Source organism: Netta rufina (assembly GCF_964035555.1).
Source record: "Netta rufina genome assembly, chromosome: 1".
In the NCBI taxonomy this organism is placed as follows: Eukaryota; Metazoa; Chordata; class Aves; order Anseriformes; family Anatidae; genus Netta; species Netta rufina.
In genome coordinates, this window is record NC_140123.1 from 122331806 (window position 1) to 122402524 (window position 70719).

Below are 70719 nucleotides of genomic sequence, written 5' to 3' on the forward strand. Positions count from 1 at the left end.
TCTGGCCCCAAGACTCTGCACCAGTAGCAGAAGGTGACGACGCTAGGAGGACGAGGGAAGGAGGCTCTGTGCAACCTCTCTCCTCTGCTATGTTTTGCAACAGTGGTTCCCCAAAGAACAGTCTCTCCTCCATACTGACACCCCTTCACTTCTTTCCTGAGGGTGTCTGTGTGCTCCTTTCCCCTCTCCACCTCTCTTACCCCAGGATCTCCACTTCCTCCTGCTCTGCTCCACCTTTTCCATCACACCCCATTCCCACCTTCCTCTATCCTCCCCTTCCATCATAATTCATCTTCATTTTCCAGGAGAGGGGTCGGTCAGGTTGTCCACCTGCTGACCAATTTTGGGAGGAGGAAGAGGGATGAAGGACAGACGTGGCTCATGGGCAGCAGGACCTGGTGCAGCATAACTGCATGCTGCTTTCGCAGAGAGCTGATGGAGAGGGCTGTCAGGATTATTGTCGTGTTGGCATGGCAAAGATGGGTGGGAGGAGGCAGGGGATGGGGGGAAGGGACTTGAAGTGGCTGCTGCCCCTTTGTCTTTCCACAGCCTCTGGTTTATCTGGTGCCCTGTGGAATTTACGACCCCCCCTCCCCTGCAAGGGGCTGTTGTACTGCAAGTTGGAGCGCCTGCCAGCTGGGTGCTAGACCTCACCTCCTTCAGCCAGCCCTTTAGCAACCTCAAAGGGCTTAATAAGCAATAACAAACTTTGTCCCAGCAACAGATTTGGGCACTCTGATTATCTCTTGTTTTACAAGCTGGGAAGCTGCGTCCATCCAGTCCAAATCTCTGCGGTGGTGCCGAGTGATGAATACAGCACGAGATTTCTCATACATTGCTCCGAGGTTGCTAATGAACCCCTGTCCTTTCTGTGTCTCCACGCTCAGCTGGATATGTGCCTGACTTTGTGAGAATAAGGGCATTAACTCTTTCCATCTGAAAAGGCAGAGAATAGGTAAAGCCAAGGAGGATGGGAGTGAGTCCAGCTGAAGTCAGCCAGAAAAAAATCCCCCCTTCAGCAGCAGACGCTGTCATCTAGGTACTGCTTTTCAGGTAACATGGGTAAAGGACCTTACAAGTGTCAACTTTATCTGCTTCTAACCTCATTGTTATAGTGTGTGGTGAAGGGGACAAGAGGTATGGATTGAGAGGATGTAGCCCTTGCAACCTGCTATTGGAAAACCATGGCTTCCAAAGCAGCTCTGACAATGCTGTGTTTTTTACAGTGAAACCCCAGTGTCAGTGAGCACAAGGAGCAAGCTCATGTCCCTTCACCAGCCAGGGTCCACCCTCCCCTCTTCTCCAGACAAGGTCACACAGGATGGGACCCAGTATCACCAAGGTAACACCAGCAGCAAACTCTTCCTGAGCACCGTGCCTTTTTCTGGCTAACTGGATGCAGCTGAGAGGGGCTGGGAATCAGAGATAAGTGCTGGCACCCAGGGGTACATCTCTTTTTAGCCCTGTAGCATGGTGAGAGAAGCAGATGAACGTGGAGATGTGAATTCCCCACCCACCAGCTTCAGAGGATGAAGGTGAGTGCATGGGGACACATCAGGGATGACCAGAGCCCCTCCGAGGCCATGGGTAGGTGCTGGCACAGCCTGGTGAAGCAGGGTGCAGCTCTTCCTTTCACACAGCAGCCTGAGGGCCCATCTTCTGGGTCTGGGCATGCAGGGTGCCCTCGCAAGCTGCAGCAGGTAGCTGCAGGACTGTTGACTCCCTGCTCCCCTTCCCGAGAAAGGGAAAAGGCCCTCCTCCTGGATGTGGGGCTCCAGAGACCAAGCTGATACCCGTGAGATCCACTTTTCTTACAGCTGCTTTCCTACATGTGGTTTCTTAGACTCGGTGCCTGAGACAGGGATATATAAGCTGCAAACTTGTTGGGTTTGTGTGCTTTTTTGTTTTGTTTTTTTTTTTTTAATTCATAAAACATGAGAAGCCTGTTCTCTAATAATCTCCATTACTGCTATATTGGCATCCTCTCGGTAGGATTTGCAACAGGATAGCCCACGGGCTACAAGTTTCTTGGATCGATTTCAGCTTGCCTTCCCCATGGCTCTGCTATGGCCTCTCTGGTTACCATCTGTAGCTGTGCTGAAACCCAAATCAGCAACAAACACTGTGCCTTATGCTGCTGGTGCCTGTGGGAGGGCGGGGAGGAGTGCCACCTGCAAATGCTCCTTTGCCTTCACAGAGGAGCCCTGCAAGTCTGAGTGCTAGGACCTGCAACTCAATCCACAGGTGCGACCTCTGGTAAATCAAGCTGAGTATCCCAAGTTTCTAATTCCTCTGCATTATTAATGTCTGGTTCAGGAATTAACATGGGTTGGGCTCTGCTCGTGGACCTATGCACTCATCTCAAGTGTGAGCTTATCCAAAGTTTGGAGATGGCTAAAGGCAGGATTTGGAGTTTTTATTACTATTATTAAAAAAAAAAAATAAAATACTGTGATGTTATGATCCAGGGGCAAACATCCCCATAGACTGGTGGGTCCCATGTTTGTCTTGTATCTGTTCTCTCAATGGAAAAATTGTGTACTTAGGGTCAAGGGGAATTTTATGTTGGTGTCAGGATTCAGGTGAAGTTTAGGTTATCTCAGATTCTTTAATGTGAAATAACCCAGAGAGGGGATTAAAATTTTTGACAGAAAGCAAGCTAGACAGAGGACTCGGAAAACACGACCTCTGACGAACATGTTAGATCAGCATGAGCTAACCAGTGAGGCAATCAGGTACTGCCCGTGACCTTTAGCTTTGGAAGATGAAGGCTTTAGGGAAATGCGTTACCTACTTAGTCAGCATCCCCTAAATCTGGCTCGAAGAGGCTGGGTGATCAAAGCCCCGCTGTACTGCTGTGGGAGAAGGCACAGAGGTAGGCACTCTTGTATACAGGTGTGTGGTCCAGAGAAGAACAATGGTTTTCCACTTAAGATGTAGCTGGAGTTCCCTAGGCTCTGTGATGAATCCTCACCAATTAGCACATGGTATTTTAGGCTTCAGTATGGTGGGAAGCAGGGTAATACCTGTGCTGTTAAGCCCGCAGATCAGTGGCCTTCCCAGTTCAGCAGTAAATCCTACCCTTTGGCTCAACTTTAACCTTTTCTTTCTGATTTAGGGCAGAAGTCTATTCTCACAGTCAAACTGGTGTAAAACTCTCGCAAGGCTGAGTAAGATCTCAGCTACCCAGTGCTCAGCACTTAGATGCAGTACTTCAGTACTTGGGTTACCTTTTTATTACACTGCAATCTTTCTTTAAGGCATTCCTTTTTATAGTGGCAATGACCCAGTTCATACTCATTAACCTGGGTAGACTGGCAGCAAGGATCTTGGCTTTCCTGCCCCAGCCACATCAAACAAAAATCCTGCATCACCAGAGGCACAAGTACTGTCTGCCAGCAGGAGCCATAGGTGAGAGCTGCATCCAGCTGCACAGATGTTTTTTTTGCCCCAGCCTTTTCTCTTATGTCTATGAGAGACCTTTTGTAATCTGCTGCGCTGATCCAGAGCAGAGGAAACGGGGCTCCCCATGGCATGACAGCAGGGCAGAAATTTGAGAAGATAAGCATGGGAGGTGGAGCACTCAATTTTGCCCTGAGGTCCTGAAGATGTTCAGATGCGTGGGTGCTGCCACCTTTTCACTGCACTCCAATTTGCTACAGGGGCTTCATGTCACCCTGCCTTGATGTCCCATCATGCGCTAGCTTGTTCTGCTGTGTTTTTGTTTTCTCATCCCCTTAGAAGCTGATTTCAGGATTGCCAGGTGGTCACAGGCCATGGAAGCATCTGTGTTTTGTTATAGGAGACTCTAGAAGCAGTGCTAGGATCTATCAGGCTCCTGGTGCACTGCTGCCTGTGTTGACAACATGGACAAAACGTATTTCCAAAACTCAAATGGAGATCGGACTCCTTTGGACAAGCAATAAACAAATCTCCCCTCCTCCTTCACCCAAACAACTCTATTTTCCTTTGTCTCCTCAAAGAGGGTTTCATCCTTTTATCACTCTGTTCTCTGTCACCTGGGAGAGGCAGAAAGCCAACACAACAGATCCATCTTTCTCAGGGTGGAAGCTCTCCCCAGAGCCTCAGCATATTCATGAAATCCAACACCTCAGAGAACCACCCACCTCGCTCATGTGAAAACCATTTCTTGAAAGATCATATAAAACAGCCTGTTGTGCAATGCTCAGAACATCAAATAACCCTCTTATTTGTAGTATATACACTTGCAACAATAAACCTCCCTTTTGAACTTGATTGACCAATATAGATTAAAAGGCTTTTTCCTGTTAATCAACATCTGAATTTGTTGTTTAAGCATTCAGTGCTTTGGTTTGACGAGGGCTGGTCTCGTGACTTCCCATAGGACGAGCTGATGAGGTTTGCAAAACCTTCTGCTTCCTCCGCTGTGGCTCTGTGGAAGGAGAGGTACCACTCCAGTTTAATAACGCTGGCGTTTTGCTCAACACGCCCTGCTTGCACCTGGAAGCCTTTGTGACAGCTGCATTTTTAAGTTTGCAAGTACAACTGGAAAATGTCACCCCAAAAGTGAAGGGAGAGGGAAGGGCCACCACAACTGATCTGCTTAGGCTGAGCTGAGCCAGGAGGGGAATTCTGCCCTACCTCCCAGTCCTGTCAGCAGGCATGACCATTATGCCTCCTCCATCACCCCGCTTATTCCCCCACCGCCACTTATTTCAGCTTGAGAGCAGCCAACCCCCTCCGCTTCTTCCCCAGTCTTCTCTGAGTCTCCGTCTTCATTGCCAGTGACTTCCTCAGGGCAAGGAAATAGTTTCTTTCACATGTCTGTACAATGCCTGGAGAATCATTTGCATGTTTTTATGGGCGGTCCGTGCCCTTGCCTGGAGATGCATGAAAAGAGGTTTGAATGGGCGTGACGTGCATTTAGCTCTCCAGAACATACCTCGGGGAAGCAGTCTGGTGAGCTTGGCAATGCCCTTGGAGAGGTTTGTGTGCGCACTGTAAGGGTAATAAGCTGAGAAGAATGAGACAAGGCTGGTGTTTGTTATTCCTGTCTTCCTACTCACCGGGGCATAAATAACAGAGGAAGCTCTCACTGTTTATGTAGGAACTGGAAGCAAGGCAAAGTTTGCTCATCTTCCCATTGGGATAGCTTGGAGAAGACTCATTTTTAAGCTGTTCTCATCACTAGCTCTTTGCACAAGCTATATGGATATATATTTATTTTTTTAACCTCAGCAGGGTCTTATTCTTAAAATTTCCAAGCGTAAGTATTCCAAAAGAGCTATCCTAGCAAACCTTCCTTGTGGGAGTACTGCTTTTACTCTCTCTCAGAAGAATTTTGTTGGTTTAGCTGATCTTGATAAATGGAACAAAAATGACCACATATTGGCAAAAAGACATATAAGTGGATTCAACAGCATTTGCATTAAGGTTTTGGCCGTTACAGAAATTTCAACTTATCTGCCAAAAAAAAAAAAAAAAAAAGTGCCTTAACAATAATTGCTATTCTGGCACAAAAAGACTTTTACTGACTTATCTTACAATGAATTTTCCCAGGTATTTACTAAACTCATGATTAGCCTCTCCCCACAAGGTACTTCCATTGTAACTACAGACCAGGCTTGAGACAGCTAGCACATCCAGCTCTCCTCCTGAACAGTGATACACTGAACGGGAGCTGAACTCTTACACTGAGCCAAAACAAAATCCTCAGACTTCTTAAAACTGGGAGAATTCAGCTCTGGAAATGCTGTGTCTGGTGATTTTTTGCTTTTATCTGCAGGAAAGGAGACTGATGGATTTGAGCATTAGATCAGAACATCTTGAGGCTTAAGGGTGGATCTCAATTATAGAGCTCAGGTCTATCACAAACCATAATGGGCTCTCTGCATTGTTTCTTGAGGACGTGCCCGTGCAGACAATAGCTATGTGCTGGCAAGCTGGAGTCTTAACCTATCTAAACACTATGTAATCAAAAAAAATAATAAAAAAAAAAAATCAAAGTGGGGAATAGGGAGCTGGGCTGCTGGTAAGGAATGTACTTGGCAGATACCTGTGGGTCTTGAGAGAGCAATGTCATGCAAGGAGCAAAGAACTTTCTCCCAGGATGTGTGCTCTCTCCTCTGGGCTGCTCCCCTGATCCACAGTCTCCACTGTAATTGTATTTTGGAGTGTTAGAGGTGCTACAGCCCCAGGGGATGCTGCTTTTTCAGCAGCCTGGGAGAAAGAACAAAGAGGGCAACAGGAAAGCACCCAGAGCAGAGCCCAGCAGGAGACACCTTGCTCCATCAGGGAACAATCCAAAAGTACAAGTCAGCAGATTTGCCATAATTTCCAGTGCTGCTAAACCAACATTATGGTCCTAGTAAAAGTATGTGTTGCACGAATGTAAACCTGAAGCTGCCCAAAAGTAGATGCTCCCAGAAATACATTTAAAAGGAACCATTGGTATCCTGGTGAACTTCAGCTTGCCCAAAAATTCAGGTTTTTTATTTTTTTTTTATTTTTTTTCTCCTCCTCCCTCCCCCTTGCACAATGTAGATAATGGCACGATGGGGTTCTGCGTGTGGGACCTCTTCTTCCTAATCTGGATGCTCTCACTCAGGCAGAGCCTCTGCTCAGCTCTTATCTCAGGCAGCCAGGAGCAGTGCCCAGAAGTGCGACGGCCACACGATAGCCTGCCTGGTACGATGGGGTGGAGGTGGGCATCTCCCAATAGGCAAGAAAGGACCTGGAGCAGTCATCTCCCCAAAACCTTTCCTTGGTGGCTGGTTCTGCCCTGGCAACCAGCACTGTGGGATTTGCATGCCTGGATGAGAAAACCCGGGTCTCTGCCTGGTTTGATTCAGAGCCACTGCTGCTCCACGTTAAGTTTTGGAAGGAGGATGAGCTGTCTGCTGCCCTGGCCAGGGGCTGGGCTCACACAGGGGGGACAACATCCAGACATCCTCCCCTGGGTATGTCATGCATCAGCGCCCAGTCAAACCTCTTCTTTGCATGGCTCCCTAAAGTTAGGAGAGGGTGTTAGGCTGGGCTCTTTGTGACAAAGGGATGAATGGATTTTGAAGTACCTGCTTTAAAGACTTGCTCTGCTTCAACATGCAGAGGAAACATGCTCAAGATCTTGATGACCTCCAAGTCTGCTTTTTAAGCTCATTTACTTGCATTCTGAACACATATACAAAATTAATTGTGTGTGTGTGTGGAAGGCAGCAAGCAACCATGTTAGCCATGTCTGTCATCTGAGTTCTCCCTCTCCCTCATCAATTCTCTTCTTGTAATTAATTTTCTTACTTTTTCCTGTAGGGGGTAAAATTACAGAGTGTTGATAGGCAGCTCTTCTGTCCCAGAACAAGTGCTCAGTGCTAATAGGTCGGTTTTAAAATCGTGTTACAGATGAGAAGGCCTCATAAACTCAAAATGAAAGCCTACAGCTGGTCAGCATTTTGCTTACCCATATCTATCCGAGCTGCTCTGGGAACACCAGTTACCTTTGGGCTATCACCCATCTGCACAGAACAATTTTGCTGCTGAGTGTGCTTTTCTTACTAAGGGCAACTGCTCATCTCAGGGCTATAATGATCCTGATGTACTCCCGACATGAACTGCAACCCACTGTTCTGGCAGTTCTCTTGCCTTATTTCCCTGCCACAAGAGCTGGAATGAATTGTGTTTGTTGGCGGAGCTTATTTCTGTTGGCTTTCCACTTAAGGCAGTGGAGGATTTTATGGAGATATCTTGTCTGTTTCAAAACCTTTTTATAATTCTCATATTTCCCACTGGTTACATTGCCCTGAAATAGCTCCACATATAAACACCGATCATGTGTATGTGCTTCTTATTTCCCAGGGCACAAAACTCACTATGTAAAAGCAGTTTAGGAGAACTACTGTGGGACTGCACCTCCTGGCCTACCTGGCTGTGGCTGGGATAGCTGACATCCTTGCTCTTTACAAGACATCTTGCACCCCCCAGCAAAGGAGACAATTTCTTCTGCATGTAAACTGCATGAATCAGGAGTATTGCTGAGCATCAGGGATTGGGACCACCTTCAGACTGTCCCAAATGCAGTGGGGATTGGGGTGTTTCCTAGTCTAGCCACTTCTGCAGGACCCCAGGAGCATCTTGAGTTCCTACCTCTGTGCTTCAGTCTGGTAATGGAGACATGAGCGCTTCCTTACCATTTCCAGGTGTGCAGAATGCTTTTCCAAACAGCCGTGAATCATATGGGTATTATAAGCTCTGGGACCTCTATAGGGGCAATACATGATTACCAACACATCTGGGGACTCTTGGCTTCCAAGCTGTAGTGGCAATGCTGTCTGTGTGGAACTGATGTGACAGCAGATCCCAGAGAAAAACTCGCAAGGAGTTTTCAGACAAGAAAAGAGAGGAGTTACTAGACTGTCTGCTCTGTAGCGCTTGCCTTTTTGCTAAAACCTTCATGGGGACTGGACTATCCCAAAAGTGAACTTGCACAATGCCTGACTCCCTTTCAGAGCCCAGCACTTTCAACCTTTTCTCTATAAGCCTGAGGCTGTATAGAAGAATTTCATTGGTACAGGGAAACTTATTTCAGTGCCATCCCTAGCCAACAACTAGCTGATGCTCGAGCATTCCCATGCCAGTTCAATAAATACCAACTGAAAATGTGTCTGGTGGAAGCTCTGGAGTGAGTCTGGGCCTTCAGATGAGGGTCCTAATCCATAACCTATTACTGTGCACAGCAATTGCCAAGAGAGACCACACTGTGAGGTAAGGTTGCAGCATGCTCTCTGCTCCCTTGCATAAAGTGCCTGATTTAATGAGAAGCAAGTCCCTGATTCAGCAAAGCACTTAAGTGTTTTGATGAACCAGGGCCAGACTGAACATCTTGTGCAGAACTCAGTTGTCTAGCGAAAAAATATCAAATATTTTATTGATGGATGCAGACTTAAATGAAATTTAAAGACGCAGCTATTTAGGGCTGTAGGTGCCCAAACTCATATTGTTCATTTTTTATTGTATTAAAGTAATCATCTCTACGGGAACAGAACCAGCCACCTCCAGAAAATCCATCCTTGTTGTGCTGGAAAGAATATTCTCAGTCTTCCCCAAGTGCCCTGTCAATTAGATGGCTTGTGGAGTAGCTAGCCCAGAAATTCAGCACATTCAGGCTATTTCAATAAGTTTGAGCTGTATCTTCTCTTTTACTGCCAAGAACACCCAGCTTTAGTAGCCCTGTTGGGTGTACAACGTTGGGGGGAGCGAGGCACAGCTCTTGTAGTCCAGATCAGGTATCAGATCAAGACAGTGAGCTCCATCAGAGCACCATCAGGCAGATCTCAGGATCCTGCTGTCATCCTTGCTTGGCACTCAGTCAACAGGCAAGGCGATGAGCTCTGTGCAGACCTTGGTCTCCAGGGGTAGCTCAGGCGCAGCCTCAGCCAAGTCCCAGCCAGGAGGATCTCCATCAGCTTGCTTTCCTCTCCTTAACACCTCCCAGTGCCCTACAGGAGAGTGCTTTCAATCTCAGAACATTAATTTTGTAAAAAGAAGCATTAAGGTGTCACAGAAGTGCCAAAGCTGAGACCGTTACAGATAGTAACATTAAAATGTAGAACTGCAATTTCTGATGTAGTAACAAGAGAGCTGCCTTTGAATTGGCACCATCTCCTTTTTATGCGACTCCATCCAATCCTTCCTGTGGTCTCAGGGATCGCACCGGCTGTGTCATGTTCAGCAAATGGTCCAGGATTTCACAGAACTCAAGGCCAAGTGTTTTATTCTTGACCAGATTTGACTTCATGCTTGTAAACCAAGAATACAAAGTATGGGATAGGTATTCACGGGGCAAACCTTTTGGGGAACAAAATGGAGTGGATAAAATGAATTTGGCAGAGATCAGAACGATGAAGATCTATAGAAACTCGCTCCCTCTTATCAGGCAGCATTTCACCTGAAACGCTGAATGCAGCAGCCTGTTGTATCTGAAGACTGCACCACAGCGTGTGTGCAGACAGGTGGAAAGACGAGAGGCTGGACTTTTGGCACATCCTGACCTCGTGATGGTTCTCTTTGAAAACGTCACATTTTCCTAATGCAAATTTCTAATAGGAAGCTATCAAATGGGAAGGGAAAAATAAAGAGCACATGAAGACATTTTTAGCTCAATCATACGCTCGTATGCCCATAGAGCCACTAATGCTCAAAACTTTGCAGGGAAGCAGTGAGTTAGGTGGCACTTGGTTTATCTGCTTTGGAACCGCGAAGTGCACAGAAGACCCTGGACAGATACAAAGCGTGGTTCCAGGGAGTCTGGGGATTTCAAAGCTGCTTTATCTCCCAGATAGCTAACTGGCAAAGAAGGGCGAATTAAAAACAGTGTCAGTAACTAAAAATAGAATGATAGATTATGGTGTGTATTTTTTTTCATTATAAAAACAAGGCATCACAAGGAGGTTACAGCTTTAAATGTCTCGAACTCCTAGAGCACAAGTTTTAAATCATTTTATTTGTGGATTACTAATTTTTTTTTTTCCTGGGGAAGTGCAAATCCTTGAATGGCATGTTTGAATGTACTGTCAATGGCTTTGCTTTTCTTGCTCTCCCAGCATCCCCCTGCTAGTCATCTTTGGGGCATTGTCAACCATCATTGAAAGCCCTTCATCGAGCAGTTAGACAGGACCCCAACTCTCTTAAATTCCAGACTTTGACCTGATTTGTGGCAAGCCTCTGCCACCTCCTCAGTAAAGCAGAAGAGAACAAAAGGAGAAGAAGAAAAACAAAAACAAACCAACCCCACCACACTTTCAACTTACTATTGAGAAAGGCTGAGCAGCTAAAGTTCCCACCTACGGAAGTACCAAGTGCCTAGGAATTTTATATAAGCGTAACGCTGAGGCGCTCAAAATGACTGGAATGTCTGATATTTCTGCCCTTTGCCTCTGCAACCCACAATGTTGTGGCTCTGAATGAAGGTAGTACCATTCGTGTGCAGTGGCGAAGGATGGAAGCCTAATTTTCAAAGGGACTTTAAGAACTCTTTGTCATGTTTTTTGCAAATGGCATTTGAATGACTTAGTTGAAAGGCTTCAGAAAAATGCAAAGTGCTGTCAAAAATGCAAAATGTTGTATCCGTCAGCCAGAGGGAGGGGAAAAAAGTGCACGAAGAAAGTTAGCCAAGCCTGACTGGCTGTAGTGGATCTTGATCTTTGCTCACTCCATAGTTACATATTGTTTTCTCATTTTAATACATTCACAGCCTTATCTCTTAAAGTGATCTCATTAAAGGCAGGAGACAAGCCAGCAGGGGGTGTGAGACCTGTAATTGCAGTTGGACTGTGGAGAGAAATAAGTTACATACAATCACCTGGGGTTCTCCGTGTCCCCTATTAAGTGAATCCTCTTTGATTGCCTTTCTAAACTGCATTTATATAGACATCTCACGGAGGAACACAGCTCACTTTATCCGCATTGCTGCTGTTTTTACTGCATACTTTAGTGTGCTGTACGCAACTCCATTCTCTGGAGAGAATGGATTATTATTATTTTGCTAAGTGGGAGCTGCGGGAGATGTGATGGTTGGACTTGATGATCTTGAAGGTCTTTTTGAACCTTGACGATTCTATGATTCTTCTCTGATGTGAAGGATGTTACACTGCCCACAGGCAAACCACCCCAGTGTGTGTGTATTACTTGCCACTGAAGCAGCAGCTGTGGTTTCCAAGGTGAAGGCCAAAGCATGGCTCTAGTTACAGCATGTGAAAAATGCTCGTGGACACAGTAGATCTCACAGAAAGAAAAATGAGGTGGGAGATGACCTTCTTTCCTATTCCAAGATGGTATCTAACATCCTAGCTTTCCCAGCAAACATAGCCCTAAGCTACAGCAGTTGCAAATGGATAAAGCTTTGTTTCTCTACGTCAAGCTACATGCAGGTTGCTACCAAAAGCAGGAATACGCCTGAGCAGAAGCTGTTGTCCCTAACACCAAGAGCAAAGGACTGTCAGAGCCTTGGACATTTACCTGGAATCTGCTAAACCTTTTCTGCCTGTCTTCCCTTTGACTCCATTTTTCCCATCCCTAAAATGGACTTAATAAAACTCCCTGCTGTAAAGCACCCTTGGGTTCTCAAAGTAAAAAATGTTACAGAAAGATGGTGCAATGGACAAGCTATTGATAACAGCAGCCAGCAGCAGGCATTCATATAGTGCCCTGTGCTATCTACTGAAGGCCCACCCTTTTCAGTAATCTGTTGTTTCCTCCCCCTGGAATCTGACAGCCCTTCAGCACCCCACAAGGAGGGCGGGGAAAAACAACCTCTTGCCTCAGATCTTCAGAAAGGATTCATGATTACTCACAGGATGAACTGAGAGGGACATGCAAGCCAAAGAGCAGGATTTTTCAGGCATTAAAAACTGACTTGGACCTAATCCACTGGCAGGAGTGAAATTCCCTGTATGTTATCTCTGCTTCTCCTAGTCATCATGCCAAGGTATCAAAAAGAGTTTTGTAATTGCTTGTAGATACTGAAAACAGAGTTCTCTTGATTTTTCTTAATCTCTCTGGTACCTATTATGGGAGGAGAACACAAGTATGCTACCCTCTGTGCCTGGTCTTAGATAATAAAATTTCCTTTGATCCATATGGATTTGCCCTCTGTTTAACTCACTGCCAGCAAGAGAACGTTTTTCTCCTGGAAGAGATGCTAGGTATAAGTTTACAGCATCAGAGTTGGACCCTCTGGTTTTAAGTCAGGAAGAAATGGCAACATGTCAACTATCTCAAAGCAAAAGATGGATGAAATTCATAGCGTTCCAGCTCAGCTATATTGTTAGCATAACATCTGTTTCACATCAAGGGGCAAAATGGCTTAGAAGTTGTCTGGAGATCTTCTGTTAATGTCCTATTGATGATGCTTTACAGCCACATTGAAGGAAACTGAAGCTCGATACGGTAAACTGCTGTTAAGGATTGAAAATGAAGTGAATGGGTGATTTCAGACTGAAACTTCTACCCAGTTCCTAATTCCTAGCCGGTTTCCTTCTCTCCACCCACAGGCAAGTGCTGGTGTTTTCATGGGAAAGAAAACCTCAAAGATGAGTAATGGGAACTAAATGGGAGTTCTGCCTTGAAGTCAAGCTGGTGCAGCCTGGGAGGGAGACTGCTGCTCAGGTACCATGGGTTTTATAGGTAAACTGAAAGATCCAGCCTCCAAGTCTGCCAGATCTATGCCAGATCCAATACAGACCATTAGTGGGATAAAACAGAGCTTACAAAGCAGACTAAAAACATGGCTCTGAAACACTTTCCTGCCATCTACAATCGCATCTGAGCTCATCACAGGTTTTTACTTTAAAGTTCACTATGTTGACTCCCAGAAGTGCCTCGGTATGGAACGGGCCAAGCCATTTCTAAGTCCAGCTGGAATCCCAAGATGGATCAATGCTCATTTGTCTGCCCATACACCGCATCCATCAGAAGCTCCAAAAGCAAGTCCAGGACACAGCGACAGCATCAAGCTCTACCAGTGGTGCAGTGCCTCCCACCAGCCTTTAAAACAGTCGTCTGCCATGGTTGTGGTGGCATCCCTTCCTGTTACACACATGGGCCTGTGGGCAAACAGTTTGATCAGAAAGCTCTTGTCCAGGACTTTTACAGCCACAGTTCAGTTCTCTTCTGTTGAGGGCAGCTTCAACCCCTACTTACCTCAAAAGAACTGTACTTACCTAAATGTAAGTTTCCATACTTACCTACTTCTATGCTTGCTTATCTAAATGTAAGTTTTCCTCTTCCACAGCAGTGTTCCCTATGCCCCCAGCTATAATTCAATGTGCTTGGGGCCCTCAGCAAGTGCAGCCTCCTGCAGGGAAGAGGCTCCCAAAACACTTTCTTGGTGGCTCTCCCTGGGCGTTTCCAGGTGCATAGAGGGTCCTGATGGTTCTTCTAAGCTGTTCAGAATGAGAAAGATCATGAACTGATTATCTTTGCCAGAGTGTAAAGAGAGAAGTAAGGATCAAATGCTCTGAGCTACAGCTTCTGCAGCTCTTTGCCATGTTTTTGAGTGTAAAGCAACTATGGGTATTACCACATCATTAGATGCTCTGGGCAGCAGAGGGCATGGAAATACACTCCGTAACTCTTCCCTGTGGTCCCGGCCGCCGTTTGCAGTCATCACAAAGCGTTAAAGCTGCGGTTTTGACCAGTATTTATCCATCCCCTAGCACAAACAACGAGCTTTAACCTGGTGAGGCGTGAAAACACTTCGGCCGCCACGTCTACCCAGCGTAGCCCGACGGCAGCAGCAGGGTCAGGCGGGGGACCCGGGGAGGCACCCAGCCCCTCATAGCAGGCTCCCCCGGTCCCTCGGAGGTCCCTCGGGGGTCCCCACGGCTGCCTATGAGGGGACACAGCCCGGTGGGCCACCCCTCACGGGGTAGAGGCGCGCCCCGACCCGACATGGCGGCGGCGGCAGCGGGAGCCAGCACAGCGCCCTCCAGCGGCACCGCCCCGGGCAGAGCCAAGCGGGAGCCCACGGCCCCCCGCGGGGCTCCGCTCCCCTGGGCGAGGCGCTGTGGAAGGGAGCCTGAAAGCACCCCCGGAGCCGCTCTGCGGGCACGGCTCCCCCCTAAAAACCTGCCCCCGAGCCTAATGGCTCCCCGCCCGCAAGGGGCGGGGCGACAATGCAGGACGGGGAGGTGCAGAGCAGCCGGGGCTCTTTATCCGGCGGGAAGCCGGCGGAATTTGGAGCTGCGGCTGGAGCAGCGGTGCCGGAGGTGGACGAACGAAGAAGAAGGACGACGGCGACAAGGAGGGGGACAGCAGGGAGAGAGCGAGCAGCCGCTGAAGGAGCAGGGTGGTCGGCACCTGCCGGGCTGCGCTGAGCCCCGCTCCTTGTCGCCTGCCGCGTGGTCTGCACGCCGCCGCCCCGCACCATGGGCAAGGGGGTGAGCGGCGGGGCTGGGGGGCGCCGCTGCTGCTGCTGCTCCGGGGAGGGGGCTGCGGGGATAAAAAGGGGGTGCTCTGCCGGCTGGGGGGGTGGGCTGCCCGGCTGCATCTCGCCCCTTGCTTTGTGCGCTCTGGGAGGAGCAGGAGCAAAAGCAGGAGGAGACGGCCATGTCGTTTTCGCTGGGGCCGCCGCCGGAGGGTGGCGCCGGGGCCGCCCCGACACATCCCGGTGCAGGGTTGCCGTCTGCTTCGGGAGAGGGAAGGGAGGAGCAGGGAGGGACGAAGCAGGAGGGCGGTGTGGGCAATGGCCGCGGAGGGAGCGCAGGGCGCGCCTACGGGGCGCGGGGCTGAGCCCGGTGCGGGATCCGAGGGGGGGGTCCCCGGGCTGCTGCGGGGGGAGGCTGCGGTTATCTCCTGCCCTTCTGGAGCCCCTCTCGTGGCTCCTGGCCTCTGCAGGAGTACTTTAGACTTGTTGAGACAGCAGGCCCCCGCGGGGGTGTGACAGGATAAAGGGCTGGTTATTAGCGCCCATTCGCTTATCTGCCCCCGCGGCTACTCATGAGGCTTGGTGGCATAAGGAAGGTGATCATTCATGACTTTATCATGTCTATCCTGCTAATTGGGCTGATAAAAGCCTCCCAGCATGCTGTGCAGCTCGCAAGGCGCTGTGTCAGCCCCGGCTTCCTTCCAGCCTTCAGCCCGCAGCGCAGCGAGAAGTCCTTAATCCAGATTATATCTCTTAACTAAACGCAGTCGAAGGCTCTTGAGAACAGAAGTGGGAACTTGAAGTTGGATGTTTAAGCTCACATGGCCGGCTGGGGAGCAGAAACAAAATGTGTCCTTCCACGTGGAGGGCGGAGCTGTGAGGTGCCCGGAGGCGCAGGGGTGGCAGCCCTGTCCCTGCCTGCTGCCTACAGGCGCTGCTCAAACACTGGCTGATTCCCCATTGTCCTCATCCATGTGAGGTACAACCAGTGGTATTGACACAACAGCACGAATAGGAGAGGTGGAGGAACACGGCTGAAAGGATGGTTGTTTGGAGAAGGGTTTGAGGAGCACACGGGGGGGGGCTTGGGAGGGTTGCTCTCTTGCCTTGGTGTGAAGTCCTGTTGTAGTCAGGTAACCCTGCACGTTTCATTTCAGGCTAGTGGGCAACAGGTAATACGTACAATAACCTCACCTCAAATATAATTAATATTTTTTTTTTTGTGGGGGAGACATCGATGCAGCCTTCTGGATGCTTTAAACCTTTTAACTCTGTGTGTGACAGCATTGCCACAGGCTTCAGGGACTCAGGCCATCTTGCCTTCACTAATGGGAGTTAAGTGCTCTCTAATATAGAAGGCTAGCTCTAATATATATATATATATAGCTAGCTCATTTGCACTTCAAATTACGTGGGTTGTGTGTGCATAGTAAACAATTGGCTTGGAACCGAACCAGCAGCATACTACCGGGAAGTCTGGGGCAGCCACACACTGTTGCATTATTCCTCCAGTCACAAGATTCGCTCATTTAGCAGGGAGAACATGCGGTAATTAGGACCCTCTGAAAAAAAATAGGGATGTGAAAGAGCAAGGTAGTGGAAAAAAAGGGCAGGGTGTGACTGCACAGCTCAACAGCGTGCGCTTGCCCTGACTTAGGGCACCCAAAAAGGAAACCTCCTTCCCATGGGAGCCTGGCCTTGAACAGAAAGTAAGAGCGTGTGTGTGTGTGAGAACAAGCTCCCTGTGTGTGGCGGCTGTGAAGAACAGCTGAGTGGAGCGGCTGTTTTACTTTAGATGGCAATGGGAGGGCCGTGAGCTGCCTGGGTATGTGCATTATCAGGGGAGGAGGGCAGGCAGGCAGGATTTCATCTCTGTCCGCAGACTCTGTCCTCATTACGCTCACAGGGTGGATGGTCATTACTGCGTGCTCGGAGTGGCTTCTGGGGATCGATACTAATGCCTGAACCCCGGGTTAAGTTTTCTTCTCCTGTCAGGAACTAGGAAGGTGTGTTGTGTAATAGACCAACTGAGGGGAAATTATGCAAATCAAAGCAATCATCTGGTGCAATTAAGAAATCTCAATGTTGCTCTACCTACGTCTTTCACTCCCACTTCTTACTGGTATGCTGAGAGGCTATTCCTTTGGCCAAAGAAAAGGCTGGGCCTAGTCAACGCACACTTCCTCAAAGCAATGTGACAGGATAAAAAGGTTTCTGACAGGTTGTATGGGCCAGTGGGGTCCTGACACACCGAAAGCTGTGTGGCTGTGCTTCACCCAGCCCTTCCCAAGGGGTTGCTGAAGGTACCAGCTCCTCTGGTCTTCATGTGTGTGTCAGACACTGGAGATGTGATCCCTTTGACTGTAGAGATGCACTAATATGCCACATAAGGAACTGTAGGAGATGGCACTGCTACAGTTTATAGCGATACAGCACTGAAAAACACTCTGGTGTTTGGAAAGCCAGTTATGCACCTGGCTCTTCAAGAGGCTCCATGAGAAGAAATGCTTGTCCCAGGGTGTGGAGAAGACTTGAGGAATGTGGATAGTCCCTCTTCAACCTTGAGGATGAAAACCCTTGCAAGTTTTAGCCCTCTGGCCATGCAGGGAAGGCTTGTCCTCCCATAGACAGGGAGGCAGCTGTCTGCTTGCTGAATCCCAGTGAGGAGAGCTCATGATGAGCAGTTGCTGGCTGTCACGAACTGCCTCGTCCTGTCCTGGCTGCCGAGAGCCTGCTCAGCTGAGGCGGGCAGTTGGGCTTTTGATGAAAGATGGGAGGTTGAACGCTGCTTTTTGGGAGGCAGTAAGAAGGATCCTGGGAAGGCATTCACGTCCCTCTCTTAGTATTGCATAGGGTCATGGAGCAACCTTTCCAGTCCAGTAGGGATGGTCAGTATCATGACTCATCTGCTTAATATATTTACTGAAGGTTGTCCCATGAGGCAGCAAGACAGTAACTTTTCTGTTTTCTCTGCACAGTTGATTGTAATGACATAAGTACTAGAACAGAGCAGGCCTCCAGAGACGGCTTAATTTGTTTTGGCTTATTCTTGACACTGCTTGGTGGATTAGGCAATGGCAGAATAGGATACTTCAGAACTTGTCTGCTGATTTGCACCCCTCCCGTTTCCTGGTCAATCATGGCTTGTGTTTAAGACATCAGCCATGAATGGCTCAATTAGTCCAGAGAGGAAAAGCATAAGTTGCCTCAAAGACAATAGGGTTTTCTGGGGGGATGTGTAAGACTTCTTACACCGGTGTCGACAACTGTTCTGCCTAAGCCGATGGAGAAAAAAAACGTATAAGGGAAGGAAAAAGTTGTGTTTTTCTTTTATTTTTTTTCTTCTGTGGCACTTTTGATGAGTCAGAAGTGTTCCTCAGCTAAGCAAAGTAACAGATGTGACATTTCTGATGAGACAGACCTTCCTTTGTGTCCAGGCCGTGTGCTCGCATCTTGATAAGATGCGGGTCAGGACTACCGTATGCTTGCTCTTATGTCTGGCAGGAAAAGGAGGGGAGAGCAGGGAGACCTTCCAGCGCTGAGGGGCAGGAGGGACACCTTGTCCCAGGGCAAGCCTTTGTGGAGCTGTGAGGTTCCTCTGCCAGCCGTCCTGAGGGCAGAGACCAGGGTTAAGTGCTTTGATCCGTGCCTCAAGGTCACGTTTGAACGACAGAGCAGGAAGCTCAGAGCTGAGACCGATACTACTGGCCCACCTTTTCTGTAAGGGTGGGAGATGGGAGTAAGCAACAGAAGGGAAGATACTGTGCTTTTTTTTTTTTCTTCTTAAACTGAGAAGCTGGTAGGCTAGCAAGTACTTGGGTTCTTACAGAAACAAGTAACTCTGTCTGCTTTTTGTCCTGCCTGCAGCTGATGCTGGGCTCTTTTGATTTTTTTTATTTTTTTTTCTAAGCGAATCATGCGTGAACAAGGGTGGTGAGCCTTTTCATCTTGGCCTCCTTGCAGGTTGTCTCTGCAGCTAAAAGAGCTAAAGCTTCCTGTGTTCTTGGGCTATATTCACTGCTGCCCCAGTGGGCTAAGCCACTGTACTTGTTGTGGAAGTCCCCAAGAGCTTGCCATGCTTTTCTGGTGGGGAAGGAGTGAAGCCAGAGGCGCTGGCATGCCAATCCGGGCACCAGCTTCTTCACCTTCATTAGAAGTCACTTATTTAAAGCAGTAATCAAGAAGCATGTGTTTTGTGGGGGACTGTTTTGGACTTCTCTGCCAGAGATCTAGCAGCGGTCGAAGTTGTTTCTTTCAGAGACTGAAGGAAAGAGAGAGAAGCTTCATGGTGACTTTGTGAATTGCCCCATGGCAAATTCTTAGGATGCTGGAATGCGAGGACTGTGCTGTTTGAAGTTCTGTGGCTTTCGCGCCTCTTTTTTTTTTTTTTTTTTTTTTTTTTTAATAGTGCAATGGGAGTTTAGGTACAGGGAAGAGAATGTCAAGAATGCTGACAATCTGCAGTTGTGTGTCTCGTTTCCCTGGCTGGGAGGTGGCAAACAGCCAATAGTCTCTGCTCCACTTCTTCAAAACCGCTTCCACTGCGCAGCTCTGCAGCTGCATGCAGGGGATGCAAAGCCCACCTTTACTGACCAGGGTAAAGAGGAATTCCTCTGTACACGTGAAATGTGTGAATGTGGCTGCAGTGTGATGCACCCAAAGCTTTCTTAGAACAATATAAATCTTTGTCTAGATGTGCCCGATGATTTTTTGCAGGGAAGCTGTGATTATTTATTTTTTTGGATTATTTTTTTAGTGTAGTTTCACTTTTAGTTTGGTTTTATGCTTCTCTTGCAGTAAGTAATAATAAAAATAAGTTTCTCGTGCTTGCTGCTGAACAGGACGATTCTTGGATCCCAACAATAGTTTCTGTGTCCAGACTGCTCTCAGGAATCCGACTTGCGAGTTGAGGCACTCGTGCAAAGAGCAAGGCAGCGCCTTTGAAACCTCCCCTTAATCTTGTTACCGGTTTGACTGAGGTGTTGCTGGCGGCTGTTTCATCTCAAAGTACTTCTCGGAGATCTTACTGGGTGAAAATGTCATCGCATGAAACTTGGCAGGATGTCGTAGGCCCTGCACGGTAGGGAAGGGGGGAGGAAAGCAGCTATTGGAGGCTTGTGAGGGTTGGGAACGAGCCTATGGAGTATTTAAAGGAGGAACTGCTCTGTGAGGCCGTGCTGGTGCCTGGCTTTGGTACCTTGCAGGCTGTCCAAGTTTCTTGTAGTTTTTTTGGTCTCAAGTGATGCCTGTATTTGCTGCTTCATGCTTTCTTTGTCCTTAGATGCTCATTTGCATTTAAGATCTGAGTCTCTGCGTGATTCAATGTAAAATTAACCACGAGTAAAGAGAATAAAAATCCATCTGAGTAAAGAGGTTTTAAGCAAATCGTCTGCTTCTCTGAAGCTGGACTGAGCACGGATCAGGGCTGTGAAAGTGAGCTGCTCTGAATATCGTTCTTACTGGACAGATTTCCATAAATTGAAAGCAGGTTTCCGTTGTGTAACAGCTCAGCTCGAGCGCCAAACTGAGAATGAAAGTGTTTGGAACTTATCCCCCCAAATTTGAGTTAGAGATACCACCTCTTACTTATCTCCAGTTGATAGGCAGCTCCTTGCCAGAGGATGTGGAGGGCTGAGCAGGGGGGAGGAGGAGTTAATGCCTCGAAGGGAACATACGTATGCACTCAGGAATTGGTTTCTTCTGCTCTTCATCACTTTCTGCCTGAGCTGGGGCTCGCACACCAAGGCTGGCTGCATAGCATGCAGCTCGCTCTCCTCCCAGCCAGACTTGTAAAATGTCAGGCTGTAGGCTGCGATGCTGCTGAGCAGACCTAACTGCTTGCTAACTCTGTTCTTTAATAATGTGGTGTAACGAAAGTTACACCAAAAACCAAAAAACGCAAACATAATTATTGTCCGCCTGGCAATTTCGTGTATATGGCTCATATCTGCTGCTGAAGAAGCTGAGTGTAGGTGTTTCTTAACAGTACTCTGTCTTCTCTTGTAGGCTGGAAGAGACAAGTATGAGCCTACTGCAACATCCGAACATGGCGCAAAGAAGAAAAAGGGGGCGAAGGTGGAGAGGGACATGGATGAGCTTAAGAAGGAAGTCTCAATGGTAAGAGTTGTAAGGGGTGGAAAGAGCAGCTTTAAGAGTGTTCACAAAGCCTTGTGCCTCACGTGGCTTCTTGTAGAAAAGTGCAGGTGAGCTGACAGCAGGGAAGGCATTGATTTCCCTTCCCATCCCCTCTGTCTTCAAACTTGACATCCTGTGAGCATTTCAGCATCATGATGGCCCTGAAAACATCACTTCTCAAAAGCGTTTGACACAGAACCCAAGTCTTTGTTTGCCTGGGTTACACGCAGCAAAGCGTAGCTGCTTCTCCTCACCCAGGCGAGCATTATCTGGAGAGCAGCAGTGCTTTTATGTGCTGTCATGTGGGTGAGACTGCTGTTTTCGTTCCAGCTGAGGAGTGGAATCTGTACAACTCCATTTACTGTTGGCCTCAGCTCAGACTGACCTCAGTATTAGTACTCCTTAATTGTGTGTGAGGACGTGAGGAGCGTCTTCCATCCCCATCTGTGAATGGTGGATGATGCTGTACATATGCATGAGCATCACGTGGCTTAGATCTGCTCGCCTTGAAGTTGATACAGGCTTTATTTCTGTGCTGTGTATGGAGACTGGGCTCACATTTTTTTTTGCCCCTGTTTGTTAAGGAGAAAGACTGCTAAAACTTGCTCAAAGATCAGGTTTTGTGTTTGGTAGCAATGCTAGCTTAAGGCATCTGTTCCTTCCAGTGCCACTGTTTAAGTGAGATACTGCTGTGTACTTTTTTTTTTTAAACTGAAAATAAGCTGGCTGTGAAACAGAGCCTCTTTGGGGGAGAAACATTATTTAAGCTGGCAGCGTTACTTAAACATGTGAAATTACACAGCTAATCTTATGTACACCTTCCTTTCCAACCCCCCCACCTCCCACAACCAAAACAAAAAAAAAGAGGCTTCACAAAATTTGTTGTGAGACAGACTGCCCTGATATAATCAGGGATTGCTTAAAAAGTTATGTTGTGCCTAAATATCCAGAAGAATGTTGAAGAGGAGACTGTTTTGAATTCTTGAACGAGATGGGAAGATTCTAGCTTATCTTCTCTGTGACAAGAGTTTCAGTCTCTGAGGTGTTACAGATGGGAAACCTGTTGATGGGGCGAATCATTGAGTTTGTACTGACCAATCTGCAGGTAGTGTGGTCACCCGTCATCTGTTTCTTGTCTTTCAGGATGACCACAAGCTCAGCCTTGATGAACTTCATCGTAAATATGGAACAGACTTGAGTCGGGTAAGTAGACTTTGTTTTCCCTCCCTCTTTGCCCTGATTGGAAAAGGAGCAGTCTCGGCTCAGAGCACTTCACAAAGGGAGATCTGGGTGGTCTGTTTCTTTTCCTTTTTTTTTTTGTTTAATCTCTGCTCTTCCAGTGAAGTTTCCCAGGCTTTGAGAGAACTGTTGAGCTCACAAATACTCCTCTTCGTCCTCCCACTGTACAGCCAGCATGCAATGCTTTAGTGACTTTGTTCTCTAACAAAGTCACTGTTATCTGCCTCTGAATTGTTCCAAGGTCAAACTGATTCTTGGATTTTTTTTTTTTTCCTTAAGAGCTTGTAATAAAGGCAAATGTTTGTTATATTGCAGATGTAATCTAGTGAGCTAGTACATGCCACAGACTTGGTGATGGTTAGCAGTAGTTAAAAATTTCAACCCTTTTATAGTAACAGGTGTGCAAATGTTCTGGCTAACTTCAAAGGCTAGTGCAGAAGCACTGCAGTGATTCTGCAGTGCACCTTTGCTCTTGTTTGCTTTAAGGTGTGTGTTTTTTTCAGGATTGCATACAGCAACAAGTCTGCTCTGTCTCTTTTACAGAAGGCTTGCATACTTCTGTCAAAGACCTTGGCTTCTAAAAGCTGAACTTCCTGGAAAGACAATCTCAAGTGTCATCATCTTTATAGTCCCCAGCTTTCACTTGTTCCATAATTTGATAGGATGGATTGCACTGGGCTGTTCATCAGTGATCAAAGTCTGCTGCTGTAGCACTCTTCCCTTGCCTGCCTTCTGTGTTGCAGCCTTATGATGTGCAGGCTCCTCAAGGAGCATCCAACATCCTGTAGCTCCTCTTCTAGCATGCAGCTTTCACATCCTTCACTTCGGTTGCCGAGCCCTGGCAGCTGTGGAGGTTCCCATTATCTGTTAGCATCTCCTTATTGCTGTGGCAGGCCTCTACCTGCATTCTCAAGCAGAAGATGAACAAATTTAAAACTGCTTTCCCCAGCCAGTCTTGCCACGATGCCTCTAAAAGGAACTTCTCTTCTAGGGTTTGACTACTGCGCGCGCAGCTGAGATTTTGGCTCGTGATGGCCCAAATACCCTCACGCCCCCACCCACCACCCCTGAATGGGTGAAGTTCTGTCGGCAGCTCTTCGGAGGGTTCTCACTCCTCTTGTGGATCGGTGCTATTCTGTGTTTTCTGGCTTACGGCATACAAAGCGTGATGGAGGAGGAGCCCAACAAAGATAACGTAAGTAAAAAAATGTCTGCTTTACCTCCGAGGCAGGCTGAGCAGCTTGTTTGGCTTAAAGCATATCGGCTTCCTCTAGGCATTCAGTCCAGAAGCTTTTCCCAGAAGTACGGGAAATTCAGTGGGTGAGCTTAACATGTTTTGGAGTGCTTCCATGTAATGAAATGGACAGCCGACTTCCTTCATGTTGTGTTAACAACAGTGGCTTGTGGACAGCCTTTGTGTACAAAATGTACGGAGACTGCAATTACCTCCACGCTTTGTAATGGGGCATTTAAATACCAAGCAATTCATCTGGACGAGCTGGAAGCCTTTCAGGCAGATCACGCTCTCAATCACTTTCTCTGCTCCTTGTAGCTGTACCTAGGTATTGTGTTGGCAGCTGTGGTTATCATTACTGGCTGTTTCTCGTATTACCAAGAAGCAAAAAGTTCCAAGATCATGGAGTCCTTCAAGAACATGGTGCCTCAGGTATGCAATACCTCGTTTCCTTGATCTGCCACGCTTGCTCAGGGTTATTAGCTGTATTAAACATGAGCTTCACTCACAAAATGCCTTGTGGTGAATGCTGTGTGTTGGCTTTCAGCAGGCAAGATGTCTCTTGTGCCAAGCTGTTAGTGTGGGTTTCTCCCTCTTAATGTTGAGGGGAATGCTAGTTCCTCTTTCTGTTCCAAGTAATTATGCTAATAATCCAGGGCAGTTCCTGGCACCCTGTGAGATCCACCAGCTTATTAAAATCCATAACTTTCTTGATGGTGTAGGGAATTCTGTAACTGGTGTGATAAATGAGCGCTAAAACTCAGAGGACATGGACAGTCTGTATCATACCTAACCATCTTACTGTCACCTTGGCAACAAGGAATTTAAGTAGTGAGAAAACAAGAATAGTTATCTTTCTTAAACGTATCTGAGATAAACATGTTAGCACAAGCAGAAAGCTCCTTAGACGCATGAGACAACTATTTTAGGATGCATGGATATTTTGAGCACCTTTCTTAAGAGTTGCTTTTGACGCAAGTTGTTTCTTTACTGTCTTCCAGCAAGCTCTTGTAGTCAGAAATGGTGAGAAGATGAGCATCAATGCGGAAGGTGTTGTAGTTGGAGATCTAGTGGAGGTGAAAGGAGGAGACAGAATTCCAGCTGACCTTCGGATCATCTCTGCACATGGTTGCAAGGTGAGCAGCGACAGGCTGTCTGAAAGCTTCGTAGTGGAGGATGATGAATTAGTCTGGTTTCTAAGAATTTCTTCAATGTTGTGAATGGGTTGAGTGGTGGGGTAAAAGAGGAACGTTTGGGGAGCACCTGGTGTTTTATCAGCTGTTGCTGCTGAATCATCTGTCCGGCTGTGTATGAAGCAGTACTCTCCTCCATGCAGGTGGATAACTCCTCACTTACTGGCGAGTCAGAGCCCCAGACCAGGTCTCCAGACTTCTCCAACGAGAACCCACTGGAAACCAGGAACATTGCCTTCTTTTCCACCAACTGTGTGGAAGGTAGGTGGCTCTTCCTAGTTTGCTAAAGTATTAACAGTGCTAGGGAGTGAACTCCATAGGTAAGCAGTGCAAACGTTGTATGTGTTTAGAGTACTTGCTGTTAGTCCAGTCCTACCATGCAAGAGCAGGCTGGAAATGCCCAGTGAAGGCTTTCCATTGCCCATTCCCTTCACACCATGAAGCTACATGGTGTGTCTTCAAACATGACTGTCCCGTTACAGCAGTGTTAAATCACAAAGTACCGTTATTTGAACAAAGAGGGCTAGGCTGAGGTGTACACAAGCTACTGCAGAAATCCAGAATTTCAAACATTTCTGGCAAACTTTCTGTAGTAGCTCCAAGTACAGTGGTAGGCCCTCTTCATGTTGCAGCCCAGAGCATCTTTTCCATATCACAGGGTGTCCACTAGTGTGGAAGCTCCACATTCTGTCCCAACTCCAAAAAAAGCTCAAAATAACCTGCAGTACCATGGAATATTCTTGATCTTTAAGAACCTTGGGAAGAGAAAATGGGCTTCTCCTTTAAAGGGAGAGAGGAGGACATAACCCACTTCTTGAAGACTTCTTTCTCCCATTAATTGCTTATGCAACTGGTACTTGAACCAAGTGGATTCTTGATTTCCTGGGGTAGAAGGGAGAGGGCATACAGCGTGGCCACTCATGCATAAATCCTATGTAGCCCTTGTCCCCATTTATTTCTGGAAACTTTTTTAAAGCTGTGGTGGGAGGCCTTGGCCCGTTGGATTGTCTACCTGCATTATCTTGGATGAAGCTTGCTAAACTGTAGGACAGGCTGAACAAGCTCAGTTTAGGGTATTGGGAAGGGAGATTGTCTTAAAGCCTGTCTTTCTTCTAGGCACTGCCCGTGGCATTGTTATTAGGACTGGGGACCGCACTGTGATGGGCCGTATTGCCAGTCTGGCATCTGGACTGGAAGGGGGAAAGACTCCCATTGCCATGGAGATTGAGCACTTCATCCACCTCATCACCGGAGTGGCTGTGTTCCTGGGTGTCAGCTTCTTCATCCTCTCGCTGATCCTTGAATACACTTGGCTGGAGGCTGTAATCTTCCTTATAGGAATCATCGTTGCCAACGTTCCCGAGGGACTGCTCGCAACTGTCACGGTGAGTGAAGCTGGAAGAAGAGGTTGACTTCATGCGTAAACTGTATGGTTCTTCAGCAAATGGAGTGCTTCATGCTCAGCATGTGTTTGCAGAGGTGAACCTAAAGTTCTGTAGGTTCTCTGTGTGGTGAGTGTGCAGGGTTAGGTTTTATAAATTTAGTGTATTCTGACCAGTTGCCTGAATCAGTCTCTGGTTCTGCAGCTGTTTATCTGATGAAGGTGAGTCTCTTGAATTAGACCTGCAAAGAGCCTTGGCATTGTAGAATGAAGTGAGTAAGGCTAGGAGTCCTGAATTTGGCTTTTCTCCCTTTTTCTGTGGTGGGGAGGGGTCCTTCTACTCTAAGTGTTGATTTGTTTGCTTTTTATACCCACATACACACCTGCCCCCCAGTCCTGAAGGGCATCTAGCAAGTCTTGCTGTTGTCCCCAGTTTTGATCCGGGAGCTGGTAGAGGTTCTTGTAAGCTTGGTTTCCCATATAGATAGAGGAGAATCTAGGTGCTCTTAGCTGTGTAGAGGGTCCTGGTGGACAGGTCTAGAGGCTTCTGTGCAGCTTTAGGCTGCAGAGCAGCTGCTGAAGCAGGAAACAAACATTTGGGAGCTTCAACCCCAAAGTGCTTCTGGCAAGAAAGCAGCTGGGTCTGCTTGCTTCCTATATGAGCAAGTCGCTGCCCTATCTCCAGGGCTGTTTTGGGCTTTCTTCTACGTGGCCTGCCTCTACCTATTTTGAGAGTTCCTCTTATTAGGGAACTGTAATGTTAAACGTTAGTTAACACTAAAATGTTACTCCAGGGCATGTTATCTCCTTCCTAATACACCGAGAAACAGGAGGCTGACACCTTAAGCCATTTTCTGGAGAAAACTGTCACTTAAACGTAGTATAAGAACTGGCCCTAAGCGCTGCAGTTCATGCTCACCCTGCTGGTGTGCAACAGGAATCACTGCAGGGTGTGTAATTTTGTCATTCCATGCCCACAGTGAGTGGGGTGGCATGGTGTTAGTGCACAAACATATCTAACCCGTTTTATTCCTTGTCTCCAGGTATGTCTGACACTAACAGCCAAGCGTATGGCTCGCAAGAACTGCTTGGTGAAGAACCTGGAAGCTGTGGAAACTCTGGGATCCACATCCACCATCTGCTCTGACAAAACAGGCACTCTGACACAAAACCGCATGACAGTTGCGCACATGTGGTTTGACAATCAGATTCATGAGGCTGATACTACAGAGAACCAGAGTGGTAAGGCCATCTCTTTGTGCTGGAGGCATCTCTTTCTTTAAAAAAAAAAAAAAAAAAAAAAAAAAGGGTTTTGTGTAAGAGCCTGTGTTCCTAGCTCTTCAGTGCAAGTGAAGTTCATGGTGTAGGGACTCCTATCATGATTTGCTAAAAGGCATGTGGTGAATTTTAGGAAGCTTTGCACTATACCACAGTTCTGTTTAATCCGTAAACGGATTACCTAAATCCATAAACAGGAAAAAATCCCTTGATTGCTTTTGCATCAAACCAGTCCATTGGAATTTTAACCTCTTGAACGTTCGGGTCCTTATTTCCACAAACAGGACAGGCATATTTGCTGGTCAGTACTTCACAGTACCTGATTACTTCTGCCAAAATATATCCCAAATTGCCTCATCCTAAGCTGTGTGTGCAGCTTTAAAAGTGGACAGAAGAGATGTTGACACTGATAATGAATTCCTTGAGACTAGACATGGACTGAAATTTCCCATGTTGAAGTAGACAGCTGCTCCTGGACAGGGGTTTTCCCAGAACGTCCTGGCTGTGGTAGCAATGAATGAAGCCTCTGTAAGAGGCGAGCAGGAAGTTTCTTCCAGATACTGATAAGAATCTGAAATCTCTGCATGCTGTGCTATTGAGAGGTACTTATCTCTCCAGAACTGTTTAGTAAGTACAACCAAATTCAGGAGTTTTCTTGCTCTCATCTACCTTGTGAAAGGTTGTGCTTGCAGCATTTTACCAGCATAACCTTTCTCCAGTGGGGCTGCTGTTCTCTGCCCTGCTCCCCCAACCACTACAAAACGTTGTTCTTGTCCCAACCACTTAAAGCTGCTTTATTGTTCTTAGTCTTTAACGCTAGTGCAAAGTAAGAAGCTATAAATAAAGTGTTATTTGGAAGCACTTAGTTCTGGCTTGGCAACGGTTGGCTTGGCTGCAGTGGAAATAAACACAGAAGATTCCTCTTTGTGGAAAGTACATCAGCTTATCAGTTAGCTGTTCACTTCATCTCCCTTGAAGCCATCTTAAGAGGCAGCATGGGAGAAGCATTATCTCGCTGTGTACTTAAGCATTGTTTCTTTGGGGGGTGTTTCATGGGGTGATGGATAAAATGAGACAAGCTGGAAGTGGCACCCAGCATCCTTTACTTACCTACTCTGAAAGGATGTTGCCAGCCTGGTCTCTGCTGCTATTGAATTCATCAGTTACTTGGCGGCAGAGGTGGTTTTTTGTGCTATCATTATTTCACCATCAGGTCTTAAAATAATCAGCTGCTCATCAAGTACTTGGGGAAGGGGGTGGGGAAACAAAGGAGCTGTAGTGTGCTCTAGGTGAGTCTCCTGATCATGAGATACAGGCTTCTCACTGTTAAGCCTACGGAGTGTTGTGTTTGTGTGTTTTTTTTTGGTTGTTTTTTGACATTCTTCCTCTGCTTTCAGGTGCTTCCTTTGACAAGAGTTCAGCTACTTGGACTGCTTTGTCTAGGGTTGCAGGTCTCTGCAACCGTGCCGTGTTCCAGGCCAATCAGGAAAACGTACCAATCCTTAAAGTGAGTTCCCAAAAGAAACGCTTGCATTGCTCCTTCCCCACCAGTCTCCCATAATGGTGGTGAGATTAAATGTCATTAGGGCTTAAGGAACTCTGAAATAGAGACATCTGTAACTCTTGGTCTCATCTGCAGTCAAGTGCCCTTATAGATTTGCTGTTGACAGAGGAAATAGGACAGGGAAGATGCTTTCCACAGCAGGCTCTTTGCCATCCACTGTTATCTTTGGTTTGTCTGGGGGTCAGATACATTGGAAAGGACTAGGAAGGGCCAGAAACTTTTTCTAGGCAGCTTCCCCTGTCCAACTGTTCCAAGAACTGCTGTTTCTGTCATGTATATACTTAAAAGCCACAAACACCCAGTTCTGGGAGCCAGGATAAGTGGACACTAGAGTTGTGGGAGCAGCAGCCGTGGGACTGTTTGTCTTTGGCCATTCTGTTCTCACTGGCAAGTCTTAGCTTTTTAAGTTTTTGCTGGTTCAGCACGGGTGCAAATGCCAACATAACATCAACATGGATTCCTGATTCTGAACTGTGACCAAGCCAGGGCTGAATTAACTGTACAATGCTCATAATCTGTCAAATATTAGTCATATTATGTCATAAACTTCTTCCCAAGAATGTTATCATAATGTGGTGATGGAAATAATAGGACAATTTATTTTCCTGTAGAAGTCCTGACTGTAACTTTTGGTCTTTTTTAACATGTAAGATAGAGCTGGACTTCTCCAGTCTAAGGAAGACTGAGCAAAGAATAGTTCTAGAGAAGTTTTTAGGTACCAACATAGTAGTGTAAAAATAGAAGAAAAATATTCATGGACAAAAGAGACAGAAGGGCAAGAAGTAGTTTAAATTACAGCAAAGGAAATTCAGGCAGGACACAGAGCACACAGATCTCCAAGGCTGAGAACCCACCTGCAGTCTCTACAAGTGCTGATTTTACTTTGGGGAGTGGGGAAGGGGATAGATTAAACCTTCTCATCCAGAGGCTTGTTAAGGTGATATTGTCTTAGGGTGGGAGAGGGCATACGAGTATCTATCTCTATGCATGTCATTAGTTTTCAATCTTGCATTTGCATGTTTGTGGCAAACAGCTTGCAGTGTATGACTGAGAAATCCCTCGTATCAGTTCTTAAAGTTCACCATTCATCCTCTTTCTGACTTCATCTGGTTAGCTGACTCTCTACCGTTTAAAAGGGCTTGGCTTTGGTATCAGGAGACTGTTATTCTCTCAGACAAAAGGCCTAGCGTTCTGAAATGCAGCTCTTTGTCAGGGCTGGATGATGGAAATATTCTTTACTGCTCTCATGTTATGTAGAACCTGGGACTGGGCTGAGCTGAATGCACTTCTTTTTTTTTGACGTGTCTGATCTTGTGGTGAGTTCACTGGAACATGCCCTTTGATAGTTGTCTTTTTTCCTCAGAGAGCAGTGGCAGGGGATGCCTCTGAGTCAGCACTTCTGAAATGCATCGAACTGTGCTGTGGTTCTGTCAAGGAGATGAGAGAGAGGTACCCCAAAGTGGTGGAAATACCTTTTAACTCTACCAACAAGTACCAGGTAAGCACGTTTCTCTCTTGAGGGGGAGACACTGTGTGAAGTACTTATGTAAATTTGCATGAAGACTACTTCAAAACTTGTTTTGACACCAAAATCTTGTCTAGCTGTTACTGCTTGTAGACTGCTTGAGTCTATATAGAGCTAGTGAAATTTACTTAGTTATGCTGTGTAAGAGTTGCTGGAGCTACCTTGACACAGAGGCATCAGTTGCTGAAAGAAGATAAGACTCTTTCCCACCTATGTGGTAGTAGTGCACAGAGAATGGAGGAACTCAGAGCTGGGAGGGAAATGATCTTAGAGGTGAAGCTTGGACACAAAAAGCTTGTGCCACGTCTGTAGTTTTATGGTAATGTTACAGAATAGGTAGTAAAACATATTAGGAGGAAATTCTTCACTGTAAGGGTAGTGAGATGCTGGAAAAGGTTGCCCAGAGAAGCTGTGGATGCCCCATCCCTGGAGATGTTCAAGGCCAAGCTGGATGGGGCCTCGGCCAACCTGATCTAGTGGGTGGTATTCCTGCCTATGATGGGGGGTTGGAGTTAGATGATCTTTAAGGTCCCTTCCAACCCAAGCCATTCTATGAAAACCTTAGTTTGAGGACCTCCTTCAAGTCTGGATGAATGAAAAGTAGAGCAGAATGTCACCAATAATCCTGAGCTGCTGTAGTCACAAAAAACTTAAAGTGATGGTGATGTGCTGGGAAGGTCACAAGTAAATGTCTAAAACTTTAATTTCTTCCATCCTAGCTGTCTATCCACAAGAACGCAAACCCTTCAGAATCCCGTTACTTGCTGGTGATGAAGGGCGCTCCGGAGAGGATCTTGGATCGGTGCAGCTCCATTCTTCTTCATGGCAAAGAGCAACCACTGGATGAGGAGATGAAAGATGCCTTTCAGAATGCCTACCTTGAGCTGGGAGGCCTTGGGGAGAGAGTGTTGGGTAAGAAAAACAGCTTTAATAATAAATAAAGGCTTGTCCCTCGTGCTCTGGTGCAGAGACCCCACAGATTAAACAAAGCGCTCGTTATACTGCAGGAATGAAGTGCGTAGTGCTGAGTCAAGGTCACTTCAGTGATACATACAGGAACAGTTCTGCTTTTAGCTCTTAACCTACAGGGCAGCCTGCAGGGTCTTGTCCTGCCCAGCAGCTGGGTTGCTTGGATCAAAGTGAAGCAAAGTACTTGAGCCCTTCAGTCTCCGTGGGGTCACATCATGTTAGATTTGCTCTGTTACATGGGATCCAAGCTGTGTTTGGGCACCCAGCAACGGCCATTAGTTGTCAGAACAGGAGTGCAATAAACATTCACACTCTCTACCTCTTTGATGTGTAGGAACAGAATAATCGTGGGTTTTGATGTGTTGCAGGATTCTGTCACTTGGCTCTGCCTGATGACCAGTTCCCCGAAGGCTTCCAGTTCGACACGGACGAAGTGAACTTTCCTGTAGACAAACTCTGCTTTGTAGGACTGATGTCGATGATCGACCCTCCTCGTGCTGCTGTGCCAGATGCTGTTGGCAAATGCAGAAGCGCTGGGATTAAGGTAGCTACTTTCTGGGCTGAGATTGCCTAGCTTTAAACCTCTGGATATGAAGGGCTTCTTCCCATGCTGTGTGTGAGGCTATAATGTGGGTGAAGGAAAGTATTTGGTCAAGATCTCCAGACTTGTAGGACTCCAGACTTGTAGGACACTGGCAGACACTGCAGTGGTGTCTGTCCCAAAACAGGTGATTTGGCTCAGGTGTCGTTCTGTACGTCCCGCAGTACTGACTGCAACCAGAGAACAAAAAGCACAAATTGGAGAATGAACTGGAGATGTGACTCAGGGTTATCAATTTTGTCTTCCCTTCACCTCAAGCCCTTGCAAATGCATAACATGTTATACTAGCTGTACTTCAGGCTTGCTCTGTACTGGGACTCGATAATAGAACAAAAGCCACGTGGCCCTTCAGTCTCAAGGGATCCTGCCTGCTGGGCAGTGCTGCTCTGCAGCATGGGCAAGGCTTTCACGGCAGTCTGTTTGTGTTCTAGGTCATCATGGTTACTGGAGACCATCCGATCACAGCCAAAGCCATTGCCAAGGGTGTCGGCATCATCTCTGAGGGCAATGAAACAGTGGAAGACATTGCTGCTCGACTCAACATTCCTGTCAGCCAAGTAAACCCTAGGTACTGACTCGTGGGGAACACTAAAGCTCTTCAAAGAATTAAGTATTTGCCTCTCTCCTTGCCTCGGATAATCTGTCGGCATTTCTCCCCAGACATGAAAAGCTCAGCTTAGGCTTAGCTGAGGCTTTTGTGGCTCCTCCACAATGTGTCGTGAGCTATGTGAAGAATACATAAAGCTGCCTTGAGTGTGCATGTAGTTCAAAGTAAGCCCTATCTAGACAACTTCAGCAGTTCCTTCCTTCCTCTGCCCCATATCTTGATGGTCTGCCCCCCAGCTGGGGGAAACAACCAACCAGCAGGCTGGGTGGAGTCTCTTTTTGTGGGGGATGTAACTTTTTTCCCCTGGAGCTGAGTGTTTCCACCGAAGTCACAAGCACTACATACTGGGCAGGAAAGAATAGCTAGGTAGTGGTTTAGGAGAAAAAGGTTTAGGGACTGTTTTGAGCAGTGCTCAAACCCACACGTTCCTGTGATTTCTGATCTTTAAATAGAGGTTAAATCCAGTTTTGCCCCCAAACATATATTTTAGTTAAGCTTCTTTATTAAGTTAACTTAGAGGTTCATAGGAAAACTCTGCTAAAAAAAAAAAAAAAAAAAAAAAAAAGACCAGTTTGTTGGCCAACTTACTTTGGAATGTGGCTACAAAAAGTCAAGCTGGTTTAACTGTTTCTCACTGTTGGGAGAAGAGTTGGAACACCACATGTGAACTTGAGCACTCAGCGTCCAGTTCTGTTCCTCTTGCTTGCAGGCTCAGTTCAGGGTCTGATTTCAGGTAGGCAAAGGGAGCAGGACTTGAGCTGGGTGGAGGAATTGCTGGTCAGTAACTGTGAGCGCAGGATAAACGTGAAGATGGAGTTCTCTCCCTTTATGGGGTTAAAGTTCGTCTTCGCAGCCCAGTGCAGAACTGAGGCGTCCGAAGAAAATGTGCTTTGGCAGAAGTGGGCTGTTTGCAGAATGGCTGGGCTGTCTGCGTTGCTTAGCTTGACCCAGCCTGTGTTTGGCCTGGAGGGTAGCCATGTAGTTTATGAACTGTGAATAGAGACGCCCTGTGGGATGAATTGTTAGGGGAAGGCAAGTATTGTGGCTGAATTCTTCTCCCTTTTATTGAGGGTAACTTCACAGCCTAGCAATGCAGGGCTGGGGATCACTGGGCTGTGTGACTGAGCATATCAACAGCTGGCTGTAAGGGTGGGGAAGGAATTTCCCTGTCTAAACTGCGTGATGTCACTAGCTGCACGGATAATCCCCTAGACCTATAAGGGATGGTATGCTGGGTTAGAGAGGTGGTATTTCGCCGTAGCATGCAGGGTACCAAACCAGTCTAAATATAACATGTGCTTTTGTTGCTGAAGAGAGTAAGATAGGCTGAGCTGGCATAGCACAAGCTCTCTGAAAAGCCGAGCGTAGGTCAACAGTCTGTTGGAAAAAGGATCGTCTGCAGAAGACGAGAGCATCTTTTGTGATGTTAGAAGCTAACTGCCTGAGCCAGGGGTTCCTCTCTTGCAGGGAGACCAAGAGCTGTGGAAACAATTCGTGTACGCCTTGCCTTTTTCAAAAGCAATAGAAAGAATTAGGCTGCTTGTGGGGCTTTCTGTCTGTTGCTTGGCACTGCCTTGTGCTGCTCATCTGACTTTAGACTTGGAGCATTAGACTAAATGCATAAACTCCTGTGCAGAGGCTGCCCAGATTGGTGCTTAGTCACCCACAGCAAGGGTTGATCTTTGCCCAGAGTACTGAATAGCTGTAGCTTTATGGGACAAATATAACAAAAGTCTAACTTATGAAGTCAAATGTTCTTGTCTCTTGATCGCAGGGATGCTAAGGCTTGTGTTGTTCATGGCTCAGACTTGAAGGACATGACTAGCGAGCAGCTGGATGACATCCTGATGCATCATACAGAAATTGTCTTTGCCAGGACATCTCCTCAGCAGAAGCTTATCATTGTGGAAGGCTGTCAGCGACAGGTAAAAAGTCAGGAGACCAAAGACTTTTATCAAAGCAATCCCTAGACAATAAATTATCAATAAATTATCAAGCAGTGTTGCCTGCTGAAGTAGCAGGGTTAAGTTTTCTCAGTGCCCTCAGGTAATGGAACTGGACTAAACTTCAGTCTGTCAGTAGCCATTGGGCTAATCGGGCTAATTGCTAGTACCTATGTGTACAGGTCTTACAGGTTAATTACACTTAATTCTTAAATTCTCTGGAGGTGCTTGGGGAGGGTTCAGGTTCAACATGGCAGTAATTCCTCCACCATCTTTGGAGGGAGCAGCATGCCTTCCTGATAAGCCAAGCCTGATCAGAACCTAAAAAGGGATAAGAGGAAGATAGGAGAAACCTCCTCTGTCCGAAACACCATACAGATGTTTTCATTCTTTGCCCTATGTCTCTTCATGACTAGGGTGCCATTGTAGCAGTCACAGGTGATGGTGTGAACGATTCCCCAGCCCTGAAGAAGGCGGACATCGGTGTTGCTATGGGTATTTCAGGCTCAGATGTCTCCAAGCAGGCAGCTGACATGATTCTGCTGGATGATAACTTTGCCTCTATTGTCACGGGCGTTGAAGAAGGTGAGTTTATAACTGCATCTAAACGGACAGTTGGGACAGCTAACAGTGGAAAGCAATTGGGTAACAAAAGCTTGGTCCTTTTGCCTACTGCTTTGGCCCTATGGTCATCCTCTCAAAGAAGAGCAGAAGGGGTGGGGTACCTCCAAGGACTCTTGTTTGACCTCCAGCAAGCAGGGCTCAGCATTATACTGCTGTATTGCAGTTAACCTTGCAGACAAGGATTGCACTGACCAGAAAATGCTACTTTTGAACAGGTGATTTAATGCTTGATGTACGCAGTCCTTGTTGCCTTGTACAGCACCCTTACATGCAGGAGAATTCTTCAATTTATTGCACTAGCACTTTGCCATTCCTTGTTACTAGTGAAGATGCCTGTGAGCTACTTGTGCTGATAAGCAAGGGTTGTGCTCTTCTCTTCCCTGCCCCAGGGCGTCTGATCTTTGATAACCTGAAGAAGTCCATCGCTTACACCTTGACCAGTAACATTCCTGAAATCACACCTTTCCTGATCTTCATCGTTGCGAACATCCCCCTTCCACTGGGAACGGTCACCATCCTCTGCATTGACTTGGGCACTGACATGGTGAATGTCTTTTTTTTTTTTTATCTCAAAAAGAATTGTGGATGTTTTTAGGTACCCTAAAAAAACGGGTGTAGGGAAATGTTCAAATACAGTTTTTCCTGAGTGCTTTGTTTTAAATAAGTTCCCACTTGATACTCCTGTAGAACCTACTCCCTATTTCTTGGCTCTCCCAAGTCTGAGCATCTTTTAGTTCCATGTAAAGACATGCTGGGGAGGGTGGAGATCGTTACCAAATGCCACATCTTGGGTTTTGAGGCAGTGCTGTTTCCCTGCCTCATACTTTCAGCCTGATGAGGCTATGCACAGCAAAAAACAGAAGTGGTTCTAACGGCAAACCTGTCACCTTCAAAGGTCCCTGCTATCTCCCTGGCATACGAGCAAGCTGAGAGTGACATTATGAAGAGGCAGCCCAGAAATCCCAAAACAGACAAGCTGGTGAACGAAAGGCTGATCAGCATGGCCTACGGGCAGATCGGTAAGCTGCTCCGGTTGCTCTGGCACTGTCTTGGACTCGGTGGTAGTGGGGGATTATATGCCATCCTGAGTCAGTGACTGTTGTGTTTATTTTGGTAGGGTTGAAATTTGGGCTGTGTAAACCAGAACCTTCAGGCTTTTGAGAACTTTCCGTGATCCTGCCCCTACAGCACATAGCGGTGGCTTGTGCAGCCTGATCCATTGAATCGCTTTCACAGTAATTTTGTTTAATTGCATAGCACTGTAAAGGAGCTGGCTGACAACCAGCTCGCCTCTGGTTCAGACTTGTTCAGCAGGAACATAGATCCCATTGTTAGTTTAATTAGAAGTAAAGGATTCTCTCCAGCATATCCCTAAACACACAGCATTAGGAGCCTTGATTAAAGGCAGCTACAGAGACGTGCCTGGTTCACAGGATGGGAGCTCGTGCTTAATTGCAGCAGACCTTGGGAACCTTCTTGACTGTATTTTGCAAAGACTGGGGGGTGGATGAGGCTTAATGAGAACACAAAGGGAGTTTTATCTGCTGTCCTTGAGTACCATGCATTTCACGGCACAGAGCAAAACAGAAGTAACTGTGTACAAAGTTGGGAGCAGAAACTGCTCAGCAAAAGGTCTGCAGTTGAGTTTGTTAGCATGAACTAGTTCCACAGCTGCTGTTTTGGGAGACTGAGCCCCACAGGGAGCAATTTTTTGAGGTGCCTGGGGCCTCCAGTAAACTGCTTTCTGTTAATTGCACTGCGCGGTAGCTTAATCATTTTGTCTTCCCTTTTCTTATCCGTTCAGGTATGATCCAGGCCCTTGGAGGTTTCTTCACCTATTTTGTAATCATGGCAGAGAATGGGTTCTGGCCCTCTGGATTGCTAGGAATCAGAGTCCAGTGGGATGACCGATGGATTAACGACGTCGAAGACAGCTACGGACAGCAGTGGGTATGTTTTGAGGCACAGCTGAGAGGCTGCCAGACAGATCAGTAATGCGTCTGCTGGACTTGGTGCTCAGACCAGAGAGCAAAAGCAATGTACCTGAACAAATGTTCTCTGCTTTGTCTGTTCCCTAGACCTATGAACAGAGGAAAATAGTGGAGTTCACTTGCCATACAGCCTTCTTTGTCAGCATTGTGGTTGTGCAGTGGGCGGACTTGATCATTTGTAAGACCCGAAGGAATTCTGTCTTCCAGCAGGGAATGAAGTAAGTAGGGCCATCTGTGGAGGATTTGGGGTGGGACCACAGCATATGGCATTCCAGTTCACCATCCTAGCAGTGCCTGGGCATCTCGGCACGAGTCTTAAACAGTCTGCCTTGGTGGTGGGTAAAGGCACCAGGTGTCTTTCCTGTTCTTCCTGCTGCAGTCTGTTGGGCTGAGACAGAGTGGAGTGCTGACACTGTCTGTAGAAGCTAACTCACCTCGAATGACAGTGGCAGGGAGATATTCCAGCACAACAGCTTTGTGCGGTGACAGAGCAGCCGAGGTCTTGAGCTGCTGACCTGAACCCCAGCTGCCTTCTGAACTTGTGGTGAAGGCCACTGCTGGTTGGAGCAGTTGTGAAATACTCACTCTAGAGACACAACAGGACCCTTCTGACAGCTATGCCAGCAGCTTGGACTGCCTGACAGCCCCCACCTGATGGACTTCTGGGCTAGCCCAGAACGTCTGGCTCCAGTCACTACCATGTGGTAACGAGGGTGGGTTCTAGGATATCGTCCACAAGAGCATTTTGAGCCTGACTCTTTTCTTTCCTGTTTCTATTAGGAACAAGATCTTAATATTTGGTCTCTTTGAGGAGACTGCTCTGGCTGCTTTCCTTTCCTACTGTCCTGGGATGGATGTTGCTCTAAGGATGTATCCCCTCAAGTAAGTTGTACCACGCTGCTTGTGCAGCAGGCTACACCACAGAACAAGAGTGCTTGCGTGGGGAGATAAGAGAAGAGCAGCTACTCTTGCACTTGTATGGGGGTATTTTTATGGGTAGGGGACTGTACCTCCAAAGAAAGCAAGCTGAATTGCTCTAAAATACAGGCCAGCTATCTCCTCTTTACTGAAGAGTTGGTGATGACATCTTGTGCCTTATCCTACCTTCCAAAGAATTAGCACAAAATCTTTTAAGAGGCATAGGTGCAGATAGATCAGTTGGTGCATGCTAATAATCCTAATGGTTGAGAGAGTGCCAGCATAAGCATTGCCCAACGGCATTGCAACATTTCACAGCAGGATTTAGGCTCAGATTGACTGTCACTTAACTTCCATGAAATCTTCACGACAAAAAAAATAAACACAAGAACAAAACAACAACAAAAAACCACTCCTGGTATGTTTTGAGTTCTGCTCAGAAGTGTTGTTTGGAGTTAAGTGCTGAAGTGCTAGAATTTCCTAACAAAAAGCTGGCATCTGCCCAGTGCCTGCAGCAACTGGAGGTTAGCACATGTAAGTCATAAGGGAAAGCAGCGCAGTTTGAATGAGCAAGACCATGGGTACAAAGGTTACAGGCACTTAGAGGAAATGTTGCTGGATTAATAGGTGGGGAGGTGCTGGTACAGAGACGAACAAAGGTGCTGTGACACACCTTGTGTTGGAATTAATATACAAAAGTGGATTAATCTACTGCAGTAAAAAGGTGGTAATTCTTGGCTTGGAGCATTTTCATTGAACCACAGCCTCGTGGGAGTGGGTGCACTGGCAAGCTGGGGCTAGCCAGCCTTCAAGATCTGTGTTCCTCTGTGCTATCAAATCAGAGCTCTTCTAGGCAAAGAGCATCTCCTCTGCCTGTGTTCTCACTGTCTCCTCTCCCAAACAGGCCCACGTGGTGGTTCTGCGCCTTCCCATACTCCCTCCTTATATTCCTCTACGATGAAATCAGAAAGCTCATTATCAGACGCAACCCTGGTGGTAAGAATGTGTTGCTAATTTCTGTGTTCCCTTCCCTACCTCCTCGTGCTGCTGAGGTGTGCTTGGGGACCCCCGGTGCTGAGCACCTCGTGGGGGTGTGTTTTGGGTTGTGTGTTTTGCTGCGTTTACTATTCTTTGACAACATGGGCCACTTAAGCTGCGGTGAGTTTAATTCTCAAGCATTAATTCTGTGCATTAATGCTTGGGAAATTCTAAAAAGTCAGGAGAAGGCCCGAAAGCTGCAGCACCCCAGTTACCTGGCAAGAGTTTGTTATGTGACTAGGTCCCTTTCTAGCACACGTATGGCTGTGCAAGTTTTCAGAGCCTGAAATAAGCTCTCTGCATTAGTCTCAAAGCTGTAAAGTTCACTTCTCCTTCCTTTTATCTTCTAGGTTGGGTGGAAAAAGAGACCTACTACTAAAAAGCGCCTGTAGAACATTCCACGCACAGCCCATGCCACCTCTCCACCATCTCCCCTGTGTGCATGTACTTCATCTTTGCAAGCGCAGAACTGTGCCTGGGCAGGAATGAGCTGAAACTGGAGGAAGCACGAAGAAACATGGACTGGAGGAGAAAGCAAGGGGGAAGAATGGGGGGAAGTGTCAGACCATCAGTCCATGGGGATGAGAGATTGAGTAGCTTTACGTGCCTTTGTTTTTTTGTAAAAGGAAACAGAAGATTTTATATGTGGATTTTTACAAATAAAGATGGATTCTAAGAGGATGCCCCCACATGGTCTTAGGCAGCTGTTTTTCTCAAGGCAAAAAACCCGTTCAGGATGTGGCACTGACAGTGTAGGTTTCCAGCCCTCGGCCTCCCCTTCTTGTAGCTGGATCCAACAGCACCTGCAGTTTAAGAGCCACGGTGCCTTTCCACTGCCTAGGTCAGTGCTGAACAGGACAACCTGCTAGCAAACGCACTGCAAAGCCTTAAGCCTAGGGAGCTTCCTGGCCTCTAACTATGTATCTTGGCTGCTTTCTGGAAGAGTTTTTTCTGCCATGCAAATGTAACGTCAGGTGCAGAGAAGTGGTGGCTAAATGTCTGCTCTGGCCTGCTCCCACAGGCTGCGACTTGTGGGCTGGGCTCAGAATGAGAACAGGCTTCCACTGGCTGGCACTTGACCCCAAACCCTTGTCTTCCCCCAGCCCTGCCATTGTGGTTTTCCTGCTTGCTTAGCCAAGCAAGGGCTCGTGTTTCCTAGCACCCTTTTTGGATACACACTGAGCGTGTGTGCTGCCCCTAAGCCAGTGGCAGCAGGGGTTAGGTTTTATGTCTCTAGTGGGAGTGGGGGTGGTTAAGTCCATCTTGCAAAGCTTCCTACTTCCCTCTCTTACTTTAAGCTGGTTCTGTTCTTGGAGCTCTCTATGTTGCTTTTTTCCAGAGTAGAGTGAGAATGAGGAAGTCATGTCACACTACCCCATCTCCATTTCTCAACACCACCCTCGTCTCATCACCGAGGGTGGGCAAAATAGCAAGTGGTAACGCCTCTCCCTTCAGCCACATCACGAATGGTTTAAATAACTCATCGCTGTTGTAAGGCAGTGCTTGTCTGGTCTCTAATCTGCCTCTGGGCTCAAGGGGGTCATGCTGCTTCACTCTGGATTTCCAGCTGTTTTCTGTATGTTATGATCTATGGTTTAATGTCTGTATGGTTGACTGCTGAGAGCTCAGTGGGAGAGTTGGCGTTTCATGTGTGGACAGTCATCATCTCAAAGTCCTAACCTCATGTTCCTTGTGTTGTTGTTCTTAAACCACCTGAAGGTTCTTCAGGCCCTTAGTCCTGTCTCTGAACTGCTAAGTCTGTGAACCTCCTGCCTGTGTGTCTGTCTCTGCAAAGTGTTGTTCTAAACCATATTACAGAAAGCATCTGCAGTTAAAACTCTCATGTTGTCATCCATCCTTCCATGTTGTTTTTTTGGATGTTATTTTAAAGCGATCACTTCTGTCATCTCCTGTACGTTGTAGGCTTGTGAACAGTTTTAGTAGTACACCAGGGAGCTATGGTTGTAGAAAGTGAGGAGCTGGGGGTGGAACTTTGTACCTTAGCTGAGATGCTCGAATGTGGGACCCCTGCCTGGAGATTATTAAAACAAAGAAAAAGTCTTCCACTTGTGTGAGTGCCCATGCCAACAGCTGAATTCGTGCAATTGTGGTGATGCTAGGTGGGAAGGGGGAGATGAGGAGTTGCGCTGAAGGAGGAAGGTGGGATGAGTTTTACTGGCTCTGATGATGATGGGGTAGTGATGCAGAAATGACACTTGCTCCACCCAGAAGTGACGCTTGCTTGAACTTTTTGACTAGCGCCTGAGCCTTCCTCATCAGAGTGTCCTCCTGGGTTGCAAAATCAGCTTTGCTGATGCTGTCAGAAAAAAAAAATAAAAAAAATAAGGAAGCTGTTCTTCCTCCCCCTGGCAGTTCAGCTTTAACCAGCCTTAGCAGCAGGCCTCTCAGTAGAACAAAAAATGCAGGTTGGGGGGGCTAAACGAAGGTCCAACCCCTTGATCAGAGAGCAGCCATGCCCTGCAGGAATGCTTCCTGGCTACGCCTGCTGCTTCAGCCTAACATCTCACCTGGATACCAGCAGTCCAGGGGCTCTCCTGCAATTCCTGCTGTCTTTGGCCAGCCTAGTTGTGATCTCCTGAAAGAGAACTGGTCTGAAGCTGAGCCTGGAGTAACCTCTCTTCCAGAGTGAAGAAAGGGCAAAGGGGACTGATGCTTAGGGAAGGAGCAGGCAACCAGGATCAGTGCGGTCCTGTAGGCAACACAAGATGTTTTATATAGCCTCCGGGTATCTGTCAATATTTACAAGCTAAGCAATGCCCATTAATTAGTGGCTAAAATTATTAAATGGCAACAAAGGTGGAGTACGAGGTGCAGGCTAAAAACATAACAGGCTTTTATAAGGGGTGGCCTGTACACACTGCTCATACCACTTTGGAGCGCTGGCCCTGGGGAGCCATGAAACTGCATGAATGAGGCCAGGCACAAACCCTTCCCTCCACGGTATCTCAATGCAGGTTCCTTCCAGCAGTTTTCCCCATGCTGAGACCACCCTGATAGCAATATTTGCTCTGTTCCATGCGTGTTTACAGAGTCAGCATCAGCTGCTTGGGACTGTATAGCCACTACCAAGCCAAAGGCAGAGGCCCAGTGCTGCTGTGCACCAAGCAGAGCAGCAGCTGAGGTGACAGTGTCCGGCATAAAACCTGCAAAACCGACACTAATCTGTCCCCTGTGATTTTCTGCTCTAAGGGCTTCATGCCCTTGAGAAGTGCAGCCCATGGTGCCAGGCTCCTAAAGCTCATCGAAAGGTTTCCTGATCAAGATCAGTTTAGGCAGAGACTGAAACAAAGAGCGTGGTGGTGATTTCATGCTGTGGATGGTGGATTTCCAGGCTTTTGTCGCCAAAAGCTGATGCTTAAATGGTGTTGCTCTTGAAGAAGAGTGCGCTGACTTTTCTCGTGTGCTGAATCCATGCTGGTTCCTTTAGCGCAGCCACAGAGGGCCCAAGGCCCAGGCCCACCTTTGTGGAAGCTCTCGCTTCACGACCTGGTGGGTCCATCGTGCATGGGCCATCAGCTAGACTTATGGTCGTGGAGGTGACAAGCCTGGGCTGTGTCACAGAGGATTTCATGTCACGGTGTCCCAACCAGAGGGTGTTTTCTCTCGTTTGGTCATTCCTGCCCCATGCAGGGGTGGGCGGGTGGTGAGACAGGGCTTTGATTCAGCATGGCCCCATGACAGAGGGACTCAGCAACCTCCTCTGGGGTGTCTTCAGGAGTGATGGGCCACATGTCCCTGACAGAGCTGCCCTCTTGAATTTTTAGGAAGCCAGCTCAGCCTCCCCACCACACAGAGAGGTGCAAGGCCAGCCGTGTTTGTGGCAAGGGCACGCTCCACCTTAGCGGGCAGGAGGGAGGTGAAAAAAGCCCAAAGGGAAACCACCTGAATTTGCTGCACGGGTGCCAGGCGCAGAGCTTTAATCACTGCCCCACGGGCTTGGCAGGCGGGCCAAGCACAAGCAGCAGGCATCTTGCATAAACAGTAGGAGGGAGAAGCTGGAGCTGCTTTGCTCCCCTGACCTTGGCTTCACTGAGAGGCTCCTTCCCCGGCTAGTGATGGAGGCTCCCCCAGATGCACAGGGGCAGGAGGGCAAAGCCACCGAATCCCTTTTTTTTTTAGTGGGATGGTCACACACTGCCCCACGGGGTCCTCTGCAGCCCCCCTGGGAGGGCAGCCGGGCTGGGTGGCGGGCTGCGGGATGGCTTGGGATTAGCTGGCACCAGGACGGGTTTGAATAACAGGAAGGTTTGTGTCTGCTGTGATTAAACACCGACAGACCTTGAGTGTCTGCCGGCAGCCAGCTCGGCGTCGTCGCACCGCCGGCGTAGTTTCTCTTGCGGTTTTGTCGCCGTGCCGGGCCGGGGGGCTTGTGTGAGAGGCCCTGGAGACAGCCGAGTTTTTGTTCTGCCCCTTTTCATACAACTTATCAGCTCCGGGGCTCCCTTTTGTTTCCTGCCCGGGAACTGGGAGCTTTCCAAAACACGCTGCTGTGTGTTGTCTCTTCCACGGTGCCTTTCCAGGGGAGCAAGGACTTTTTTAGGGACCAGTCTGGACACCAGCTCCAACCTCTGAAGGGATCGGACCCATCCTCAGCCTAGTAAGCAAGCCTTGCTTTCAGGAGGTCCAAAATGCCACACAACATGACACAGCCACTGCTGGCACATCCCGTGGAGCTGTGCTCCTCCATCACAGCCTCCAGGAAAAGCTCTTTAAGCTCGGGTGAGGGCGGAGGGGTGGCATTCACCACAGCTTCTCCTTAATGTGATGAACACTTGCTGCACAGCTGAGCTCCCCCCCCAATACACAGCTCTTCTTCCACCCTCAGCGGGCAGGGTGGCAGTTCCTGGTGGTGGCGGTTTCTCCTTTAACGTAACGACGAGCACCATTTTGCACGAGCTGCCTGTGACTCACCCCTTCCCCACCAGCGGAAGGACCTGAAATAGCAAGGGAGGCCGAGATGAGTGCAGAAGGGCTCCCTGAAGGCAAAGTTCACAGGGTACAGAAGGACAGCAGAGGCGGGTGCCCGGCCCACACACCTCCTCTGCCTGGGGCCCCGAGGCAGCAGGGTGAAGGGCCAGGCAGGAGCAGAAGGCTCGGTGGCCACCAGGACGGGCCTCATGCAGACCTGACACCACATCTGTCTCCTTCCCCTGGCTCCATGGCCTGGAAACACAAGGAAGGGTTAAAAACACCCCCCACACCCTCCAATGTATCTGGCGCTGAACCATCCCATCAGCCAAAACACCAAGCAGATTAACCCCAATTAGGTGGAAATGTGTAAGGAAACAGTAAAGCGGAGTGATTAGCTGAGGGCCTTTGGGACAGGCTCCCCAGGAGCCTGGCATTGAGCACACCCCCCAGGGACCAGGGAGGCCCAGTAGCTCCCACTCTCAGCTTCACACTTCATCAGCTCCTGGGCAGTGCTTGGGGCCCTTTCTGTGCTCTCCTGCAGCTGCCGGCCTCAGATCAGATCCTATCTGCCCTTGCTTCAGACATTGCCCTCTTCCTCCCCTCTTCTTCTCATCATTTCCAGCCCCCGCAGCCCTCCTCCATCTCTCTCTGCCTTACTCCACGTGCCTCCCCAGGAGCTTCTGGATTCCTGGGCTTTTCAGGGTGAAGGGTCCCTAATTATGGGAAAATTTACCTCTTTCCCCATCCCTTTCATCACACTCATCCTTCCTCCCGCTTCTTTCACCTGGTTGTCCCAAGCACAGCAACATCATCACCTGTGTGAACCTTGGAACCCTCTGAAGGCTGGAAAGCAAATATGGGGAGTTTGCCCAGCTCTAATAACAGCAGCAATAGCTTCTCACATTTCTACAGTTCCTTTCACTTTAAAAGGCCCCAAATTTCCTGCAGGGTACACATAAAATCTCCCTCAGCCTCCGGGAGGCTCGCGCTGCTGTCAGGCAAACAGCCAGTTCAAACAGTCAAGAGGGGAGACTGGCAGATACCGAAAACCTCCTCTCGAGCGAAATGCCATGGGAACTTTCCTACTACGGCTGGAAAAAGCCGTGCTTCCTCAGCAGCACGAGACTCGGGTCCCTGCGCCATGGAAAGTCGGTGTCACCCTGCTGGGGGGTGTGCCTGGCTGGCACCCCGAGGTGCAGCATGCTCGCCAAGCTGGGTGATTCACAAGAGGCACAAAGGCAAGGTGGAGAGGGAGGGATCCTTTGGAAACCATCAGCCACGAGGCATGGGAAACCTCTTGCCACGCAGATCGGCTCGGCTCCTCCCCGTGGTGCTGTGCAGAGGTTGAATGGCCAGCAGAATAGCGACACAGGGGGGTTAAATGTTAAAAGAATAAAGAAAAAAGAAAAAAAGAAAGGAAAGGATTCTTGACACCATTTCATCTATATGGGCTTGAACCCACAGCTGTCTGAAATCACGGTTAAAAATAGGCATCGGCTGGAAGGGCTGAGAGCCGCCGTAGGGGAGTGAGTCCCAAGGTGAATTATGAAATCGAACACGCGTTCTCTCTGTAACAAGTTTGTTTTCTTTTGAGGGTTATTTACCTTGGTCTTCATACCTGCCTGACACAGTATGCTGCTCTCAGATTTCATGGCGAGGCGGACCTGGGCTGGATCAGGAGCCAGCAAGGAGCAGACAGAGTGTCATTACGGAGGATGCAGAACTCCTCACGGAGCTCCTCAGCCAGAGCACCAGCCAAAGGAGTTTATACATGAAAAAGGTGGTGAGGATATGGTCGTTTTATGTCCATCCAAAGCCCAAAGTCTGCATTACCCACCCATATAAATCTGATCTGGCTGAGGTGCTGCGCTTCGGTCAAACTGCCCATTCATGAGGACTGTGTGGTGTTTGTGCTGGCTTGGCCACAAGTACAGGACAGGCAGCGTCCGATCCAGACAAAAAAAAAAAAAAAAAAAGGGAGAGCAGCACAGCTGTAAAGCCTGGCTGTGCCGAATTGCTCTCTCCAAAATTCACAAGCGATTTTGAACCAACAAGTTTGTACTCATCTGCCCTTCGTATTGCATGGCCGGGGTGCGTTTGATCTGATGTCAGGAGCCCGGCAGTGGGGTTTACCACATCGTCAAGCTACAACCTGAGTCAGCTGGGAAGCATCTCTTTTCCCTCCCTGCTGTCCCGGTGCCCGAACCCAGAGCCCTGGGAGGGAAAGAGGCTTAGCAGGGACCTGGATCTGTTCTCCACTGAGGCTATTTTCACCTGGAAATATGAAAGTCTGACAGGAAAGAAAACTTAGCATGAAGATGAACACCCTCGGGATCTGCTGGGTAAGGTCAATTTTGGTCACAGATAGAGAATGGTCAAGGCAGGGTGCTCACCACCTCCTCTGGAAGCAGCCAGATAGCTGAGGTTTGTCTGAGCCTCCCTTCTTCCTTGTGGGTTTCAGGGCATTTTTGCAATCAGATGCCTGAACTCACTGACACTGTTAACCCCCAGTATTGTTACTGGCACCAAGAGACTGGTGTTGGTGTCAGCAGGGTCCCTTTTTATGCCGTCATGAGGTAGTTGCTTCCATTTCACCAATGAGGTTGTGTGAAAGCCCCAGATTACTACGAAATCATGAGGAGGTCAGCGTCTCTTCCTCTCTGTGCATCATCCTCCTGTTAGCCCCTCACATGAAGCTTGCCACTCACACTGCTACATGCACATGGTTGCTGGATCCTCACTGAACACACCTCCAAAAAACACCCCCTCATTGTAAGGAGCAACCATGCTATAACTGAATATTCAGGACTTAGCAGAACTTTTCTGCCACATAACCCTTAAAAGCTACCTTGTCTTCACCCAAATCAGTGGGATATTAGCACCTGAGCACTCAGGCAACATCTGGTTGTTTACATACCTGACCAGAGATGTTTTACAGCTACAGCTGTCTAAATACCCTTGCCTGACCACCTTGCAGGCCTGAATGGGCTTGTCCCAGTACTTAGGCAGAGCACAGCAATGCTGTTTCTCCCAGGGCATCGGTGGGGCCTGACCCCCAGCAGCCGTGCCCTACAGGCCCTGGATGTCCTCCAGCAGCAGCGTGGGAAGGGTGCAGCAGCCCTCAGGGACAGCAGTTGCACCCTCTGCTCAGAAAGGCAGAGGGAAGCAGGTATTTTGCCCAAGGTGTTATGGAAACGAGCTGAATTGCCCACAGCCCTGGGGAGCAGCTTAGGATGTGCCTTCTGGGGCCATAAACCCATGAAGATGCATTGAAGATGTTCTTTTTTTCCAGCTGCCTGCTCCTGACACCCAGTGGGACATTTCTGGTGCACCCTGGATGGTTCTGGTGCAGGCGGAGGCTGCTGAGCACCCCAAAGCCCATATCTCCTTTCTTGTCAGGAAGACGAGTCTGAACAGGCTCATTCATTGCTTTTCTCCATTGTAAAGCACTTGGGAGCCGACAGCTTTAGCTATAAATGGCAGGTTTTTGCTGTTCTCTGGGGAAAACAGTGTTACCCTTCACCTAGGAGCACAGAGCTAGCCAAACCGCAGGTCCTCCTTCCTCTGTACCCGCATCATCCCCAGCTTCCCAGTGCCCTGAGCTTCCCATCCCCAGCCAAGGCTGTGCACTGGGGAATGCAGGAGAAGGGGGTTCTCAGCAGAAGATCGAATCTCAAAACACAGCATTTGCACTCATTAGGAGGCAGTAAAGAAACGAAGCAGGCAGGACAATTAGAGATAAGGGCAGGCAACAGGCTGTTCCCATGCTGATGTCCTGCCCGCTGGTAAAAGTGGGGGGCGCAGCCCGATGCATTCTTGACATTTTGTTCTCCCAACTGATGCCAGCTCAGCTCTTATCAGATATCTCCACGGCCAATGATTTTTCACGGTGGATAACACCACCAAGCTGCATAGGAAAAAATCATAAACCTCTGTCCTAGGCAGCTAAGCAGAATGTTCCCATCCCGGCCTTCATATGGGGGTAGTTGTGGCTTTACCTTTTCCACCCTTCCTCGCTTAACCTCTTCTCTGCCATGCACATTTATGGCTCTGACCCATCCTGAGTTGCATGAAGGTGAGGAATATCAAGCTGCATCCCTCCTCTGACCTCCTGGTCCGGTCTGATCTCCTCTGTCCCGAGCAACCCAGGCTCACCCCCTTTTTTTTTAAACATTGATCACATTTCTTGATTGCTCCTCGCTGGTCAAGCCAACCAGTTCAGATTTAACAGGGTGTGTGCCTGTCCTGGGGTGTCTCCTTGCAGCAAATGGAGCTGCCTCCATCGGGAATCTGCCCTTGTATGCACCAGCCTGACCTCCCAGCAGAAGTGGCACCTGAAGCTCCCTCTGGAGCTGATTTTGGCTGAATCTCAAGGATGCTTTCGCTGCTGCTCTTCCTTTATACTGAACTACACGAAACTGGGCTTGGTGTCCCCACGCCATGTGAGGGAGACACCCTCCTCGTTCGGCTCAGAGTCCAACTCTCTGTTAAAGCAATATTTGGGAAGCTCAGTTACATGTGCTGAAGCCAGGGATGCAATCCCATTGCGTCCCTTTAGGTTCTGTGTGCCGGGATGAGAAAGGTTTCCAGTGAGTTATCACACGTGGTGAGAAAAGCACACCCTCGCCTAGGGTGACACACGATAGCACTATTCCAGCAAGGTGCTGCTCTGCCCTCCACCCTCAGCTTGTGCTCAGGAGGGTTTTTCAGGCCCTCACAGATGAGGCAATAAGGAGCGTGTTAATTTTGGCCAGGCAGCACTGGCTTCAACCCACCCCAGGCTTACTTTTCAGATCAAAGTGGGAGAACAACAGCAGAGTTCACTAGCTCGGGGCACAGCAACGAAGAGCCAGGACAATCCACCTGGAGAGCGATGCCTGGGAGCTGCTGCAGCACCCACTGCTGTTGTTCAGACTCGCAGGACTCCTCCGGGGCACCTGCAATTGCTGCCAGGAGCAGGCATTTTCCTCAGCTGGGTGTTTCACCGTCCCTGCAGTGCTCAGGGATGTGGTTCTGCCATAGCACTTCCCTGCTCCCTCACCTCAGATCCTGGGGCGGCTGCTTTTGTTTTCTCTTCCTTGTCTCTCAGCACTTGCTTCAAATCCCCAGTGCCTCTGGCAGCAGGGTCTTTCTCTTCGGGTTTCTGTTGAAGGTAACATCAGCAGGTAGAAACATACTCTTTGTTAGGTGCTCTACTGTAACATACATAGATATCGTCACACATCCATGCCTGCGAGTGTATCCTGTAAATATATACCTACATATACAAATATCCGTGCACACACAGACATCTATATCTCTCTCTATTATCCGCATGTATATTTACACACCCTACACCACACCACCACATTACTAGTTGCTCAGCAGTGCTTTGAGCATGTCGCTGGGATAGCAGGATAACCCTGAGATTAATTGTTTCAGCAGACCAGCAGACATGGTGGGTTAAACAGGCAAGTTTCTGGGCCAGTTTAGGCCCTTCTTTGGATCTTGGCCCACACACCGAGCTCTGCAGCTCCTAACTCCTGCTCTAGGTCCCTTTCTTGCAGTGCTGTAGATTCCCAGCCCTACAAACAGATTTGGGATCCTATTTGCTGGGCCGTAGCCACTTTTTGGAGGGGATGCGCTGTGTCGCTTGGCACAGCCGGGGTTAGTTCTGGCTCTCCAGCCGCCTGTCTTGTTTTCGGTTCCAGCTGTGGGCTGGTCTCCTCTAAAAGAGCTGGCTGCACTCCCCTTTTCCTTCCTCCTCCCCTAAAACTACCAAACCCATCGAGTACACCCGAGCCAGCCGCTGTAAGCCCAGAGGCTGCTTCACGAGGACGTTTTGTTTCCTCACACCTGGTCCAGGCACAGAGGGAAACAGGCTGTGAACTCCCTCTGCTGCTTCCCACCTGTGAACCCACCTCCACAACCCGGGCGCTAATCTGTATGGCAAGGGTGCCTCTACCCATGGCCCATCTCCAGCGCTTCGGATGAGAGTCAGCCAGGACTGTCCTGATTTTACAGGAGTATGTAGCAATGGGAAGCAGTTAAGCAGGTGGCTTGTGGAGGGAGACAAAATCTAGCCAGACCGCATGCCTCCCTCCTGGCTAGATATACACGGAGGGTACGTGCATCTCTCCCGGGACAGCTGCTGCGCACAAAGCTCCTGGCTGGCTCTTCCCCGCGGGTTATCTAACAATAAGGCAAGGTCATCAACCAGCAGCTAAGCTGCACGTAGAGGAGACCAGCAGGGACTGGCTGCCTCCCCTCTCCTGGCCCCAGAGGAAAATTGCTGGAAGACCCTCCTTGGAGATCTTCAGAAGTCACCTGGACATGGTCCTGGGCAAGGTGCCCTAGGTGGCCCTGCTCCAGCAGAGGGTTGGACCAGTTGACCCCCAGAGGTCCCTGCCAACCTCGGCCACGCTGTGGTTTGGGTGCATGCAATGCTGCTGGTGCACACTGGCACTAATTTCGATGATTAATATTGTTTATTTTCTCGGAGGGCAGTGCTGGTAAAAACACTCCATCTCCCCAGCAATATAAATTCACAGCTGCTTCCTCCCAAACAGGAGGTGAATGGGAGAGAGATGAGTGAAAGCCTGTGCACATTCGTGGTGCTCAAGCTGCAGAGAAAAAGAGAGAGGAAATGAGCCTCAGTGCGAAAGAGAGGAAGTGGAAGAAAAACAACACAAAGCAAACGCTGCGTCCATTGAACGGGACCTGAATTGGCGTCTTGGCTGCCGGTTCGACTAACTTATGGTATCACTAAATCCCATTCTCCGTGTGGGGAGAGAAGCCCTGCAACTGTGCATTGTCAGCGTGGCGGAAGAAAAAAAGGCAGCTGATGCTGGTCAGGGCAGGATTGCTCGCGGGCTCACAGACGGGGCATTGTTCCCAGCACAGCGACAAAGGGCTCCCTTCTTTCCTCTACCTCAGTCAAGTTGCTCATGGATGTGTAGGAACAGTGCATCTTTTAGGACCGCATCGGCTATGGGTAGTAGGATGCCTTGGCTAGCTCCCATCGGGACCCCTGATGCCTCATAGCCCTTGGGAAGGGGCAGGCAGGGTGGTTCAGCTCTCTGGTTACCCTCAGCACATCCTAAATTCATCCTAAATTCCCAGCAGGTAGGGGAATGGGAGTGGTGGTGGTGAGTGGGATTACGACAGCCACACTTCCAACTCCCTTTAACGTGTTAGCATAAGGACTTCACCTTCATTACATTTCTCACGTTCTTGGTACGGAGGGAGGAACTTGCAGAGTGGCATGCAGAGACACAAAATAGGGTCCGTGCCGTGATGCACACCGGTCCTGATGAGACAGATTCAGAAACATAAACACAGAGCCCCACGTGCCAGAAAAAGGATCTTGCATGGTCACACAGCATAGTGCAGGAAGATAAGGACAGACAGACAGACAGAAAGATATCCTCAAGTGTGCTACAAGAAATCTGTCATTGTCCATAAGGGTGTCTGACAAAAGAAGCACAGTACATTAGATCTGAAGTTGATGCTTCAGTATCTCCCTTTCAGAAGATAGGGAAATCGTTTTTTAACCAGTGAGAGCAGCAAACAGCAGGGTATGGAGGAGGCAACAGCGTAGGTGCTGCAGCCTCCTCTGCAGTTTTGAACCATGCAAAGCACTCAGTGGGAACACCACACGCTGGCGATCGTGCCTGCACACAGTCCAGATGAAGTGAGACCAAATCTCTCCTTGGAAGCTGTGTCTCCAGGCTGCATTCACGCGTAGCAGCCAAACTGCAAGGAGTGGCCACCCTTGCATGAAATATGAACGTCGCTGGATGGAGGTAAAACAGGCGGAGCTGACCACATCATTCGAAGCAGGGGGCACATGACTGATGTTCTCCTCTCCCTTTAGCTCTCCCAGGAGCTATTTTTCCCCATTTGGGCTGTGCCTGAGGCCAGGCAGGACAGCTCACATGAAGCCTAGCAGGCACACACATGTGAGGACAGACCTGCCTCTGTCTTGGGGCCTTCACGAGCAGCCCAGGAACACAGCTCAGCCTCTCCTCTGGGGTTTGGGTCCTGGATCTCTGTTATTTTTAGAGCAGGGATGGGCCAGCTGATTCCACATGTACGCAGGGTAAGAAAAATGAAAAGGGAAGATGAAAGATGTTTTGCGGTGGAAGACATCTTGCTAACCCATATGTATTTATTTCCCTTACCTCTTGGGCTTCTGCCCGGAGCCTCATGAGGAGCAGTGGCAACATGTCCGCTTGTATCAGAGAGTGCAAAACTTTGAAGGCAGTGCCAAACGTGCATTTTGGGGAGGTCACCAGAGAAGTTTCTCCTTCGAGAAGTTTCTTCTAGCTATTAGCAGCCAGCCATGCAGCCAGATCCCTGGAACCATGAGAAGAGGGTTTGTATTTTGTAGCTCAGGTTAATTTGGGCAAAACCACTTCCACTGAATCTATGGCATTTGGGCAGACTGACCTGCTGCAGCTGGAGTTAGGAGTGGCCAGCAGCATGGTTTAGCTAACTTCCCACAACAGAGCAGAGGGACAGCTTATTCCAGGTTGGTCGAGGGAGGGAGAAAGTTTGGCTCCGGAGCTGTTTTTTATGGCTTGCATTTGAAAACAGTTTACAAGCGGTGAGAAGGAAGCCTCCATGTTATTACAGTTAAAATCACCTCTGAGTATCTGGCCTCTATTTTAAGTCGGTGATGCATATATGTTCGCATGCCAGTACTCTCCAGTCTTTTAGCTCAAATAGCAGTTCTGTTTCGCCGGGATTTACCCACCTGATGTATTAATAGGCAGCAATCATATGCCCTCTTAACATTCATATTGCTAGGCTAAAAAAAGCAAAGACCGTTAGACTCCTACCATCACCTCTTTCTTTTTTCCAGATCACTCTACTGCTGGTCCTTGCCCTTGGTACGTTTTTCTCACTCCTTTTCCAGCTCTGGAAGCTACCTCTGTCCTCCTCAGTACTGGCAGTGCCTCCCTGTTTTGTCTCTTCAGCAAACATCTACGTTTCTTTCTCCAAGGTCATTACTGGAGATATGAATTTGACTGGTGCCAAAAACAGCCCCGAAGGAATGTCATCAGTAATTGCCTCGGCTCTATGTTTCAGTGTCTCTTTATCAAGTAATTCCTTGCCCACTTTCTAATTCAGCTGTGAATCCCTGTACTCCCCTGCTTTCATGTCTTACTAACCACCCTTGTGAAACACAAGTGCATTTAATACTCCACATAACCGATGTCTAAAAATGAGTTTTCTCTCCTCCAACATAAAGATAATCCAAACCACCCCACATTTCATTTAACCAGCTTGAATTTTCTCCCATTCTCCGTACATGGCATGTTGTTATTTACAGACCCGAGATCTCAGAACAACTTCATCATGTTTAATTGTTCCTACTTTGTTTGGGAATAAAAAGAGAAGCTGTTCTGAGATCTCAGGTCTGTAAATAACAGCATGCCTTTTTTGTTTCATTACTTAAATTTAGGTAAAATAGTTGGCACTGTTCAACTGTGTGGTCCTTATCCACACTTCAGTCTAACAGGTTGATTGAACATCCTTGGTTTTGGATTTGTTGCTACTTGATGAAGTCATTTTTTTCAGATCTCTGGGAACCTCCTGATCTGAATAAACCTTGTAAGTTTCATCTTAACTTCTGATGGAATTGCTTCTATTTCCAAGTAGTTTTAGCTGTTGCTTACAATCCCTTTCTTCTCCATCATTTTTCCCTGCAAAATGAGGCAAAATGTTGGGTTTCTGAGGCAAACCTTGATCTTAGCCTCACTGCACAGAGGTCTGGTCTCTTTCCTTGATCCTCTTACCCTTGCAAAGAACTTCTTTCAGCAGCTTATGATTTTCCTTGCCAGGTCTCTCTCTCCTTGATTTCCTCTGACTGACAGGTCTTTTCCCCTAAACTTTGTGACCTGTGCAATGTATTTGTTCTTGCTGACCGCTCTCATCTTTCACTGAGGAAGTTTTATCAGCAGAGAGAGGCATGTTTTCCAAGTAAGTGCTCTCCATCTACTTCCTTTCTGAAGAAAGCAAGTTAGCTCTTGCAATGCTGAGACTGAAAGTCTTCCACATACAAGTACTTGAGACTTTTAGCTCAGATTGCTTCATCGCCTCAGCCCCGTAGCTTCTGTGACGATTCCCGTTTCACAGTTGGAAAAAACCTTCGCTGTGGTCCCATGATATTTACTCTTCCATTTAATTTAAACAGAATCAGCCTGTGCCCAGTCAAGGTTAAAAGTTATCTTCTGCCACATTGTTCTGTAATGTCTCACTGGTTACCAAGAGCAGGTCAAACACAACAGCAGCTCTGATTATCTTGCTGCCTCTTTGGTGCGGAAATATATCAGCCAGTGCAGGAATACCAGGGTCCAGCCTATGCTAGTAGCAATTATTCTCCCCACAGGGAAGTTAAAACCAGTAGTAATGACAATCTTGACACCATGTCTCACTATTTCCAATGAATACTGGGTCTGTCGTCTTGGACAGAGCTCCTTGCTGCAGTGAGTATTACGTCCTTCCTCTTACATGTTCCTTCATTCATCACTTTGTCTTAAAGCTCATTCTCCTCCTTCAACTACGCATCAAAAGCAGGCGTGGAAAATACACAAGTCCCAGACAAAAAGCCCACATAAACTCCCAAGTCTCTTAAGTGAGAATCTGGCCATCATTTGTCCCAACATGAAGGGTGCCACTGGATTAGTCTCTCTCTCTGTCAGGCTCCTTTTCAGTTCCAGATTCCCTTTGTAACAGGGCAATTATTCCTCTTAAAGAGTCCCCAGTCACACAGACCTGTTCGCCCTAGTGCTCCTTGGGGTCTCTGGCTCCATTCTGTCCATTCCCCCATCCCTTTGCAGCTCCTCCTGCAGCCTCTCCTCCTTAGCAGCTCCTGGATGTCATCCTCATGTTTCCCTGGGCTCTGACTTTGTGTTGTTCCCACCTCCTCTTTTCCTTCGCTGATGGGTTTAGTTTTTCATTCCTCCTTGTTGCTTTTCCTCCCCATTCCCAGTCTTAAAGCCTTTTCTTGAATTTCACGTTACGTAGTAGCAGGGAAGAACTTGCTAACATGCCTGATGAGCTCTGCTCTCGTGTCTGCTCAGCAGGCAGAGTAGGGATGACCCAAGCATTTCCACCTCTATGCTGCAATTAGGGAAGGGAGACGGGGATGGGAGAGTAGGATCCCTGCTGCAGTGGGATTTCCACATCTTCAGATGGCCTAGAATGAAGTAAAATCACCTCAACCAAGCATGTACAAATAAGTGAAACTTATTTCATGCTTCTGAAGGTGTCAAACCTCCTGCTCCCCTCTGCAATGCCTGAATCCCAGTCCTCCCCACAGCTCCCCTGCCTCTTTCCCTCGGGTGCCGCGCTTTCCACCACAGTGCCACTGAGCAGCATCGCTCACATGGAACACGTTTGCTTCCTCCATGAAGTTTCCATCCCAGAGATGATGCTTCCACTTGCTGCCTGAGGAACAACCTGCCCCAGCACAGCAAAGCCCGGCGGCAGCATCACAAGACCGTGTCCCCTCGCCTTGCCCAAGGTCACGCCGCGTGGCAGCGACAGGAATAGAGCTTGCGAATGCCACCTCCTTATCCCGCTTGTCCCAGGGCCAAGCCCCTGGGAAAAAGAAATATCCGGCCAAGTGCGGCGGCAGTGCCCGGGTGTTATTGTGGAGCTGAAGAACAGGTTAACACTCCTGCAGAAAGCCCAGCCGTGCACACAATAGGCAGCGCAAGGTGCCAGCTCCGGAGGCTGGGGGCCTGGGGACAGGTTGTGCCGGGAACGCGCTGGGGCCCCATCCAGCTGCGCCGGCACTCCCTCCCTTGCTGTGGGACTGCCAGTTCCTCCCCAGGAAAAGAGCAACGCCCTGCTGACAGCGCTGGCAGGAAGGCCAGGATTTAGGGACAATGCCCAGGCAGGGTGATCAGGTCATTCAGCAGTGCGCCAGCCAAGGGGAGAGCTGTGCATGCACCACTGTGCACACCTGCTCTCTGGGTTTGCTTTGTGCTTGCTTTTTGCATAGACCTGCATGCCCGGGATGTTTTCCCCGGGGCAGGCTACATGCAAAGGAGCAGCAGGGCAGGTTTCACCCCATCTGCTTCCCTAGAGGCATGCCTTGAATTGGGGTCGTCACTGAGCCATAGGGACAGCCACCAGCAAGGCCCTTGAGAGCTTTGAGGGATTCGCGCACCCAACCACTAAGGAGTAAAATGCACTGCTTCGCCTCGCTGGAAAAGGTCATGCATCACAGGCTAATGAGAAATGAGCCTGGACAATTAATCAATACACAATCTCCTCCGCTAATCATATTGATGGAAGATGAGCTCCATCCCCCAGGAAGGGCAAAGGCCATTGAGCTAAACCATTTAGCGGCATTTATTTATATCCTCGGTGGTTCGATAATTTGAATCTTGCCTGATAGCATCAAGTCCCCGGGGGCTAAGCGATATTGTCCCTCTGGGAAAAAAAAAAAACAAAACAAAAACAAACAAACAAAAATCCCAACCAACACAACCAAAGAAATAAAGATAAATACACATACACACAGAGACAAACAAAAAATGCTTAAACACATATATCTAAAAAGAAAAACAGCCTTTGGATGGAACTGAATACTTTAATGCATAAGGAATGCTTATGCAAATGCACTCCCTTTCCCTAAATTTTCAACCACATGCATGTGTGCATGAGGAATTTCTGAGACATTGCATACAAATGGTTCAAAACTATAATTTTCTAAGGGAAACGTTCGAGAAAATATTGGCAAGGTCCCAGGGCATACCTTGCTCTTGGTTGCAGCAGAATGCCCTGTTTTAGAAGCCTACCATGAAGTGCTAAGAGAGAATTTGCCCCTCGGTCATTCATCCCCAAGCCACACCTTTCCTCCTGCATGTAGAAACCACCTTGCGACAAAGCAGGCCCTGTAGGTAAGGTCAGTTCACGCTTGTGTAATTAAAGCCCGTGTCGTAACACACACGCACCGAGGGACAACGATGATGTCAAGGCACAGCTGTTTTGGCCACACAGCTGGCCTCCTGGCTCCCTGATAGAAATCCCGCTCTTGCTAAGCTGCAAAGAAGCGGGGGGTAAAGCTGTAAATTGGTGGCTGCAGCCCGTCCCTGCCTGTTCTCTGCGGTGCTCGGGCTGTCCGTGCAAAAGCTAGCAGAGCCCTGCTCTCGCATCCTCTGCCAGATGGAGTGACCTATGGAGAAAGGCACTGGTGCTTGCAAAGAAGCTGTTTACTTACAGAGCTGCCCGCTGGGACTTATTTACAGAGCACTGCTGAGAGCCACCAAATCTGCTTGTATAGCTCTGGAGACCATTCAAATCCTCTGTTCCCAGACCAGCGATTAAGCTGCGCGGAGAGAAGTTAGGATGGAGGATAAAACCGAGCTTTCAAAACAAGGGCCTCTGATCTCAAACTGAGCAAACATTTCCCCTTGCCTGTGTCAGCTAATTTGCCCTCCAGTAAAAGGGCAGATCGCTTGGGAAACCACACTGGTGAATTTCTTTCCAACTGCCCCCAGCGCCCAGTCCTGCTCCCTCCACCAGGGCACCAGCAGAGTGAGCAGCTGGCACAGCGAGGGCTCAGAGGTAAGCTCAGGTGTTGGCAGGAACAAGAGGATGCTCTTTAGAGCCTCGCCTCCTCCTTAACCCTTACTTATAAACAGCCACAGGGCCCATGCGTGCTCGGAGGATGTGCCTCATCCTGCTGGATCCCAGCACAAAGGCACCAACGCAACAGCTAAAGCCACCCTTTGAAAGGGCTCCGGAAGCCAGAACAGGATTTTCTCACACTTTTGAAAGCATCTCTAGACAGGACAGATTCAGTTGCATCAGCAAAGATGTGCTCTGTGTGAACAGGCAGGCAACATATAAAAAAGCCCCGTGAGAGCAACAGCCCGGGGCAGTGTGAAATTTGCACGGTCCTCCCCAAGACGGGGCCTCCCCCGCTGCCCTGTCACCTGTGCACACAACATGCGAGATGTGGTGGATGGTGATAAATCTGTGGCTTTTAGCCTATGCGTAGAGAAAGCAAGTGTAGGGGTATATATAAATGCATGCACACACTGTTATTCAGACACTCCTGCTGTGGGAAGCCCACCCAGCCTTGCCTCCAGTTCTCCCAGTGACCGATGGGGTCTTGCTGAAAAGCGCTCCGAGCTTGCATGCATTCAGGTTGAATTTCGTGCTGGTCTTTGCCAGCTGAGTTTGCAGAGAACGCCGCTATTGTGAGGCCAAGAGCCTTTCTGCCATGCCAGCACACGCAATGGATGATGTTTCATAAGGTGCCTGCCATCGGGAGGACAAAGTCCCGTTGAGCGGGCATTGGCTCTGCCATCCCTCGCAGATAGCGAGGGATCAGCTGAATGCAAGCTTGGCAGCCTCCCAGCTCATGGCACAAGGCTGGCCAAGCATGTGAGGCAGAGTCATTATCAGGGCACTGTCCCGAACAAAGTGAAGACATTCAGTTTCATCGCGAACTAATATTTGCCCCTACTCTTTCCAAGCAGAGGAAGAAAGACGCAGACTGCGCCAGGTCCCCTGCTGTGACATAAACCTTGTGTAGTTACCAGGAGCTGAAAAAATGGGCAAACACTTCCACATCGGGATTCAGGAATAGCATCCCACCCAGGTGAAAAGTAGAAACAATAAATAAAGGCTCTTTGGGAAGGAGCGGAGACAAAAGGACTTAATTCCATGTGTTTTCCCATCACTGCAGCTAAAGAAGCTATGGTTTGCAAGAGGTAAGTGAAGGAAGCTTGTCCATTTTCCTTCAGGTGAAAGAAGGTGCTGGCTGCCCAAAACATCTGGCCTGGTATCTTATCATCTATCTTTAATGCCAGAAGCAGTAAAGATGAAGCTCTAGGACTTCTTTCAGCATTTTATTCCTGGGTCAGGACACAAACCAGCCAGCATCTCAAGCTAAACAGGATGCTGAAGTACCTAAAGAAATGTAGAGCCATCCTAATTCTGTGTGAAACTTGTTTATTTTCGTTGTAACTAAGCTCTATCCACGAACCAGATCCACTTGCGTTTGTAAGTAAACAAAATCCATTCGTAAACAGAGACTTCTTGGCACAGCTGAGCCTCAGTGATGTGACATATAGTGGAGACATCCTGCTCCTGCTGGGACAGTGACCACTTTCTGCAGAGTTGTCCTGGGAAACGCTTTGCACGGCCATTGCCTGTGAAGCAGTGGGAATGCCGAGTCCACGAAGAGCCGAGTTGCGATGTCCTGGTCAAGGCAGGCGAGGCAGGGCTGTCTGCTTACAGAGAGGTGCCTGTTCCTCCGCACGCATTAGGCTGAGACTCTGACAAGCAGGGAGTCCTGCCAGGAGCGAGGCACAGCTCAGGAGGTCACTGTGAACCCGGCCAGCCCAGAGAAACAGCAAGGAGATAGGCTTTGTCCCCCTTTCTGTGCACCATGCAGTGACCCTGAAGCCGGTCAGCTTGCCAGCTCTGCCTTTTATGCACGTCCAGGCTTTGGGCATGCAGGGATGCCCAGCACCACGCAGAGCCACCACAAACACACCTGCCTGAGCCCAGCAGAAGCAAGCACATGCCCTGTGTTTAGCCAACCTTCAGGGAAGCAATATAAGCCAGCAGCTGGCTCACAGGAGCCAGGACTCCTTGGTCTCATGGCCAGCCTTGCCCATCATCTTGCTGTTTGGCTTTGCCTTGCTCGGCCACCACGAGGCCACCCTGCAGAGCAGGGAAAGGCAGAGGCTCGGTTATCTGTCTCCATGCAGGAGTTTAAGCACCTGAACGCCACATTATGGATGTGGGCCAAACACCTAAGCACCTGGCAGGACAGAGGCCGGGCAGGAGCTCAGAGGCACTGATAATGCCCCAGTGCAAATGCCAGAGGCCAGCTGGTGCCACCCAGCATCACTGGGGGCTGCTGGAGCTGGACTGGTGTGAGAGAAGGGGCTTCAGAGAGACTTCACAGATGAGAAATCAGAGTGGCTCTCCACTATTCCCTTCCAGAATTAAGGTGACCAACTTTTTCAGCAAAGGGGACCCTTTCCTGGGCCTGGCATCTGTGGAGCTTGCCTGCAAGCCTTTATTTTTTCCTGTGATGTGCAGCCAAAGGCTTTGGGGAGTCAGCAGGTGTGTCAGTCAGGTGAATCTAGGCACAGACTGGTTTTAAAGACATGGATGCTCTCTCACCGTCTCCGTCCCAGAGCCTGTCTCCTCATTTGTGCTGCTGCTTTACAGCCTGCTGGGGCCTCTGCACCCAGTTCAGAGTTAATATTTTATCTAGAGGTCCAGGGAAGCTCGGTGAAAATTGTTCTAGCCTTGAAATGCCAAAGGTAACTTTAAAATGTTTCCTTCCGGACTCTGAAATATTGCTATTAGAAATGTATTCTCTGATAAGGAAATGGCTCTGGCTAACATCTGGGGATATTATTCATGGAAATCAGTGCTGTGATTGTCTCTGTGTCCTGTTCATCTGTCTTTCCTGAACTCCACCTTTGTGGAGACCGAGCGCATTAACCTCCCAGCACCAGCACGAGCAGTGAGAAAAGTGAGAGCTGCTCTCCAGCAGAGGAAAATCTGCTCATCCTGAAAAGGCTGCTTTGTTCTCATTGCACAGGATCATTTCTCTACCATGCAGCATATTTATGGGAGGGACAGCAGTGGCAAGGGGAGTAATGACGCTTTTTTGTTTAATAATTAACTCACACCGTCGCCTGCTGCCTCGTATTCCAGTCAACACAGCAAGGCAGTGGGGCTGTGCCGGCTGGGGAGCTCAGCATGAGGCGGGCAGTAAAGAAAAAGATAATTTCTCCTTCATCTGCTCATTTATGTTGTGCTCTGACCTGCCTTACTTTGCTGTGCTTGGGTTTCTCCACCAGCAACGTCTGAATGGCTGTAGTAGGTTTATTCCTACCTGCCAAGCACCGTCCCAGCAGCACTTCGAGCCTCACACACCCTACACACACCGTTTTCCAGAAACAGCTGACACCGTGGTGTATTATTTCTGGGGGACCATGTAACAACTACTTCCAAGAGCAAATGCAGCTAGAGTAAGAAAGGCAGCCAGGAGAGATTCATCTCACTGAGTTCTCTCGCTGCCATCTGTCTTGCAACCCATCGCTGCGTAGTTCACAAGCCACCAGGACGAATTTTACAGCTCGGAGATACAGGTTTCAGGAGAACTTGCTAGAAACCTTCTGCCAAACTTTATTCAAATTGTAATGGAAGATAATCACATCCAAATCATCTCCACGGGAAGCGCTGCTTTCAAAGAACGTGTCAGCTTGAAATATTGCTTAAGGGATCCCTTTTGTAAGGATCATAATATTTAGACATTTTTTTTTTAAGTAAAAAAATATCTTCGCCACAGATTTGCAATCCTTAGTCAATAAAAAGGAGAAGGCTAACTATACATAAGTGGTTCTAAATAAAACATTTAGGTTGCTGAAATAAAACATTTCAACTGAACAAAAAGAGCTTTTTTTCTAGTAAAATATCAATTCTTTAAGAAGTTAGAGGTTTTAACTTTTTATCCCAATTCAAGATACACATTTTTCATTAACACCTAGATTGCTTGGTAGAGGGGGAATTTATTTCCCATTCAACTTGCCTTTTCAACAAGCAGAATACAATAAAGCAGAGGCAAATTTTGCTGGAAAAAAAATTCTCCACCAGAACCCTTTACTTTATTGAAAATGACCCCAAGGCAACCGGTGACATTTGTCACCGAGGTTGTCAGCTGTAGTTTTAGCAGCTCTTCCCTCTGTGTGCAAACGCCTGAGATGTCAGCACGTGTCCATGCTGCCCGGGAAATGAGCTGTGTTCCTATATCTCTGTCTATTTTAAGGCATAGCCCATATGCAGCCCTTTCGGCTCCTCACAGTCAGGAATGTGGCTCCTTCTGGAAACCATCCCCTCGGTGAGACAGCTGGGCTTTGACCGAGGGCTGAATATTCATTCACCTTACAACACAGCCTGTGTGGCGTGGGTTAGGATACCCCGAGCAGTGCCGTCAGCAGCAGTGTGTGTCCAAATGAGCACCTTCGTGCTGCAGGTTTCCAAGGTTTCACAAACTCAGCTCTCAGGGCAGATCAGTGAATGTGGGAGGGACTTTGGCTTATGCAATCCACACAGCTCCCGCTTATTTCCAGCCCTCATGCACCAAGGAACTTTTAGGCTGGACCCTGACACCCGCTTCTTCCCAACCTGGCCCCCCATCAGCTTCCTTTTGAGGCCTCCTCCACTCTCTGTACACTTCAGGCCATGAGTCCTCCTGATGGCTTGTGCCAGGTGACTGCTTCTCCACGTCTCGTGGAGGCTGCCAGCCAAGCTTTGCTGCCCTGCTTAGTCCAGCGCTCTGAAATGACCTTCAGGAGATCAGCTGCAAGGTGAAAGAACACAAGCAGATTGAAGCTGGTTATTCAGCATCCAGAAATTAGAGCAAATGAGAGAAAACAAAAGCTGGTTTGACCATCTTCTGCAAAACTTCATTGTCTAAAAGTCAGATCTGTAAGCCCCAAAGCAGAAGCTAAGAAGAGCCAAGGGCCAAGGCACCACAAACTCAGGGTCCTGAAGGACTTCTGGCCGGGGTCCCAATGGAGAGAGTGGGAACCAGGGAGAACTGGCACAATATTATTCCAGACCATGTCGAACTGGGTATTGACATGCTGATTCAAATCAGTTCCTTATATTCCCTGCTTTTCCTATGGCCACTCCTGAGGAAATTCAGTATTACACCATCATACTCAATTTCCTTGTAGTGTAGTCTTTGATTCAAGGTGGGCAAGGCAACAGTCCAAATCAGGAACAACCTTTGGAAACTGACAAGTTTCAGAAGAGATCCTTGAAAACTCTCCCCCAACCAAATGTCCTAATGGTTCCTGAGAGCCCTAATGCAGATTTTACCTGCCCTGTGAGCACTGAATGTAATTGTGGCATTCACTCTCCTTATCCTCAGAGCACTCCCATGGCAGACTGGCCAGGGGGAGAGACAGCACCTCAGCTGCCCCACAAAATCATCAGGTGGTCGATTTAGTCTCTCAGAGCAGAGGTGAGTGACCTGGGAAGGGAAAGAGGAGGAGATCTCAACACTTCTCAATTCTGCTTTTATTTAAGCACCACCACAAAAGCCTCCTGCAACACCTAGTCTGTAAAGATGGTGCCTGGGCTTAGGGGGTATCAGATTTTATGACTAAAACTCTCCCTCCTCAGTCCTTGAACAAGAAAAGAGTCTCCACGTTTCCTCCCAAGCCCATCAAGCTCATTGATGTGTGACTAACTCTTTCATTGACCAAGGCCCAACCGCTTTCCTCACGTGATCTTACATAACTGCTCATCTATTTCATTAATGAATGGAGCTTGAGAAAATTTCCATTGCCCAAGGCCCCTGGGGGAAAACGCGTGAGCGCAATCTCCACTTTTTGTGTGCCAGTGTGGGATTTTCCTATGGATTAACTGAGTACAGTGGAATTTTTTTTGGTTGCTGTCATTGGTGCCTGAAATGGTACACAAACAGATGGGCACCACAAAGAAAGAATTAAAAAAAAAAAAAAAAAAAAAGGAGCCCCTGCCTGAGCAAGAGGAAACAGGAGTCTCCCTGTGCCAGGAGGAGTGGCAGGGACGTCATCACTGTGGGCAGGGACTGCACCTATTCCCAGGCAGGTGGCTGCTGCCAGGCAATGCTGCTGTGTTTGCTCAGCCCTGTGCAGAGCCAAAACATCTCAAAGCCTCGGCAGAGACCCAGCAGTGTTGGCTTGCTGGTGTCCTAGGGGCCTGCGGAAAAGAGCTGGCGAGCAGCTCTCTTTGACCTGACACAGCCAGGACAGGGCAGGCACATGCACAGTCCCTATGGAAAGGTCTCTCAGGGTGCTCTATAAATTGAACTGCTTCTTTAGAGAGCTCTTCAGCTTTTTATCTGCTCATAGGGAGGGCGTTAGTGATCCAGAATGGCCATGGAAGCCTGGTCTGCTCTCCTTGCTCCAAATGCAGTGAAAATCCCCAACTCCCAGTCTGACACTAGGCAGCAGTGGAAGGGGCTGATATCTACCTGTTGATAGTATCAGCATGTCAAAGACACACACACCAGCATTTACCGCAGGTAAGGAACTGGAGGAAAGAGGGGGATACCCTACTATTTCTAAAAGCCCACGCTGATGCTTCAGCTTTTCCCATTTTAACCACTTCACTGTGCTGCTCCCTAAGAAAGAAATTACTTTTACCATGAAAGTCCTCCCACAGGTAGAAGGCTGGGATAAGGGGAGCTCTACCTCTCCCAGAGCAATGTCACACAGAGGCGTTCATAAGTGCTAGGGACACGTGATTTTTCAGAAACACTATTCATGCTGTTCTCTGAGGATGTACTTTGGAACCAAGGTATTTGTTGGGTGTGCAACGTGGGCTTCCCGGTGTGTGAGCTACAAATTTCATGGCCATAGGGCTTGGGGAAATGCTGCTGAGGCTAACAGGATAGCTAGCTTGAACTGGGCACTGGACTACCATGAAGGATGGAAGTGGCAGCCCTAAAATACTGGAGGATGCTCCTTTCTCTTTCATTTAATGGAAAGAAAATGCAAAGGCAGCCCTAGCCTCTGTAATGTCTGGTCCACGTGCAATGATGAGTGAATATTTAACTGCAGGAAGAACATTCCCTTCCAGAGATTGAAGTGTCCAAGTTAATCAGTTCCAGAGTATATATTCAAGCATATTCAAGTCACGGGTGTCAAGAGGACAATGCAAGTTCAAAACCTTGAGGATGTTCAAAGTCTTCTACTACTCCTGGCCATGTCTCCCCTGCGATGCTAAAAAGGGGTATCTTTTCACCTGCTGAGAAAGCAGGATGATTAACTTACTCAAGGACAGGCCTCATAGAGAGGGGGAAGGGATGGATAATTGATGAGCAGGGAGGTTTTAGATCCTCCTTTTGCTTCTGGACGGTGCTTCAGAAGCTTGGGAGCAAAGGCTGCTGCAGTAGTTGGGCTGGGAAAGCCCTTAGGCAGGACTGGAAAGGTTCCCTGGACTATCAGTGTGCTGGGTGTTCACCATCTCCTGTTAGGCTGAGATTCTGATGACAGAAATTGTTAGTGATTGTGGTTCTGAGGCTTTGGAAGATTTTTGCCAGACCCTCTTCTTACACAACAACATATTTAAAGCTATTATTTCACCCTAGTATGCTTTATTTCCCCTCATCCAACAGAGACGTAGGTATCAGTATACTTTCTCTCACCTGCATCACTGGCTGCCTGTTCACTCCTCAGCCAAGCTCTGACTTTGCCTGGCACTTCTCAGCAGGGAGATGGCTCCCTGTGGAGAAAAAAACAAAACAAAACAAAACACTAAAAAAAACGTTCATAATGCATTTACCATTAGGTCCACCTCTTCCCTGTTGTCTTCCCTGTAAAACCCCTTGAGGTTCAAGGTGAGTGTTTCCAGTTCCCTGCACCAAACAATATTCTTTTTCTCCATGCACCCAATTTGCTTCAAGTTGGGAGGAGAAAGGAGGGAAATGATGCGGTGTCTAAGTCCATTTGGATGACTGAGCATCTCTTAAGTGCTTCAGCCAAAGTACTCATTACTGTTGTGGTTTTTTTGTTTGGTTTTGTTTTGCTTTCTTTTTAACAGTCAGAGTCAGAGATTTTATTATGCAAATGCAACTTTTGTGTATCATGCAATGCTCAGCTCCTCCTAGAGGAACGATGAATTAGAAGCTGTAATGGTAAACTGAAATCTGGCTACAAAATAACAAAGAAAAAGTTTGTGCTGTCATTTTTCACCTTGTATTGAAATCTTCTGGACTGAGCCGCCCCAGCCAGGCACTGTGTAAACTTTTTTTTTTTTCCCAAAATGAGACGACAGGGGCCAGGGGCATGAGCTAAGCTGATTAGCACAGCTAAAGCCGTATCACATTGCCACAGTGGGATCATATGATTGATCACTGGGGTACATAGTCAGGAAGCTTCCCAAGGGATGGGGGACAGACCGGACATACCGAAGAAGCCTGGTGAAATGGACATTCAGGGTGTGTCGAGGGGAGGATCTGGTGTCATTTGCCTGCTGTAGGGCAGATTAAAAAAGCAGGGTGACCCTTGCTTGGAATGACATCTTCCACCAGCTCTGAATACGTGCTTTCCACCACCGACCCTCATTTTCCCTGTGAGGTGCAGGGGCAGCCCCGTGGTCCCAGTGCTACCAGGCCATGCTGAGGAACCATCTTGTTGCCAAGGGCAGCGCCCCAAGATGGCACCTGCCCTGAGATGGAGGCCCTGGCCTGAGACAAGCCCTTCGCAAGCACAGTCAGGGCCCGGTGGGTCCTGTGGGCCCAGACAGCACCAGATCAAAGGCTGGGGCCAATGCTGTAAAAAAACAAAACACGAAGGCCACAAGGCTGTGAGCAATGGAAAGCAAGCGCTCAGCTGCCCTGAAGACGCTGTATTATTAAACAGGTGTGAGAGCCGGCTGCCACCTGCCTTGGGAGCTGTGCAGGGAGAGGACAGCTTTCCGCACATGCAGTGCTTTTACAAACCTTGCTTCCTATCAGGTGTTAAAAGAGAAGCCCCCTTCACCTGATATGTCCATGCGAAACTTCTCGTTTAACCACAGCTTTGCCAAACAATTTAACCACCAATGCCAGTTCGCATTCCTCCTGTTTTTCTCTCCTGCCCTAGCACAGACTGAGATCGTTTGCCAGAAACTAAGACAAAGGCTTGCTGCTGCCCTCCAACAAGAAATAACAGCAAGTGGGCAAGCAGGGACAGACAGAGCTGCATGGAGAGTGGAAGAGAATGGCTCCTATTATCTTGGTAAGCCGCTGTTGACTTTGAGGCAGGACTCTCAGGGAAAGGTAACAGCTGGTATTAGACAAATGATACAACTAGGAAAAACAGATGAGCTTTCAGACACACAAATCTTTCCTCTGAGCTGAAGCAAAAGACTGGGAACGTAAACTGAAGCACAGACTGCAAAAGTTTCCTGAGTCTCTCTTGTTCATCAGGGAAAAATGCAGCTCTACAGGGAAAGACCTTGCCCCTAGACATACAGCAAATCAAAGGCATGACGAGATCCCTGATGCAGTCTCTTTTACAATGAGGTGGTATCTGCCCACCCACAGAAGCCATGGCTGTCGCTGGACCCACCAAACTATTAGGAGCTATTTGCAGGCACTGGGGAGAGCTATCAAGGTTCAACAGAGCTCAAGAGCAGCATCAGCACGGAAAAAACAGCTGGGTTAGAGGAGGCACGGCACGAAGGCACTTGAGCTGCGTCCAATGGCCAGTGAAGCAAACTATACTCTGCCCAGATACAGGGTCAAGCAGCGGTAGCATATTGATTAATGGTGTCAAAGTCTCTAGGGGATCTGTCTGCGATGCAGCAGACACTTTACACTGCGTTCTGGGATCTGTAGTTCTGCCTTAGGCAAGCACTCCCAGTTTGTATGTGGGCAGATGCCTTGGCTTCGATATTTCAGAATGGGTCTTGCACAAGAGACTGCATTTGAATATAATCACATTGTGTGTCACAGGAGAAACCCAGCCTATAGGCAGCAAACTCTGGCCCTGTGACTGGTGCTCAGCTATGCAATTTCCTATTGCATGGCGTAGTCATTTTCAGACCTGCTGTTTCAGGCCTGTCTCACTCTCTGCTTTCCCTGTGTTATGAAACTCTAGAGACACTTCCCCTGCAAGAATAGTATTCGGTGCAGTAGGGGAAAAAAAAAAAAAGGACTGATTAACACTGGTATCAACAAGCAGGTGTCTCGTATAGCAACAAAAGAACCAGCATCAATAATGGAGAGGGGGGAGAGAGAGAGAGAGATGCAATGAAGTGGAGAGAGAGAAGCCAATCAACTTAATGAAATAAGGCACAAGGTTAGAGAAGGGCTATTTATAGACTCCAACTGGTTCAGCCCTGTGCACTTAGAGGCTGGTTCAAACTGGCTCCTTAACAGCAGTAATAATCATTACAGAAAAGAAAGAGAAAAAAAGTGAAAGCTTGGAAAATTCACTGCCGGAGGTAAAGCTTTAGAGCCAGGGCTGGCTGGAGTCAGAAGTAACTGCATTACTGAGAGATTGAAAGGTTAATAGGAAACCAGCTGACACTGAAAGGGAACAATTAGAGAGGTTAAGGGGCTTAATATTAGATTAATGGTTGCCTGGAGGAAGAAAAGCAGAGATTTCAGGAAAATGGAGAACGGTGCACAGAAGGCTGTTTTTCATGGACAGAGAGACCCAGGTCTGCTCCTGCCACTCTCTGGATAAGCTGGAAGAAAGTATTTCAGCCATTCCTTGCCATTGAGGCTCAGTCTCCTCTTCCTTCTCTCTTCCCTCCCATCTGTTTCTCTCTTTAACTCCCTTTGGGCTTGCTCTCCCCCTTTAAGCACTGTCTGTGTGGTCTTTTCTTAGTGTCTTCCTTGTGTTCCTCATCCATTCTCCCACTGGCTTCTTAAAGGTCATAATAATAAAACCATGCTTAGAATTCCCATGGCCCTTTCATTCCTCTTCAGCATGCTGCTCTCCAGAGGCAGGGTTGGTAGGGGTGGGACATAGCACTTTTACCTGTATTACCTGTGGCCAGGAGTCAATGTTTCAAAGGGGAAAAAAAAAAAAAAAAAAAAAAGTATTGACAAAGATCAGATGACAGGTCTGTTCCCCAGCAAATTTCCCCTGACTAGATGGAAAATACTGTCATTGGTGAGGCCCTGACTATCAGAAGTTATTTTCAAAAGTTTTTTAGTGGGAGTGTGTTGGACATACTGGAGAGAGTACTGAGATAGCAACATAGGAACTTACGGCATGCGTCAGTGGCATCCCAAAACCTAGAGGGAAGGTTGAATGTGATCAGGAGGGACATCCAGCATGTGGGCTGAGAGACCACAAGGAACACAACCCTGACAGATGAAGGTCCATGTGCACCTTGCTGCTGCATGGTGGTCTGAGCTCTGAAGGGACAAAAGGGTGAAACAGGCCCCTTATAGGAGGACAAGAGAAAGGAGGGTGTACTATAGCTCAGGTTTCACCTTGTGCTGCAGTGGGAAGGAAATAAGCAGTTTTCCATTCCCACACAGGGCAGGATGAGTAGAAAAGGGTTTGGGATGGACTCATGGGCTCTGCACAGTGCACAGACTCCACAGCCATAACCTGACCTGTCCTTTTTTCCCCGTGCTAATGTACTCAGTCCCGAGAGTCCCTGTACCTCAGTACCAGGAGAACCTTGTCACACAGCACCACCAGCTGCTGCTTAGGACTATGTTGGGAGCACTGGACTCCTCCCTGCACTACCCTGAAACCCAAGGAAAAATCCTTCCTTCCCGCACCACCCGTGGCTGCTGCACGCTCAAGGATCTTTCCAAAGGCACGTGCTCCTCCCACGGGACAGGGGGAACTTTCCCCGAGTGCCTGGCCCTTTGCTGCTCGTGGACTCAAACAAGCGCAAGCTGGCTGGATCCATCTCTATCTTAGACTGCTTCCCACAGCACACCCTCTCCTCTGAAAATCTCCCTGGGCAAGATTAGAAAGCAATGCACTCAGTACTTCCTTCTAGGGCTGTAAAAGTCAGGCTGGGGCTCAGACACTGTGCAGGCACCTGACAGAAAATTTTCCCCACTTGTGATAACGGCAGCGAGCGGTCCCAGCTTAGACGAGCTGTGGGCATTTGTGGCTCCAAAACACTTGAGATGCTGTGCTCTGGCTTAACGCAAGCTGTGGAGGTCACCCTTGGCCTTCCAAAGGGGAGAAGACCAAGGAGGCTCTGGCTGGCACCAGGGCAATTCAAGCTGGTTTCTTCATTTATTTGTGACAGCTGAGCACTGCTGGGATACTGCTAATTGATAGACAGACTAGAGATACTGCCAGAAAAAATACTCCGTGGACGTGTGTCTCTCTTCAGTGCAGCCACATCTGCCTAAAAGGAACAAGCCTGAAAGGAGAGGCTCTCCCTCCCACCTTCCTGCCCTACACAGGGGCATTTCCCACGTCGAACACAAGCCTTTCCCTGTGCCTGGCCGGCCACATCCCTGGACACGCACCTCCGCTTCAAAAGTCCTGATCTCCTCCCAGTGCTGACTTCTGCCAGAGCCCAGGCATACCCAGCACCTTCAGCCCTCAGCGTCCTGGAGCTAAAAGCACTGTTTCGACTAAGGATCTCAGAGTGCTTTACAAACAGCCATTAATCCTCAAGCCGTCCCCAGGAGCCAGGCCTGCAATTATTTGGCTTGCCGTTTATCTCTGGAACTCACCGTGCTGTTCCCCGGGCCTGGGGATGAAGAAAGGTAAAACAATACCCACCATTTCATAACAAATTGCAAATTAAATCGACTCCAGCTCAACCGTTACCTTTTCCACAATCACCCCCTGCAGGCAAGAGCCTGAGAAAATGTAGCAACAGCTATTCTTTAACAGTTAGGTAAACTTTGACACAAAGCTTCAGTGACGAGCTCCAAGCGAGACGGCCAACAAGTGGCAGATCTCTGACTACAGAAATCAGGAATCCTAAATCTTGGTTTCTTGTTTTATCGACTGAGTTGTCTCCCCCTCCCCATCAAAGATGACTGCCAGAGGAAAAGAAACGCAGCTTGTGCCCTTTCTGCTTCTTTGTGAGAGACTAAGGATTCTGTAGGGTTACAGTTCAGGGAAAAAAAATAAAAAATAAAAAGATTAAGCATTTTTCCACTTTTTTTTTTTTTTTAAACATTAGTAACGTGG

The 70719-nt window shown here is 48.2% G+C and overlaps 1 protein-coding gene across 1 annotated transcript; it reads left to right on the plus strand.

Moving 5' to 3' along the window:
• The first annotated feature begins 14688 nt into the window (after positions 1-14688).
• ATP1A1 (ATPase Na+/K+ transporting subunit alpha 1) lies at positions 14689-39828 on the plus strand. Its single transcript, XM_084304064.1, has 23 exons — positions 14689-14912; positions 20906-21016; positions 22178-22237; positions 23265-23468; positions 23826-23939; positions 24509-24643; positions 24844-24961; positions 25817-26085; positions 27125-27323; positions 28757-28866; positions 30287-30421; positions 31168-31360; positions 31786-31961; positions 32450-32586; positions 34400-34550; positions 34985-35153; positions 35582-35736; positions 36088-36211; positions 36997-37142; positions 37271-37401; positions 37964-38065; positions 39006-39097; positions 39490-39828. Exons 1-23 carry the CDS (start codon positions 14901-14903, stop codon positions 39516-39518), a joined length of 3072 nt encoding a protein of 1023 aa, XP_084160190.1. The 5' UTR covers positions 14689-14900; the 3' UTR covers positions 39519-39828.
• The last annotated feature ends 30891 nt before the right edge of the window (positions 39829-70719 follow it).

What these genes read in the sequence shown, in the direction of transcription:
- ATP1A1 (XM_084304064.1), top strand. An exon ending in ACAGCTACGGACAGCAGTGG is followed by an intron (nt 37,143 to 37,270) that starts GTATGTTTTGAG and finishes TCTGTTCCCTAG; the next exon opens with ACCTATGAACAGAGGAAAAT. An exon ending in CTAAGGATGTATCCCCTCAA is followed by an intron (nt 38,066 to 39,005) that starts GTAAGTTGTACC and finishes TCTCCCAAACAG; the next exon opens with GCCCACGTGGTGGTTCTGCG.